Raw genomic sequence first — 72,089 nt, forward strand, 5'->3', positions numbered from 1 at the left:
ATGTTAAAGACAAGACAACAGGCTCATAATGGAGCCACATAAGCCTCAGGTCACCAAACCAAGTCTTAATTATGGTTTTGTCTCTCCCAGACATGGAAATTTAAACAGTCAGTCAAGAAACATCTGACCAGCACTAGTCGGTAATTTGATAGATTCCTTTCATCCCCAAAAGGAAAGTTGCAATAACTTAATCTTTTTTTTTTTTTTTTTTTTTTTGCCTAGTTGAACTTCTTGTTTCTTATCCCTTCTGCCTTTAAGTCTTTCATTTTCTACAACTCCTTGAAGCTCTTTTCTATCTGCTAGATTGGATGCTGCCTGATTCACAAATTGTTGGATAAAGCCTATAAGATCTTTAAAATTTGCTCAGTTGAATTTTGTTTTATTTAACATTTAGTTTTTGGGGAAACAATAAAAGTAGCATTTTTTAAAGCTCTAACAAATATCAATCCTATCATTACATGTTTTATATTTCATATTCTATTTATTCCCCCAACTTATCCCTATGGTAAACACTGCCACTGTCTTTTTTAAAATAAAGGAACAGGGTTAGACAATTTAACATGTGTGATATCATAGAGATACTAAGTATAAAAACAGATTTTGGAACCCAGGTCTGGAAGGCTTCAAAGGCTTTTCATATTTAATAATACCATCTGCTACTTAGTTATGGTGTTTAGGTTTTGGATGTAGATTGAATCTTGGACATTCACTAACTCAAAAAAGAAACTTAGTTTCCCTTCCTTGTTAATCTTCAAATTCCTGATTTTTGTGAAAATTAAGAAGTTACAGTATTTACTGATAATATAGTGCTTTGCACAGTACCATGCTCAGTGTTTAATTACTATTTCTGTTCTGCTTTATTAATAAGGTGTTCAATGAGTGAAGCTATTTTAAAAAATATTTTATTAACATTTTTCTTGGCTTCTGAGGACACTTATTCTCAATACTTTAGTAGATTGCAAGTCTTTTTTCCTTGACAATGTGTTTGAGTTTTGAAAAAAATGAAGTTATTAAAGCTTACATCTGCTTAATAAACTGGAAGTTAAAACTTGTATACTGAACTCAGGTATTGAAAATATGATAATAAGAAGATGAAATATTCACTTGTCTATTTTGTAATCTTGCTCTGGAGACAATACTAAAGTGAAAGCTCCAAATATTTCAAGAAATCACAGTATCACTTGAATATACATTTATGTATATTGTAACATCTCCATATACAACATGGAAGAACCACACCAATTCTAAGGTGTATTATTTGTGACTTTTTTGATAATCTAATCAAGTTTAAAGTCACTATATGTATGTTTGAGTATAATTATTCCTTAATTACATCCTGATTGCCACAATAATTAGCCTATACAATAACAATTTATTATCTTATTGGGCTTAACAAATAACATTTTGACATGTCATTATTTCTTAATGAGGACAGAACCCTTTAATTAAATCAGCACATTAGGTGACAGACACTAGAACAAGCAGAGTAACAGTCCATATCTTCGTTAAGCATTGATAGAAATTATGCTGAACTTTTCTTGCCTCAATTAAGCTAACTAAATCTTGGTTTCCTCTGTGTCAAACTATAGTGTGAGACAGGTGGTGATTATGTATAAAATGACAAACAAATGGAGTGCTAGCTAATGTGTATTCCCAGACAATCCTGCTAATGAACCACATCCATAGCTGACTACATCTCTGTATCATAGAAGTACACATTCCCTTATCCCAAAACCCTTGGGCAAGGCACATTTGGGAAATCTCAGATATTTAGAAAGTTTAAATGTACATATGTGATATATTAGGCTACAGACTCTTCATAATCTAAGGCAGTATCTCATGATTAGCCAATGTTTCTACAGAAGAAAGCATAAAAATGTTCACACTAAATGAATAAAGATATAAATAGCTTCATGTTAGACTAGGTCAGATTCACTTTCAAATAAATTATGAAAAAATCTTATATTCTCAGGATTCTTGAATTTTGAAATTATAAAAAATGTACTATAAATTTTTAACACTGAGTTCAGAGGTCTACTTACTGACACATTTAATACAGTCTTCTAACTATAACACAGACATTTGATTTATTCATGAGAAAACATACTTAATGACAATATGTATAACATACATACATAGTATAACTCAAAATTCTGTTTAAATCGGTGACTAATTGTAGCCCACTTTTTCTTATTTGCTTATTACAAAGTCTTCTATTTGCAGCATGATTAGGCATGATTAGAGCTATATAGCTACTATGCTTTTCCTCTTTCTCCATGGCATGCTACAAAGTGTATGAAAATGAGAATAAGTCTTCTGAAATTTCCAATTTTAAATGTCCTTATAGTTCAGGAAGCAGTCTCAAGTTTTTGGTGATATAATTTTATTTTTCAACTTCATCTTAATACAAAAACATTTTATTGTCTTCCCTATGATATGTTTTCAATCTATTTCTATTCATTCTTTTTCCCCATTGCACTTGTCAAAGTTGAAGCTTTATACTTTATATGTAATATAATATTTTAACAGCAGTCTATCCTAGTTCACTTCAGCACATATTTTCAATAGTTTACAATATTCCTAATCTCTTCTGATTGATTTTAAGGAAGAGGATACAAGATACAAGAGGACACTTAATATAAGTGTCAGGTGTGCAACATAAACTCTGTGTCTACTAGCAGAACACTGCTTCAGGACTCTTACTTGGATTCCAATCCAGACCATGCCACTTACCATTGGGTGACTTAAAGTAAATTAATTATCACTGTGCCTCATTGTTCTCATCTGCAAAATAAGTATAAAACTAATTCCTACTTTATATGATTGATGAACGAATTAAATTAGATCACTTAATAAAATGACACACAAATAGTGCATGGCGTAAAGTAGGCCCTTATTAAATGTTAAATCTTATTGTTTTATTATTTTATCATTGATTGTTGTCATAAATATCACCATCTTCTTCCTTCATTTGTCCTCAAACTGGTGTCTTGTTTATAAAAATCTCCCATATCCTACTTTTTATCTTTGTAAAGTCATTCCTAGTCATTGTCCTCTGATTTTCTAGTGGACAAACTTTAGAGTTTTGACTCAGATGTCTTTTTTTCCAATTTCAGCCTTCTCTATATTTTAACCTAAGAGTACTAGATGTACTGATATGGTATGATTTGTATCTAGCAAAAAGCAAAAGGGAAAAGAAAAACACATAAAAGTTGGGGACCAACGTTAACCTTCAGGGAATTCTTTATGGAAATAATGTACATTTCCAAACCAGGTGGAGTAAACCATATCAAAATTAACATAGAATTAAAAGTAAAAGACACTCAGGAATTCTGAAAATGAAACATGACATATATGTAACAAGAATGTCCCCTCACTATGCCATGAGGATTCTTATAAAGACCTCAGACTACACATTAGAGGAGAAACCATGTCAAGATACCCTCCTCTGAGACAAAAGAACTAACCAGTTTCTCATATAATAGAAAAATGAACAAAAATAATCTTGGTAAAATTAATATAACAAAATTATCAAACTAGCTGAGCAAAAATATCAATATACTAATAGAAGACAAATATTTAACGCTAAGAATTTTGCAGATTGAGAGATCATCCTCTATTCCAAGAAATTCTGATTCAGAGGAAAGAAAGAAAGAAAGGAAGGAAGGAAGGAAGGAAGGAAGGGAGGGAGGAAGGAGGAAGAAAAGAAGGAAGAAAAGAAAAAAAAAGAAAAGAAAAAAAACAAGAGAAAAGAAAAAGAAAGAAAGAAGGAAAGAAAGAGACAGATGAGGGAGCATCTGAGTAACATTTACTAACAGAGGAAAATGAAAAAATGCAAACAATATTACAAAGTATAGAATGTGAACAAAGAATAAAATATCACACTGAGTTGGTATTTGATGATTAAAGTAAGAACAAAGGGGACCTTTTCAATCAGAGAAGACCTAAAGGAAAAGAATTCCATAAAAACAAAACAAAATTATTTTTGATAATGATATCCAACCAATAAAGAGAAAAATCAGCATAAATATTCCTATAACAAAGAGAAATCATGGTAAAAGGACTCATAACATGTACTGAATACATTGGGATAAATAATTAATATATAATAATTATGAAGAATCATAAAACAAAATTAATCGTACAAATATTAGCAGCATAATGTAAAAGAAATAGTTATTAACGAAGAGCAGCAGGTAGAAGGATGCACTGGAAAGAGAGTTATGGAAGTGCTAACACAGATTTTGTTATAGCCAAAAGTTAATTCGTATTATATATAACTGAAACTTGTTTTGAAAAACAAACTACAGTGACAACAAACTAAATTCTTTTCATTTAACATGACAAGGGTGTTTTAGTTCACTATTTTTATGTTGATGAAGGACCATTTTTTTAAGTATAGCCAATCCATTTATTGTTTTCTGTTGTTTTTAATTTATATTCTATTTGATAACATGTGTAAAATTGTCCATTTTTTTAATAAAACCCTTTTTATTTATTTCTTTTTTAAGTAGGCTCAATGCCTAGTGTGGAGCCCAACATGAGGCTTGAACTCACGACCCAGAGATCAAGACCTGAGCTAAGACCAAGAATCGGATGCTTAACTGAGTGAACCACCCAGGCACCCCTAGAAGTATTTTTAAGATCAACCTAATACTCTTTATTTACAAAATATGCAGATAAAAATACCTTGAACAATAATGTTATTAAAAATAATTTATTTTTATCATAGATACTGGGGTTTTGGATCTTTTTATACTTGTTTTTGTATTACCTATTACTTAAATTCCTTATAATAAGTATGTATCATTTTTATAAGCATAATAGCATGAATTTCGATAAAACAGATTAAAATCTGCTCATCAGAAAGCTCCTCATAATGATAAGATGATTTATTTATGGGTCTCTCATTTACAACTGAATAGAATTAATCTGTAAAATAATGAACATAGTTTTATCTTTCAGGTTCTCTTATATTTCTCGAACTGCATTCAATTTTAACTCATACTTTGTAGTGAAAGTAAGACTTTAAAAATCAAAGACTTGGGGGGCACCTGGGTGGCTCAGTGGGTTAAAGCCTCTGCCTTCGGCTCAGGTAATGATCTCAGGGTCCTGGGATCGAGCCCCGCATTGGGCTCTCTGCTCAGTGGAGAGCCTGCTTCCTCCTCTCTCTCTCTCTCTCTCTGCCTGCCTCTCTGCCTACATGTGATCTCTGTCTGTCAAATAAATAAATAAAATCTTAAAAAAAAAAATCAAAGACTTGGATATGTACATTGTGAGTTACAATGAAAGAAAGACTAAGGAATATAGGTAGTTATTAAATATTGTGGGGACCTGGGAAGCAAGATACTCAACATTGGTCCCTAGATTTTGGTTTGACAAAGAGTATTTGATAATTATGATTCTTAGAGAAAAAAGGTGCTCTATAATGAGAAAACATAGTGGGTAAAGGACATTTGAAGCTTTACTTCATAAATTAACTGTGGAAAATTAAATAAATTCTTTATGTCCCATATTAATATTACACCATGACTATGATATTCATTATATCTCCTACCAGAATTCTAATGACACTCATAAAAAATAATGAATTTGAAAACAAAGAGTTTTGCACATTTTATACAACTCTATACTATTGTTACAACTAATAGAAAAGAGGCACAAAACTAAATATATATGAGCACAAACACATATGTTAATTGCTTTTCATTGTCATCCATCCATCAAATATTTATTATAAGCCTACCACCACATACGTCAACTAGAGATGAGTGCTGTGGAGAAAATAAAGTAGGTTAAGGATATGTTTGGAGGTACTGTTGGGAGCATTCAAGGAATATCAAACTGACCCATTTGTCTAGAAAAGGGTAAATGAGTGACAGAGTAGATGGAGATAATACCAGAGACACAGCAATAGGCTAGATCATAGGTCCTACTGGGCAAGGAAAGTAGGTTAGATTTTGCTTTGACTAGGAAGAGAGAACACTGGAGAGTGCTGATCAGCAGTGACTTGCATTTGATTGATTGATTAATTGATTGATTTTTAAATTCAGTTAGCCACATATAGTACATTATTAATTTTTATATAATGTTCAATGATTCATTAGTTGTGTATAACACCCAGTGTTCATCACATCATGTTCTCCCCTTAATGCCCATCACTGAATTACCCCATCTTCCCACCCACCTCCCTTTCCACAACCCTCAGTTTGTTTCCCGGAGTCAAGAGTCTCATGTTGTTTGATTTCCTCTCTTTTCTTCCCCTTCCATTTTCCTCCTTTCCCCTATTGTCCTCTGGAGTGACCTACACTTTGAGTGGATAGGGCTAGCTTTTGTTTTGGCGAAGACTGAGGTGTGGAGGTTAAAGGCGAAGGAAGGTTGGAAGATCAGTGAGAAGAACAGTAATTCAGATAGAAGAATTGGAGAACACAGACCAGGTGTCTAGTGAGAGGAGGTCAATTTCAATATGTAATTTAAAGATAGATCTAGCAGGAATTACTGGTGAATAGCATGTGGGTGAAGTAGAAGAGTTGAGATGATTCCAACCAGTTTTTTCCAATGTGAAACTGAGGGAAAGAGTTGATTTTTAGCTATTTGTGGATGAGCATGGGAGGAGCTCAGGTAATAAAAAACAAAATTAAAAGATAGGTATGAATGTGCAAGATAGGTATGAATATGAATATGAAAGCTTGAGATGCTTGTTACACATCCAAGTGGACATGATAGTGAAATACTAAAGTCTAAGTTTCAAAGGAAAGGTCTGGATTGGAGTTACAACTTTCAGAAGAAAGGGATCAAATAAGTCAAATGTTGCTAAACAGAGCAAATCAGAAGATAACGGAAATTAACTGCCAGAGTAAATGACATTGGTGAAGTTTGTGAGACTAAGTTATCATTTTCCCTTTCTCTCTCCCAATTAATAAGTCTATGTTTAGAAAAGAATACTTATTTTTAAGTGAAGAGAATATTTCTAAGTGAAGAGAAATGTATTTAAAAATATTCCTAGGTGGGGCGCCTAGGTGGCTTAGTTGGTTAAGTGTCTGATTTCTGCTCAGGTCATGGGATCAGCCCTGTGTGGGACTCCATACTCAGTGGGGAGTCTGCTTGTCTCTCTGCCCCTCCCCCCTCTGGTGCTCGTGCTCTCTCTCTATCTCTTTCTATCACTCTCCCTTTCTCTCTCTCAAATAAATAAAATCTTAAAAAAAAATCCTAGGCAAACTTTATGATATATTAATTATAATCTGTATTTTTAATATTCTCTTGGTAAATTTTAAGGCAAGGAATGTCCAAAAGGAACATATTTTTGCAACATGAATGCACATTGAAATTGTGTGCTAAGTGTAATATCTACCTTAGAAATTAAAAATAGAGCATCACTGATTTTTTTATTCAATATAATTAACATACTTAATGTAAGTGTCAGGTATGTTACATAATGATTTGGTATTTGTACATGTGTGAAATGATCACTACAAGAAATCTAGTTATTATCTATCATCATACATACTTATAGAATTTTTTCTTGTGATGAGAACTTTAAAGATTTACTTTCTCAGCAACTTGCAAATACACAATGCAGTGTGTTGCTGTTTTACATTAGTTCCCCCATGACTTATTTATTTTATAACTGGAAGTTTGTACTTTTTGACCCCTTCACCTATTTCACACACACTCCATCCCCTATGTCTGGCAACCACCATTTTGTTTTCTGTATCTTATGAGCTTGTTTTTTTTTTTTTCTTGTTTGTTTGTTTGATTTTGCATATCAGTGAGATCATATGAAGTTTGTCTTTCTCTGTCTGACTTATTTCATTTAGCATCATGTCCTCAAGTCCCAGCCATTAATTGACTTGTTTTTTAAAAATCTTATAAAAGCAAAGAAATGATATAAAATTCAAATGTTCTAAACTATGCACAACTATGTTGGAAAAAAGTGAAAATTATCTGAGGCATTTTAATTTATGTTGTGTTTTGAAGAGGAATATTTAAAAATATTTTATAAACAAAATATTTAGGAGGCATTTGTTAGTCTATTGCTAGTACCAAAACTGGTGCTACTTTTGAACCTTGGGTTCAAGTTCATAAGACTTCTTAGTTTTAATAAATGCATAAATATTACAGCAGGCATTTTCATATTTATTTTTATGATATATGCCTTTGGCTTAGTGTGATATTTGTATTTTCTCAATAACTCCTTTATTTCTTTAAAGGGATGTATTTTATTCCTTTATTGTATTCCTTTTGTAGCACTAGAAGCTAGACGCTTTAGGGAAGACATTACTTATGAATATAGAAATGAGATGAATTGTAATATTCTGAACATCCAAGATTAGAAAAATCTTTATTTAAGGGTGGATAGTTATGAGTTATTGAACTTAAATTCTGTAATATCTGAAATTGTGTTTGTCTCTCATGCCACTTGCATTGTTATTGCCCTTGAAAAGAATGAAAACAAATCACAACAAACTCTTCTGCCCCTTTACCTTTTTTTTTTTTAAAGATTTTATTTATTTATTTGACAGAGAGAAATCACAAGCAGGCAGAGAGGCAGGTAGAGAGAGAGGAGGAAGCAGGCTCCCTGCTGAGCAGAGAGCCCAATGCAAGGCTTGATCCCAGGACCCTGAGATCATGACCTGAGCCAAAGGCAGCGGCTTAACCCACTGAGCCACCCAGGCGCCCCATGCCCCTTTACCTTTTAAACCTATTAATTAGTGTTTTTATTATTCTCTTAGCATGTTTTTTCTAAATATAGAAATATCCAAAGTGGTTCTTGTATTTATATTATAATGACTCATAGAAAAATGTCTTATTAGACATTACTATTTAAATTTAATCACATTGGGTGCATACCTAAGTATGAAACCTAGTTCTCATTCTGGAAAACATACCACAGACTGTTTTGAATAATTAAGAAATAGTTTCATTCAGAATCATATTTAATATGCACAATAGACACTGAAGATCAAGATATTTCTCTTTTCCCAGACTGCAGTCACCATCTTTCATGGTCATGGATCCCCGTGGAGAAGGTTTAGGAGATTTTCGACCATTTACATGAAGGCTACATTGAAGGGTTCTTCAAAGAGAGCCAGCTTCCCCCTTATACAGATTCCTGTTTCAGAATTGGGGAAGAGTCTATGAATTTTCATGATAAGGACTCAAGTTAGATTTCTGTCCTTTGGGATTAAATTTTTACTTTTAGAGGCGCCTGGGTGGCTCAGTGGGTTGAGCCGCTGCCTTCGGCTCAGGTCATGATCTCAGGGTCCTGGGATCGAGTCCCACATCGGGCTCTCTGCTCAGCAAGAAGCCTGCTTCCCTCTCTCTCTCTCTCTGCCTTCCTCTCCGTCTACTTGTGATCTCTCTCTGTCAAATAAATAAATAAAATCTTTAAAAAAAAAATTTTTACTTTTATATGTAAAAGAGATCTTTAATACATGAGCTATTTTGGCTTTATTTCGTTTAATTTTTAGGGACTCTGAAATCAGTTCATACCACTCTAAATGCATGCTATTGGGATTGTTTTCTCATTTTCTTTAGCTATTTAGTGCCACCACTCCTGTATCTCTTTTCATCTGCTCTCCCTCATCCCCACCTGTGATCACTCAAGGAGAAGGTGCCCTCACCAAGGCAGTTTTAATGCCTTGTAGGAAATGTCCTCCAACCCTTATGGGGATGGTGGTTAAGGTATATCTGAGCAGGCTGCACATAACAGAATTATTTTAACAGTCACAATTTTTTATTATTATCTCTTTATACCCTAGCAGTTATGGCATTTCAACCTGTGTACCATAAGACATGATGAAACATAGGCTTCATTTAATCGAATTAGTATACTATATAACATCACTCCCAGGTGATCAGTGAAAACTACTGTCTCCTTAAAACCGTGTTGGTAGGGACACCTGGGTGGTGCAGTCAGTGAAGCATCAGATTCTTGGTTTAGGCTCAGGTCCTAATCTCAATCTCAATCTCTCTCTCTCTAAAATAAACAAAAATAAAATAAATCTTTAAAAACAAACAAACAAACGCACAAACAAAACCCTGTTGGTAACTTCTGGAAGAGAAACTGAAGGACTGTTTTTCTACTTAGACTCTGCAATTATTGTTTCTCACTTCTTGCTAATGACCTTAATCTTTAATGATCCCTCTCCAGCCCCCCTTGATAAATCCAACATGACTAACTACAACTTCCTACTCTGTAAGGACCTCTTCTCCTTTCCAACAAACATTTTTGACCAACTATTTAATTTTTAAAAAACATTTTTTATTTACTTGAAAGAGAAAGAGAGCATGAGGCAGGGGAAGGGCAGAGAGAGAAGGAAACAGACTCCCTGCTGAACAAGAAGCTCAAGGTGGGGCTCAATCCCAGGACTCTGGGATCATGACCTGAGCTGAAGGCAGACGTTTAACCAGCTAAGTCACCCAAGTGCCCCTGACCAGCTTTCTGAAACGAACTGAAACTGAAGCCTTTTACTAAGACTTTATAAAGTTACTCTATCTTCCAATCTCTCTCAAATTAGAAAAGATTCTTCAGAGCCTTCTCACATCTGGCATTTTTTCTTTTTCTTTTTTTCTTTTTTTGTTACTAAAAGCTCCCACAGTTTTTAATCATGTAACTTGGATCAGGACAGTATCCTCTGTTGATCACTGTGAGACCACATCCATGAAGATAGGACATACCAGAAATCTTTTGACATCTGTCCTCAGAGTTCCAGTGACTATAGCTACTATAGCTGACAAGTGCTATTTCTTATACTTTGAAGTACCCCAAGCTTTTCTTTTCTTTTCTTTTTTTCCCTTAATACCCTTTTTGATTTGCTTTGTACTGCTTTGTAGTGCTCCAAGATCTTATAGATAAGGTAGAATAAGGCTAAGAACCTCAGTTCCTGATTATTTTTGTCATGTTTGTTCTCTTCATTTAAATATTGGCAATTACTAGACTTTCAATAAATCTCAGATATGGTGCCAATAGCCCTAAATACTCAAAGTTTTGATAAGATTCTACCAAGGAAAATCTAGAACTATAGCATCCATTCTGTAGAATTTAGGATAAGCATATCTGTGTGCATTAGAATAAAATATTTTAAAAATTCAATGGTCAGTATGATAGGCATGAAGGGACTACTAAGGACAAGAAATTTATGAAATTATTTCTCCTAGTGAGTCATGAGTAAAAACTAATAATAATGTGGAATATCTAACATCCAAACTTAACTACTTCTCACCCTGTTTTGATCCAACTCTGGATTTGCTTCCTGTTCCCCATACCTCAACTTCTTTCCCTTTTCTTTACTTTGTCTCTTTCACTTTCACCAGACCCTTTTCCCTTTCATGAACTGGCCTTCCCTAAACATACTCCTTTCACTGAGCATTATCATATGTCATACTATAACTGGACATAATGACTCCCTCTGGTTTTTCATTTGGAATCTTGATTGAGATCATCTTAGATCATAATCTTAATAAGGTAAGGAAAGACAAAAGTTCACTGAAGAATTTAGGATTGCTGTATGAACTTTTAGTTCAGGATTCTCAGATCTCTATCAATAAGTTTATCTCTGTGTATCCTGGACACATGAAAACTTGACTAGAAAAGCAGGAAAGATTGATGATAAAATGTGGCCATTGATAGGTAGGACGAGGCTTTTTAGTAATTACATGTGAGTTTTTTTTTTTCATATCTAATTGATCAAAAATTCAGTCTGGTAAATGGGGGAAAGAAGCATCCATTTCAGAGCTCTCTTAAGTAGGACTTCTAAGAACACACTACTCAAGACAATGGTAAAACTTTCTCAAAAACTTTTTGTTAAAAATAGAACTTAAGCAAGTGTTTTAACACAATGAGTATCTTGAGTCTTAAGATAAGTTTGCATCTCTCCATAATAGAAGCAATTGCAACAAAAACCCTGATAATAAGCTAGCAGTTTCCTTTTATTTTTTTTTTTAAGATTTTTTATTTATTTATTTGTCAGAGAGAGAGAGGGAGAGAGAGCAAGCACAGGCAGACAGAATGGCAGGCAGAGGCAGAGGGAGAAGCAGGCTCCCTGATGAGCAAGGAGCCCGATGTGGGACTTGATCACAGGACGCCGGGATCATGACCTGAGCCGAAGGCAGCTGCTCAACCAACTGAGCCACCCAGGCGTCCCAGCAGTTTCCTTTTAAATAGTATATACTTTGAAATGGCAACAATATATTTTCCCCAAATCACAGTGGTCTCTGCTTGGTGGTAGTCACAGGCTTTTGCCTAATTGTCCAGTCATTATAACCATCAATTTCATTCACTTCCAAAATCTTAGAAATATCTTGACATAATATCATAATATCACATAATATCATGTGACTTTTAAAGCTTCAAGAAAAGCTTACTCTTGGGGAAAAAAGTCAAATATAGCCATTTTCTTAGTAACTTTGTGAATATGTGCTAACAATATCCTCAAATGTGACATATCTTTAAAAATAAAACAATCCAATAAATTTGTATGTCTCTTGATTGATGTTAGAGCTGGCAGAGACAATAACTTATTTTTGGTTATCTGGGACAATGTCTCTATTCCCCCTGCTCAAATGATGTTAAGTGTATCATTTGTTCTGACCTCTGTACTTTTTTTAGGTTAATTAGCATACTCTGGTGGTCATACGATTAATACATATTTTTAATTTTGTCTTGACTAAGTCTTCTGATTGAGATACCAACATTCTATGATTAATATAATGGATAATAATACTTTCCAACTAAATCCAATCTGTATCTCTTCTTACCAGGTCGTGGCAATCAGCAGAGAAATTAAATATTCCTGTGGTTACACAGTAAATGTATATTGGAGCCCATCCCAGATTAATGCAAATCAGCTTCAATTTTCTCTTAAACAGAAATGAAAAAGAAGGCAAGCACCAAACAAACTGTATCCCTTAATTTGTGGTATATCTTCAGTTGTTTATATTGTTTTGAGTTCAGCTAATACTTTTGAAGTCACTACTTTATCCTATTCTCTAAGATCTATAGTTAGCTTTCAAAATTCATCAACTTTTTACAGGCCTTCTAGTCTATTAAACAAGGAGTTCTGGGATATTAATATACTAGCCTATAATAATTCCTTTATTAAACCCAAATACTTACAAACTCAGGTATCCAGTATTATTTTAAATCAAGCACTTTAATAAATTTAGATTATTCTATAGTGTTCCCATGTGGACCACCCAATTAAAAATAGGCTGAAGAACAGAACTGCATAACGTTTCCTTTTCATATATTTTGGATAAGAGAGAACTCTCCCATTAGACATACCATACATTTCTATAGTATACTCTGGTGATGGTGAGCCAATACTCGTATATACCATTTACTCATAAAATCCTACTTAGCCATAGTTATACCCGAAAACCTATTTTGCACCACCATACCATGCTAATTTTTATTATCTTCTCATGTTTCATTAGCAGGTTTATGAAGAACAATATACTGAATATCAGTGTTCAGCAATCCTAATGAGCTTTCTTCACCAACCCCAGCCCATTTTACCTCTACCACTGCAAATGACCTTGGGTTCCCTATTGGTGATTGTGCTGAGAGACACTGGCCCTCTTGTCACTTAGAATCCTTACCCTTTCCTGTTTTAATTAGTGTGGACTCTGAAAAGATTATAGGCTCTAACTTTATATCATCATCAGATTTTTTTAAAATTTATGATGGCCAAAATAAAGTAAGTGAATTTGTCATTGGTCTTTTAAAACTTGAGTTAGTCAACAGGGCTGGATGACCTAGACTCTTAGAATGATTCATTAAAATTTAGTAGCTACTCCATCTATTCTTCCTTTTTTATGTCATTTTTAATTGAACCTCTGAAGAATTCCACATGGTTTAATTATCTCAAGGTTTTCTCATTTTTTTTTTCTCTTCTTGCTTTTTCTTTTGCATCATTTTGAGAATTTTCCTGTTATTTAGCTCCATTTAGGGGGTTATAGTCCGTAACATTCTCCTATACATCAGCTTTTCTCCTTAACAATAAAGCCACATATAGGGTATAATCATTAGAGTTTCTTTTGTCACAACATCAATCGTTACTTGGCAAATAGTACGGAGGTAGTGGAATTCTTAATATCATACAGGAGGTGCAGGTCATAATTTTGCAACTCTAGCAGCTTCTAGCTCTTTCTCTTTTAACTTTGATTTTACTAGAACATATTTAAAAAAAATTCTGCTGAATGAACTTTTTTTTGAATTTATTTTCTAATGCATTGACTATCCACCTAGCCCTGCTTCCATGAACTTCAATCCCATTTATAATTTTCCTCCTGTCAGTAGATGTAGTGCTTGTGAAGCCCAAACCCCCACACGGCAAGGAAGTCAATTTGTCAACAATGATTCCTCCCTCTTGGCTTTATTTCTCCCAAACCATGTCTTAGCTGTTATTAGTTAGGTTGTATTGTCAGAGATGGTTTCAGATATCCCATTGTCACTGCCAACTGCAAAGATTCCATAAATTCAGATCTTTAAAAGGTCTTAACAAATTTTACAAATCATCCTCACATAAGGCTTGTTCTAAAGCCAAAAGAAAAGAGGATAGGAAAACGATGGAGATCAAAAGACATCCTGGTGCAAGCTCTCAAGATTTGCATAGGGGACGATTTAAAGACTATTACAGTTGACCTTGCACAACATAGGTTTGAACTGTGTGGGTCCACGGCACAGTACTGTGAATATATTTTCTCTTCCTTATGATTTTCTTAATATAATATGACAGTTGTAATTATACTATTTGATTAGTATTTGGGGCCAAATTACATATTTGTGGTAGTTAAATGTGCCCTACCTATTACTATTCAAAATATAGTCGATCCTCAAACAATGTAGGGGTTGGGGCACTGAACCCCTGTGCAGGTAAAAATCCACATGTATCTTTTGACTCTGGCAAAATTTAATAGTCTACTGTTGACTGGAACTCTTACAGTAACAAAAACAGTTGATTAACATGTATTTTGTATGTTACATGTATTATACAATGTATTCTTATAATATAGTAAGCTAGAAAACAGAAAACACCACTAAGAAAAAAATTAACTAAACTGAGCCCTATGCAAATACTCCTGATTTGACACAAGCCACCTACATGTAAGTCTCTGTTTCATCAGATGTAGTATCATTTATACATATATATTTATTTAAGGTATATATGTATATGCTTTTTTAATGAATGGAATGATAAATTACTTCATATTATTATTATACTCTCCTGGTATATTTCAAATAGTGTTTGCTTTTTAAAAAATCTTTCTTTAATGCCAATTGTCTGAACTAAATAAATTTTTTCCACAACAAAGATTTCTCAATGGTTCAGCCTATTAGCTTGATAAGATCATGAATACCACTTAAGCTCATATTTTATAATATGAAGTTATTATAAACTGTGATGATATATCCATCTGTAGAAACATAAAGTTACAATTAAGGATTTCAGTAGAGAAGAGGGGAAACAAATGCCCTGTGAAAACACAAGTGAAGAAGAAATTAGCAGCATTGCTTCCTGAATATTTTTGCATGTGAATATGAAACTACATATTTCTCCTCAAGAATCTTCTGTCACCTCAAACTTAAATGAAAGTGAAATATACCTTGTGCCTGTTTATATGTATTTGTGATTCAAATTAGATCAATATTATTTTTTGTCAGTTGTGTTTTGTGTCTGCCTGAACGGCTATTTGCGACATCTGCTGAGGGATCAATGCGAATAGGGACCTGGTGAGTCAAGCCTTTCGACTTCTGTTGTTCTGGATGTGTGTGCTTACGATCTGTCACTCCACGAAAGATAAGTTTCTTTTAAGCAGAACAGACTTCGCTGCTCCAGGAGCATTTCTGTCTTAACATATTATTTTTAAAGCCATTTTAGGAAACAATCTGGAGAGAAAAAAATAGATACTGTGTTGAGTAAAACAAATGGTTCTTAATGTAACTCAGTTTTTGGGTAATCTTGGGACAAACCAAATTTCTATAACTTAAAAAATTTTAAATATTAAATGAGAGACATCTCTCTCTCTCTCTCTCCCTCTCTCTCTCTCTCTCACTATACCATGGATGTACTGTAAAAATTAAATAAGATTTGGAACACTCTTATCTAATATCCTCTTGTTAAGCTGTGTTTTTTGTTAAGTGTCAAAGCAACAGAAAGAGAAAATTATCTAAAAAAAGGTTCTGGGATGAAAAAATATGTAAATTAATGAAGTACCCATATGTTTCATAATGGTGCGTAGGGAAGCCATTAACTGAATATTTTACTCTTTCTTTTGTCCTGTAGTTTAGCAGATTGTCTTTCCTTATGCTCAGTGTTCCCAGATCCAGAGGCACACATATTTCTAGAGAGCCAAAGGCACACACAAGTTGCCATGGTCACCAGGTTGTGCAAGCCACAGCTTCATTAGGTAAACTTTCATTTTTAATATACTCTCGTGTGGATTTACCTATGTCAAGTGTACACCTTGCACTGCCTCCAGTTACTAAACCCTGTAATTCCTGTGTCTGTTTGGGCTCCTTCAGATTGAATTGTCTTGCTTCATAAGATATCTCATGTGGCCAGTTATTTAGAGTTCATCTTGTCCTATTCTTCTGAAGAGTTATCGGTTCTTCCTTCTAATTTCACTTTTCAAAAACTTTTGATATAGCCCATCATCTACTCTCTTTTTCATTCTCTCCATCCTTTAAAAATTCAGGAGAAAGGGGAGATACAAGTGAACTTCAGGAGAAAGGAGTAAGTGTGTGCTAATTTTCCATGTTCATTAGAAGCCTGTGGATGTTACTAGCACCGACTAGCCTAAATTAAACACACACACACACTTGCACACATGCACACACAAAGCATAAAACACGGAAACTTACTACTACATAGAATAATAAAAAATAACAAATTTTAGCCTTTCTTTGTTGGTGCAAAATTTATAAGAGAATAAGAATGAAGAGTTAGCAGTCTTCATTTCTTTAAACACTTAGTTTTCCCGCTGACTAGCAATGTGAGGTCCTCATTGGCTGAAATTCTGACAAACTGATATTTGCTGGAACTAAAGCCTCCATAGCAGATTTCTCATTCTTCATGGAGAAGACAGTTTTTATTTGCCACCCTCCCCTTTTTTAGTAAAGGGCTCTAGGGCATTCACTGATATTCACTGCTTAGGAAAAAAAAAAGTGCTATAATTTGTACATAAATTGAATCAGATTGACATAGTCAAACTGGATGTTTTACAGCCAATAAGATTCACACTGTTTATATTTTAAGTATATAGAAACTTCCTGACTGTCCTATACTCAAGAAGCAAATTATTTATTTCAATACCTTAAAAGAAATACACTTATGACTATTTATATTCTTACTCTTGACTATCCTATTGCCACCAACTATATACATTCGAATTATGAATTCAAACTGATTTAAAATCGCAGTATCTACTAAATGAACTCCTAAAACTATTCCTGTAGGAAGTATTTTAATTTACAGATTTCTGAGGATAAACTAATTTATAAGATTGCAGGTGAAGTTTGTCAAGAAACTTTTACTCATTAATTACTGTGATATTCTGTTCCTCATTTTATATAGATTTACTATAATTTCCTTATTCTGGTACCAGATACCCAAAAAGAAATGAAATTGCTTTGTCATTTGATCACTGATTTGTCATGCAAAATCTGTGAAAACTGTATCCTAAAAAGTGACTGAAGTAACATATTCCCTATTGTTCTAAAAACTCTTTTCCCCTTCTGAATAGGATATGTTCTGGTGGAGAATTGTTAACTTTTTCATTGAATTTATATGTATGGTAGTGACACAATTTTAAAAAGAAATAATAATGAATGTAAAATACTACTGAACTTAAATTCAAAAGGTTTGATTTTTATTGAGAGTTTGACTCTGCCTAATCAGGAGATAATGAGAAGATAAAGTAATAGTAGAGGTAAAAGTATTTGTAAATTGTACAACATATTGTTCTGTAAGTTAAATTATAGTGATTTTTAAAGGTTTTAGAATTCTCTCAGACAGCTTGGATTTAAGAAGAGCTCACAAGTATGTAGAATTTAAATGTTGGAAATTACCATTTAGAATGTGCCCCTTATGGACTGAACACATGTTTAAAAGCTTTTAATAAGATACACAAAGTTTTAAACAGTGTATTAAGAATACATATCATAAATGTTTAAAAGTGATATTCTGCCAAATGACTTTTTTTATTAAAGACATTTATTTAAAGTTGTGTGTCATGCAGTATAATTTGAAGACAGGTTGGCTTGGGCTCTACTTTCTTGGAATTAGTATATCTCATAAATAAAACTCTCATTCTGTCCCTCTCTCTTTCACACACACACACACACACACACACACACACACACACACACTTCCCTGAGACATGTAAAATGAACATCTCTTACCTCTAGAATATGGAATAATTTTAAGTACTCTCCAAGCAGTGTTAATTTGCCTTGCATTTTCTGAAACTGAAGTCAAAGAACAATGCCTCAAACTGACAATTATTGTACGAATCACACATGAGACAATGAGCAAGACTTAATAGATATTCTGATAAATATACTGTTTGCAGCCATGTTATAACTCATATTACTAGCAGAAAATATATATTTTTTAAGTATACACCTTATGTCAATGCCCTGCATAAACTCTTTTCATTTGCTGCTCATTCCAAAAGATAAGTGGAATCCAAGCTCCTTAAAATGGAAGAAGAGCCTTGTCCAGTTTGGTGGTCTGCCACCACCTACCATTTCAGTTTCATTTGTTATACTCCTACCCCTCCTTTGAATGCACAACTGTTCCTTAGTTCATGAAATATGGCAAGCACTTTCCTAACTGACAATTTTGACTCTTCCTGTTTTCTCACTTCCTCAATCTCTTGTTATTTTTCTCTTCACTAACTCCTACTCATACTTTGGGATTCCATAGTACTGCTTCAGGGAAGGCTTCCTTGCTGCCTCCCTACTAAACCAGTTCTCAATAATATACTGTGTTTTCTTTCATTCATGGTATTTTCCAGACTTAGTAATGATATAATTATTAGTGTGATTGTTTAGGGTTATTTCTCCCACTGGGCTAAGTTTTCAGGAGAAAGTGATTTTTGGTCATCATTGCATTCCTAGTGATCTCCTTTGTGTCTGGCACTTAGTAAGCACTTAATCACATGTGAAATAATAGCAATGGTAGTAATAATAATGATACAAACATAAAAATATAACATAGCTTGGAAGATAGAAATAGTTCTCTTTTTTTAAGATTTTATTTTATTTATTTATTTATTTATTTATTTATTTATTTGACACAGAGAGAGAGATCACAAGTAGGCAGAGGGACATTTCCAAGAGGGGGAGGGGAAGCAGGCTCCCTGCTGAGCAGAGAGCCCAATGTGGGGCCCCATCCCAGGACACTGAGATCATGACCCAAGCTGAAGGCAGAGGCTTAACCCATTGAGCCACCCAGGGGCCCCTAATATAAATATTTCTGAGTGGTTATTGTGGGCCCATGTGCTAGATCCTGAAGGAACACGTAAGTAGATTTGCTCCTATGCTAGAACTTACAGTCTAATATAATCAAACAAATGGGTAACATTTGTCATGTAAAGAATGAAAAATTGAGGCTAGTCTTCCTGGTGGCATTATGGCATTGATTGACACATGAGCTACCTCTGGAAAAATGAATTAGCTTTCTTAATTAAAATGGGTGATGTAAGAATGAGCATATAACTGGCATTGTCAGAAATTCCATTAAAAAAAGAATTAAAAAAGCATGTACAATTGAGTTTTATCTTGGAATTAATAGGAACACACAAAAAATTAAAATAGACTTGATGAGCTCATTTGTATGTATCCATGTGTGTGTTGGAAACAGGATAAAGTCTTCATAATTAGGGGTTGGGGTTCATATCTACAACATGGACATCTCCTGGGAGTTTCATAGAATGGAGAATTTTAGGTTTAAGCAGAATTATTGAATTGGAATCAACATTTTAGGAAGATCCCAGGTGATTTCTGTACACTTCTAAAGTTTGAGAAGCACTGCTACAGAGGATGGGCTTCAGAGATGGAAGGATTGGAATTGAGAACAAATGGATAATGGGTTATTTCAGGGGTGCAAATCTTAATGGTAATAACCAAGAACAACAACAACAACAAAAACCCAGCATTTCATTTTCTAAAGGAGGTCTAAGTTTAAGTTTATGTGAAATATAATCTTTCCAAGTTAAAATCCATGTCAGAGAATCCCATATTATTTCACTGTGGTGGATTAGAATACTCAGCAAGTTTTAATACCTTTTCTCATACCCCTCCCCAATGGAAGGAGGTGCTAGTGCCATTAAAAGACCCTCTCAGTCTACATGCATGCTTAGGGTCCCTTCTTTCCCTTCTGCCATTTCCAAGATAAGAGCATGCACTGAGTGGCCAGCTAGAATGGAAGAAATGAGAGAGACACATAAAGGCAACCCGAACTGAGTAATTCTTTTCTAGTAATCACAGCTCCTCTTAGACATTTTTTATTAGATATACACTCTCAAATCATTTGCCTTGAAAATTAAAATAGCAACAACCAAAATTTTGATTGTAAAGAATAGCATTAATTACATTAATTTGGGAATATTATAATTTTTATATTGTTTTCTCATCTAAGAATATCTAACTTTACATTCTTAAAGGATTTTATATTTTAAATATACAACATGTAACATTTTAATAAAGGTCATTATACATATTTTACAACTTTACTGATAACTTAAAAGCCATATTTTGCTTTCCCAGGTATTTTTCAATACAAATACAGAAAAGCATTTGATATTTAAGATTTTTTTTAAAGATTTTTTAATTTATTTATTCGACAGACAGAGATCACAAGTAGGTAGAGAGGCAGGCAGAGAGAGAGGAAGAAGCAGGCTCTCTACTGAGCAGAGAGCCCGATGCGGGGCTTGATCTCAAGACCCTGGGATCATGACCTGAGCCGAAGGCAGAGGTTTTAACCCACTGAGCCACCCAGGCACCCTGATATTTAAGATTTTTCTGTAATTCACCTTGTGAACTGATTATTTTTCTCCAGAGAACCATGAGTAATAGAGAAAGAAATGGATTTACTTTATCAATTTTCTATTTCTCTAAATATAAAGCATTTTATTTTATTATTTCTTGTGATTTCTATGGTTCAGGAATTTCGAACAGCCTGAGCTCAACCATCCTACCCCATGCAGGAGCTGAACACTGGGTGCCAAAAGTAGATGGGCACTGGCCCTAGCTGCTTGTCTTTACTCTTCATGTAGTTCCAATGATTTTCCATGTTCCATTTGAGGTTCTTACAGAGCAGTTGGACTGTTTATATGATAACTTAGAACTACAGGACAAGTAATCTTCAGAGACAGGCAGTGGCTGCATAGCCATTGGGGACCTAGATCTGGAAAGCAATTGCATCACTTTCATTACACGGAACTATTAAAAACTACTAAAGTTAGCACAGTTGCTACTGGTCTAGAAAAGGGATCAGTATTATAGATATATAAAGTAATCACTGGGTCTTTGAATCTGTTGTTGGAGAAGGGCAATTGTGTTCAATTGCACACAAAAGTTAGTAAAAACTTGTTATGCAGATACCTTGTTCCATTGTAGTAGTTTAGAAGTTTGATAGTGGTAGAAAGGATTTATATATACTGATAAAAGCATAGAGTGTGTAATATGTTTTTTTCAATGGTTTAATTCTTTTTATACTCCCTCCTGTAGAGCAAGAGAGAAACCTGAAAATCTCAGTTCGTAAGACATTTTATGAGCAGAACTAAAATTGTGATTCAGCCGATGAGAGATATTTGCAGATTTGGAAGACAGAATAGAAGTTGAAAATATTCTTAGATCAGAGCTGAAGCCAATTCCTTTGGAACTTGGCAGAGTACTGTTTGCAGTGGTTTCTGGGCAAATATCCCTTAATCAATTCTGTGTTATGGTCTGGGAAGAGTTTACACTTCCAAATTTCCTAAGCTAGCAGTATTTTAGGATCTTTATTCTTAAGTCTACAAATCATTGTAAAAGCCTTTGATAACTCTGAAGTAAGTCTCTTATTACTAGGAAAACTGAAAATTTGCAATTTTTTCTGATAGAACTTTGCCTGATCAAACACGGAAACAAAATACTTCAGAAAATGATAGCATTTACCAATATGAGGATCTCAGTGATATTTTCCATTATGATTTCTCAGGCCCACCTTAAAGGTTTAGCAAATACAGAATTTACACATAATAAAACACACAATTTACACATAATTCAAACTTATCTGAACTTTTCAATATTTTGTCACTCTTACCTCTCTCTCTATCTAATCAATACAACTTTCCTTACCTAAATCCCTCTTTTTCCAAGTGCCTTTTTGTTCCCAAATGCTCTTAAAAAAAATCTAAATGAATGCAGATATGAATTAATAGCTAGCTAAATAAATTTTGTGAATTTTAATCCAGTTTTATATAATTAAAGCATATTCATTCCTATTTATATTAGTTTTGAAATATCTACATTTAAATAGTTTTCAGAATGTGGAAGATATATGAACAAAATTTTCTGTCTATGAGTACAATCTATGCACCTTTTATAGATTCAAAATGCGTAATGGATTATTAAAGGTTCTGAGAGTCTTTCATCAAACATCTCATAATTTTGTTCCAGCGGATGTCCCTGAAATATTTTTGATAAAGAAATACTGCTAAGCTCTTCATCTTCAAAAAAGGCTGACAGAGAATATTTGATCAGAGCTGTGAATCAATCTAAATAATTAGCAGAAAAAATTAATTTATTTTCAGTTTTTTTAACTATTTACACTGATGTCAACACTACCGAAAGTCATCACATAATCACTGTGCTGTGAAAATAAAGTCAAATGAATCTTTAAATGTGTTGATCAGTAACCCTTAGTGTGAAAAGAGGGAAGTCTGATAGGGAGAAAGACCCACTGCTTTCTCTGAAATAGAGAGAGAAACAGAGAAAAAGAGCAAGAGCAGGAGAATAAGCCAGAAAGCAAGAGAGAAAAGCAGGTCTATTTATTGAACACATAGCATTCCCAGGAGAAAACTAAAAACATACCCTGATATGTAAATATTTTAATATGTGTAAGTATTCTAATGAAATTAACATTTACATAGAGTATATAAAATGTTAACTTTATTTTGAAGATAATTCTTGAGAACCCAATGAAGTTATTATAATATACAATTTCATAATCACCTTCAGAATCTCACATTGTTATAGGCCTGCTTCCTTAATTGCCTAAGATTCATAGCTTACAGTTCTGTTCTTCCTTTTCATCAGTGTTTGAATTCTTGATTGAGAGATGGTATTTCATTCCTGCTACTATGTCTATCTGGAATCTTCTCAGAAATAAATTAAAATTACAAAACCCTATTGAACAAAATAATTTATGGTATATTAGTTAGTTTCAAATTAACATTAAGCTGTGTTTGTCTTTTGAAGATATTAATTATAATCATGAGTTCTTTGCCCAGGATTTTAAAAATCAAAATTATTCCTGTACTTCAAAATCAGAACAAGAAGGAAGAATGTTAACAAAGTGTTACTGTATGGAATAAAATCTCATCTATAAGAGAAAAATTATGTCAGTGTCCTTTGCTAATCTGACATACCTAACATAAAATAATTTATTGTATTTTAATTTAGTGTTTTATCTGATGAAATTATACTCTATACAGATGTTCAAAACTTTTTTCAAATGCTAATCTTACTTGGATGCTTAGTGTGACAGAGAAAATATTGTGCATTCACCAGACCATTTTCTTTTCTCCCTGGTTGTATAGAAAAACTTCATTGTCTACCCTTCAGAACTGTCAGGGCCATGTGACTGAATTCTGGACATTTGAATGTGGATATGAATTATATATACCAATTCTGTTCCCTAAATTCTCCATGAAAACCTCCATGCCTACCCCCTTTTTTCAGGTAGATGCTACCAGGATAACCTAAAAACTATATGCTAATGGCAGACTAAAGTATAGAAGATATCTTCTTTCCTGATTGACTGCATGAAGGTGAAGTAACAAGTGTTCAGTCTGCAAGGGACCTTGAAATTTCTGATTTTATCAGATAAAGTAGCTCTCATTAAATGCCCTCCTATAAGATTCCTAATCAGATCACATACAGACAGTAATTTTCTATTACTCTAAATAGTAATAGTATAATTGATTGGCAATACTTCAAAAAATTGTAACAAATTTATAAATAGCATAATCCCTTGCTTGAATTTATTAGAAGTTTCTAAAGAAGCAGGATGCATCTTGGTTTAATCAATAAGAAAAATGAATTTCAGAGAATATATCCAATATATTTTGCAATATAACAAAAAGCTATTCGAATATATATATATGTATATATACATATATAATAGATATAGATATATAATAGATATAGATATAAATATTATATATAGATATATAAGAATATATATTTAGAAAGAATACATATGTACATACATATATACAGTTTAATGTAGTTTCCCTAAACAAATGATGTTATTTGCAGTTCTTCAGACTTTCAAGTTTTTGCACATTTTGTCTCTTCTTGGCATTCATTTCCTTCAAGCTTGGTCTGCCAATATTCTAATAATCATTCAAAGTAAAGATCAATTATGATTTCTTTTCCGTGAATGTTCCTGTTACTGCTAATCAAAGGAGATTTGCCTCTTCATTTTTTTCTTTATTAAACAATGGGTACATATGTCATTGTTTTATAATGATTTCCATATTTAACTCTCTCTTTATAAATGGTGCAAGAGAGAGCTAAGGATCTTGATATTTTTTTTTTTTTTAAAGATTCTATTCATCTACCTGTCAGAGAGAGAGAGGGAGAGAGAGCAAGCACAGGCAGACAGAATGGCAGGCAGAGGCAAAGGGAGAAGCAGGCTCCCCGATGAGCAAGGAGCCCGATGCGGGACTCGATCCCAGGACGCCGGGATCACGACCTGAGCCAAAGGCAGCTGCCCAACCAACTGAGCCACCCAGGCGACCCGGATCTTGATATTTTTATTTAATATTTAGATATTGACTTGTGATACTTTTATTAGCAACTGATGACCTTGTGATATATTGATTAAAGAGAAAAGAAAAGTACGTTTAAAGGCTAATACTAAAGAAAGGTGATTTAGTTCCTGGTAAAATATAAATGTAAAGTGGAAAAGGTGAAAAATAATTTGGATACTCAGTTACCATTTATTAAAAACTATTTAGGATATAATGTGTTGTTTCTCAATCAGTGTTATTTAGTGTTATTGTCCTTATAATTTTCCACATTCATTATTGTAAGATTAAATTTACCACATTACCCTTGACTTTGCATTATTATTATTTTGTTTTTAATTTTGTTGTATCTCTCTATCTCCAAATGTTTATGTGATATTAGATGAGCACATACTTACAACACTAATTGTAAAACTAATCTAATTTTAATGAAATAAATATTTATTTTCCCTACTCCTGCCATTAAATTGAGTTATTGTTCCCTAAATATTTTACAAATTTTATAACTATGTTGCTTAAAATGGTAGATAAAAAATTGATGACGGAAATATAACAGTTTCAGGTATAAAGATATTAAAATTCAAACTTCCAGTTTCTAATGTCCATAATTTAAATTTTAGTGAATCAAATGAATGAAAGAAATAACTTCCCAAAAGTAATCTACATTAAGAATTTTAAGGGCGCCTGGGTGGCTCAGTGGGTTAAGCCTCTGCCTTCGGCTCAGGTCATGGTCTCAGGGTCCTGGGATCAAGCCCCGCATGGGGCTCTCTGCTCAGCAGGGAGCCTGCTTCCCTTCCTCTCTCTCTCTGCCTGCCTCTCTGCCTACTTGTGATCTGTCTGTCAAATAAATAAATAAAATCTTAAAAAATTTTTGAATCATTTTTCAAAGTGTTTAGGATTAAGAATCAGGAAATTTATTTATTTTTCTTTTAAACCAACATTGTTATAATCTAAAAATAAATTACTAGAAAATGAAATAAAAATAAATTTGTATAAGATAAAAGCCAAAAGTTTTCATTATTTATCTACAGACATAAAGTTATTTTTCAACAAATATACTTTAAGAAGGGCAGAAACACATTTAAAATTGTATGTATTTTTGAACATACATTAACAGTTAACAAAGGGAATTATTAATAGATTCCTAAATGTTATTCTATAATTGTAACTGAACAAATTCATTAAGTACAATAGACTATGCCATATAAATATCTGCACACACCATTTGAAAAAAATCAATATATCAATATTTAAATTTTAATGTAAAAAATGACTTGCTTGTTCTTGGATTGAAGCAAATACTGCTAAAGGGATACTCTAGCTATAAAATATGTTTTTTAAACCATTCTTGGGGCGCCTGGATGGCTAGTGGGTTAAAGCCTCTGCCTTTGGCTCAGGTTATGATCTCAGGGTCATGGGATGGAGCTCAGCATCAGGCTCTCTCCTCAGCAGGGAACCTGCTTCTCCGCTCTCTCCCTGCCTCTCTGCCTACTTGGGATTTCTCTCTGTCAAATAAATAAATAAAATCTTAAAAAAAAATTCTTTTGTGTTATAAATTATATTCATGATATTAATTTATTTTAATATTATAATTCAATGATTTTTTTTATAAATTTACAGATTTGTGCAATCATCACCACAGCCCAGTTATAGAACAGTTCCATAATTGCAAAAAGATCTCTTTAGCTCATTTACAATTATCTATTTCCCTACACCTAGCACCAGGCAACAGTAATCTACTTTCTGTTTCTGTAGATTTGCCTTTTCTGTACATTTCCTATAGGTTAGCATCATATTATTTGTGGGGTTTGTTTGTTAGTAATATATATTTTTTAATAATCTTCGAGTAAACATCAAGTTTTCTAATGTTCTGACTTAAAACAGAACCTTGAAACTTCTTTTTGACCTAAGAGTTATTTAGATTTGTATTAATTTGCATATATCAAGGGATAGTCTAGATACTGATATCTCATTTAATTCTCTTATAGTATAAGAACATATGTTTTATAACTGTTAAGTTTTGTTTTTTGCATCAAAATATGTTCTATCTTGTTGAATATTCTAGGTATACTTGAGAAGAATATATATTCTGTTGTTTTGTTGAGTGTTCTATAAATACATATTAGTTTTATTTGGGTTGTCTGTTTCCTTACTAATTCTCTGCTTATAGCCCTTGCCTCCCTTTTTTTTGTCAGTTACTGGGTGAGTAGTATTGAAATCTAAAAAAATACATGACTGCAGATTTATCTATTTCTCTTTTCAGATCTATTTTCACTGGATATGGGATTGCTAGTTTTTACTTTTTATTTTTTTCAACATTTTAAAGATCTTCTTGAAGTAACTTCTTGTTAGCATGAGATCTAATAAGAAGTCTGCTGCAATTCTTATCCTTGTTTGCTTTGGATATGTATTCATGTTTGTCACTAAAGTTCTGCAAAATTTCTTCTGTTATATTCTTTTCTTTTTCTGAGATTCTGATTATGAAAATACTAAACTTCTTGGTATTGTTTTACATCTTTGGATGATTTGTCTATTTCATTTTCTTTTTCCTTTTGTATTTCAATTTGATTAATTTATGTTGACTTGTCTTCGTAGTCACTGATTTCTCAGCTGTGTCAAGACTGTTGATGAATCTTTTGAAAGAATTTATCATCCTTTTATCTCTAGCATTTTCATTAGATTATATCTTATAGTTTCCATCTCTCTGCTGAATTTCACAACTGATCTTTCACATAAAAATCATGTAACAGAACTTATATTGATCATTGTTATTTTATTTATTTATTTATTTATTTTTAAAATGATATTATTTATTTGAGAGAGAGACAGCATGAGCAGAGGGAGGGTCAGAGGGAGAAATGGTCATCTGTTGAATAGGAAGCCCATTGAGGGGCTAAATCCCTGTGCTCTGGGCTCATGACTTGAGCTGAAGGCAGACACTTAACCAACTGAGCCATCCAGGTGCCCTTGACCATAGTTATTTTAAATTTCCTGTCTGATTGTTCTAATGTGTGTTACACATTATAAAGCCTTATAAAGCCCACTCCACTTCTCTTTTGGCTTACATGATTTCTTATTGTGAGTTTTATTTCAATTTCTTTAAAGTGGCGAACTTCAATTGTCTTTGTTTTCAGAACCTTTAATATTATGTGCCAACTTTCTTTTTCATTGTTGCTACTGTTTGGCTTGGTATTTATCGCACTTCTTCTCTGAGCCTCTTGGCTCTGTAGATTGGTATCTATCATTGATTGTGAAAATTGCTCAATCTTATTTCTTCAACTATTTCTTTTGTCCAATTCTATCCTTCTTCCTCTGGGGGTTGGTCCATGGTTCAATTTAATGTAATGATATGATATTGTTTCTCATATTTTAGATGCTCTTTTTTGGTGTCTGTATTTTTTTTTTTCTGTCATTTACCTCTTTGTGTTTTCATTTTAGTAATTTCTCTTGATCTATATTTAAATTCATAGGTTATGTCTTCAGCTGTGCCAACCTTACTCATTACCCCATTGAATGTATTATTCATATATGCTGGGTTTTTTTTTTTCATTCCTAAATTTTCCCCTTGATTCTTTTTCATTGTTTCTCTGTCTCTGCCTCTATGATGTCTTACTTTTTTTTTTTAAGATTTTATTTATTTATTTGACAGACAGAGATCACAAGTAGGCAGAGAGGCAGGCAGAGAGAGAGGAGGAAGCAGGGTCCCCGCTCAGCAGGGAACCTGATGTAGGACTCAATCCCAGGACCTGAGATCATGACCTGAGCTGAAGGCAGAGGCTTTAACCCACTGAGCTACCCAGGCGCCCAGTTGTCTTACTTTTCTAATGAAGACTTTTACTTGACTCTCAAGCATGTAATACTAGTATAATTTCAATTTATGTCACCAATTATATCTAATCAATCTTACAAAACACTATGATTTATGAACAACTATAGTTATGTCATCCACAAGCTGAAATATCTAAAGAAATTACTTCCTTTTGAACATATTATAAAGACCAGAATAATTAGCATAGATTTGTCACTGTGTATACCTCCATTCCTTATTTATCAAACACTATTCTACATAAATCTTATACTGTATATTGTGAATTTATTAAATGATTTAATAATTATTCTTCAAATGATACATATTCTGTATCTATATGCTTTTATTCCCATAAGATAATTTTGAAATTTTATTTTCTTCTTTAGCTAATATTCAATGACCATCTGTCTTTGACTTTTCTGTGAACTCAATGCTTTTCACCACTCCAGCCTGTGCTAAACTTAGACTTTGGAAGTAATAATTTTCTATCCAATATATGTCACTGAGCCACTTACAGCTTGCCTTATATGACTTAGAAGTTCAGTGCCTTTAGTAATTAGGATAATATGTTCATTTGATGATGGCACCTATAATGGTACCAATGAAAATGTTTATGGTGGTGGTGTGAGCTCTAGATATCTTTGAGGATATATCTGTTCATATAAACATGTTATATCAAAATCTGATGAGACTTGTTAATTCTTATTTATTTTCTTGAGACAGTTGATGCATTTAATGTCACAAAGACTGTGATAAAATTTACAAATCAGCTTTATTTTTAACATTAAAGAGACACAAGAAAAGGAGAATGTCTAGCATTTCTAGCTTTGCTAGTAGGAAAATAATCTGTCTTGACATTTAATTTTAATCTTGTGTGATATATAACCACGTCTTCTGTGAAATACTTTGACCTATGTGATTATATTTGTTTCAAATGCCAGTGAATGTTCCAGTCAATTAAACTGTATATTTGGAATGTAGATATCTGTATATCAATTGTTATTGAAAAATTTAAAGCTATATCCTGAACTAAGAAATTTCAAGGGCCAATTAAATAAACATTTTGAATGCTTTCATGATTGCTGTTTTTTTTTCAAAAAGAAGAAAATGTCAACTTCATAGGAAACATCTAGAAATAATTCCAATACCACATAATAAAACTGGAAATAGTGTTAGTAACTTCCATTTTCATTGCACTAAAAATCATTTAAAGCAGTTTGTCATGTATTATTACATTAAACTTATCTTCTCGATATCCATTAGATAAAAATTAATACTATTATTAATTGACCCCTTGGTGTGTGTTGATTACTGACTTCATTAAATGCATTTTTTCTTGAATACTTAATAAATACATAAGATAGTTACTGTCTGGTCCTTCTTAATTGGTGAGATAGACCGGTGCGTATTATTAGTGCACTTTTACAGCTGAAAAGCAGATTCAGAAATGCCAACATTTGTCAAAATTTTACAGCAAGCCACTAATTAAGCAGGATTTTGAATCCTGGTCTTTTAAAAACAATTCAGTATTCTATTAGTAGTTCTTCTGATTTATAAAATTTATTCTTTCAGTAGAGAGTCCTGTGGAAAATAAAGTCAATACTGATTTTGATAAATAATTTCAATAATACCGAACTATTTTAAAACAGCAATTGATAAGTGAAACTGCATTTTATTCTTTTGACACAAAATTAAAAATTACTTGAAAGACTATGTTGAGGACATGTCCTCCCACTTTAGAGCACATGACTTGGTTGCATTGGCTGGAGACTGGAAGAAAAGGAAAAATATTTCAAAACCAGACATAGGGAGTTGGAGGAAGAAGTTAAGCAAAGGTATAAAGGGGTGAGCATAGAGTTTGAAGATTTTTGAATCTCATGTCAATTCCTAATGAGGAGACTCATGCCAACCATTTGATAGGATGGCTCATTCAGTCATGATTTACTAGCATCTCTCCTCAACCTTATCACCTGAACCAGCAAACCGTTGAGCCAGCGATAGAGGTTATGCAAGGTCCCAGTAACATTGACTTCCTTCTCCTAAGGTTTGTCTATTTAATAGCAAAGCTTAATGTTTATTCTACCAGAACAGGTAAAAATTATTGCAGTCCTAGTAGGAGGTGTCTCTCAGGGGGACAACTGATTTCTTGGAGCAAGTTTTGATATTTATAGCAAATCTATTTCTCTCTGAAGGAGGCAGTTATTTTTTCTTAGCCAAATGGATGCACTTGTAGGGGCTCACCTTCCTTGCCAACACAGCTTTTGACAACACTTCGACCTAGAGACTCACAACTATCTGACAACATGGAACCTGACACAGTAGCATCTATAATTAAAGGACTGAGATTTTGGCAGGGAAGGGGCAAAAATGAGCACATTATCAAGAAACTGACTGATTCATTCATGAATAACACAATATAGAACATTTTCAACTGATAGAAAATTGAAACATTGGGACCAACCTGGGAATAATAAACTTTAATAGTAAAATACTGTTCTTCAGGATACATAATACACATGAAACGGTCACAGTATGAGACCCTGATTTCAAGAGGTAGGCTCCAAAATTCCCAGGATCAAGGGGTGGGGTTTCTCATCATTGCTCTCAGTAACATACCTGGTGATTTGGTGGATTCTCATCTCACCAATTTTAGTTCCTGCATGATTCAGTGTTTTAGTCAACAGGGCCATAGTAAAAACCCTTGTGGGTTATTTGTCAAATAAAAGGATTGCTGTACTAGGTACAATCATCAGATGTGATAACAGTTAACCCTTGAGCAACACGGGTTTGAACTGAACAGGTCCACTTATATATAGACTGTTTTTGATACAGTATTGTACAATAAATGTATTTTGCTTATGATTTTCTTAATAACATTTTTCTTTTCTCTAGCTTATTTTATTGTAAGAATATAGTATAAAAAATACAACCTACAAAATATGTATGAGTTGATTGTTTATATTATCTGGAAGGCTTTGGTCATCAGTGAGCTATTAGAAGTTAAGTTTTGGGGGAGTCAAAAGTTAAAAGTGGATTTTGTCTCCACTAGGATTTGGTGCACCTAACCCTTGGATTGTTCAAGGGCTAACTCTATTTAAAAATCCAGCATAGTTGATACTCACAGGAGTTGGACAGATTATGGTTAGAACTCTTTGTATTAGATAATCTCTTAGTGCTTCCAAAACTACTTAGTAACAGTAAATGAACAAATACAAGAGATCACTGCATCTTGATGTGGTAAAAATGTATCAGAGCTTTTGATAACTCAGGGATAAAGTTCTGGGTCACCTCACTAAGCAAACCACATACAGTATCAGAATTACTAACTGAGGTCATAGCAAATTTAGAAGGGGCAGTAGAGAGGGTTCCAGTGAATTTTACTTATGATCTCAAACCCAACTACAACAGCAAGGATTGTATTTTGTGCAACCAACGTTCAGTTAGTCTTTCCTTTTTTTTTTCCTTTTTTGTTTTTGTTTTCTCTTTTAAGAACTGTAACCAGTTACCAACTTTAAGAATTAATGAGAGTTCAGAAGGGGCTTAATTTGGGGCATAAGTAGATCTTGATATTATAAATGGTGCATTGTAAGATACAATGCCCATATCTCTCTGGCCTAACTTGGAGGTTGCCTACAGAGAGTTCTCATATATACTGATGCTCTGAAACACTTTCAAGAAATGAGGACAAGAGACCAAATGTTACAACAAAAATATACCCCTATTTCTCCTATCACTCAGAAAATTCCAAGAGATTTAGGAGCTGGGAGCTAGGAACTGACTAGATGAAGACCAAATATATGTGAGAAATATATTTTGGTCATCTGAATGACCAACTGTATATTTTTGTAAATTACAATATCACAGTGTGTTTCCATGTATGCATGTATGTGATTAAATCAGAAAAATATGAATCTTTGTAGCAAATTCTAGATTTATATTTTACAAACAGTGTCAAGAATTTAGCTAAGCTACTCCATGGGATGGTTGTTTCCACATCCACTTCTTTGACCAAGTGGGCTGTGGGGTTCTTTTTTTTTTTTTTTTAAAGATTTTATTTATTTATTTGACAGACAGAGATCACAAGTAGGCAGAGAGGCAGGCAGAGAGAGAGAGAGAGGGAGAAGCAGGCTCCCTGCTGAGCACAGAGCCCGATGTGGGGCTCGATCCCAGGACCCTGGGACCATGACCTGAGCCGAAGGCAGAGGCTTTAACCCACTTAGCCACCCAGGCGCCCCAAGGGCTGTGGGGTTCTTGAACTGACACTAGCAACTGCATATGAGCTCATGATGTAGACAACAACCTACAGAATAGCAAGCAATGTAAGTCCCTGATTGGAATTTCCCAACAGTCCTTCTGGCCAATAGTTTCCCCTTCACCTCTCAAAGCATTCCACTTGGCACTCCTTTCTTAAGAACCCCTTGGAGTTTACCAAAACACCACCCTTCTTGGTTTGAAATGACCAGTTCGGCCTTAACCTGAAATTCTGAGGCACTCTACCCATGAACCTGAAAAAGTACATGTACCCCCAGGTCCTACCTTTCTCTTTTTTTGTTCTTTACCTTGTCTTCCCAGTGTGACTTCTCAGTGAGTACCCTCAACCTCTTCTATGACCTGTGAGTAATACACTTCTCTGTTTCAATTTTTCTTGTGGTCCGTTGTTGAACCATGCATGAGTCACCACCTAGCACTCTGCACTCTACTTAATAACAGTTAAATTAACAAAGTCATAAGAAAATGAGTTTTCTATCTCATTATACTCCCTCAACTAATAATAGGCAAAGAGAAAAAAAAGATACAAAATGAAAGGAACTTTAAGGAATACTGTTAATTAGTATTTTTGCCTTGAGATTTACTTTTATTTATTTCTCATATCACATATGCCATGACATTTTTCTTGTGCTTTATTGATTATCTATAAATTGCCACAACTATTTTGGAAAGTAAGAAAATCCAAATAAAAAGGCTTTTTGCCTTCTAAATATGTAATATTCCTTATTTACTCTTCCTGGAATAACTATTGAAGAAGGATAAGACTGAAAATTTAAATATGTCATTTATGCCAGAATATGATTAATATCCACGGACTTTTCCATATGACTTCTGTGGAATTAATTTATTGAAGTATGAAATGAGTTCACCTTGTAAAATTCATAAATTTATTAAAAACACATCTTTATTTTAAAACTGAGCTTACTATAAAATTAGTCATTGTAGTTAGTATTCTGTCACAGAGAAAATATTTTCATTTAAGCTTCTGTCAGATTCATTCAAACCATCTTAGAAGTAAATTTAATTCCTGCCAATAGAAAACACAGTGAAATCTATTAACCATGATTCACAAAGGCTGGAAAAGAGTTTTTGGAAAGCATATTTTGTTGATCACAATTTACTTCATTTTTATCTTCCTCTGAGTCTCTTACACCTGTATGGCTTTTCTAAAGAATTTCCACTATTATAGCTTTAATTTTTGTTAGGAGGAAGGGGAAGAAATCTGCATATGATATGGCCAAATTAAGACACATGTTACTGGGAAAGAGAAGATACAGAAAAAAGAGAAGAAAATCAAAGAAAATATCATCTTATTGAAACTGTAAAGTCTCAAATATTTTTAATAACTTTAAAGTGCATAATTAGAATTGACTTTTAAAAATATCATTCCCTAAAAGCTTTGATTCTGCAAGGTTTCCTGTGGAATTTATATTTAAGCAAACAATATGTAGCTTTAGCACGGCTGGGTTAGAATAGTTCTTGGTACACAATAAATGTACAGTAGATATTGGTTAAAAGAAAAGAATAGAGGTAGGGACGCCTGGGTGGCTCAGTTGGTTGGACGACTGCCTTCGGCTCAGGTCATGATCCTGGAGTCCCGGGATCGAGTCCCACATCGGGCTCCCAGCTCCGCGGGAGTCTGCTTCTCTCTCTGACCTTCTCCTTGCTCATGCTCTCTCTCACTGTCTCTCTCTCAAATAAATAAATAAAATCTTAAAAAAAAAAAAAAAGAAAAGAATAGAGGTTATGGAAAATAAAATTTGTATTCAGATTTTTTTTAAGGTTTTATTTATTTACTTGACAGAGCTCACAAGCATGCACAAATGGGAAGTAGCAGGTGGAGGGAGAGGGAGAATTCTTCCTGTTGAGCAAGGAGCCCCGTTCCAGATGCCATCCCAGGACCCTGGGATCATGACCTGAGCCAAAGGCAGACGCTTAATGGACTGAGCCACACAGGTACCCCTCAAAATATTTTTTGATGAAATTTTCTTTTTTTTTTAAAGATTTTATTTATTTATTTGACAGACAGAGATCACAAGTAGGCAAAGAGGCAGGCAGAGAAAGTAGGAAGCAGGCTCTCTGCTGAGCAGAGAGCCCGCGGGACTCGGTCCCAGGACCCTGAGATCATGACATGAGCCGAAGGCAGAGGCTTTAACCCACTGTGCCACCCAGGCGCCCCTCAGTGAAATTTTCAAATCATTTCCATAAGGAGTATATATACAGGTGAATACTAGGGTAAAAAAGTTTATTTGCTACCATCTAGCACTAGATAAATAAAAGGGAATTTGTCAACCTTTAGCTTTGTTTCCAATGACTGAAAAATTTTTAGGACATAAAGAGCTTAAAAGGGAAAAGCAAAACTTAATAACACTATCATTCCATTCCCTAAGAAGCGTCCAACAAAAACAGCATTCAGGGATGAGGAGTCAGAAAGAAAGGGAACAAGTGAAAGACTGATGCTTTTTCATGATATGTGGAGTGTTTAGGAATACAACTCTTTACTAAGGCAAAAAGAAGTTCCCAGAGCCACTTGGCTATGAATATCAGGAAATAGCAATAAAGCAAAACAAACAACAACAACAAAAAAACAGAAACAAGATGGAGTGAGTCACAGTGGTTGAAGATAAGGTATCACTAGGTATTCAACCTTACTTAGCCCTGTTTAACTCTCTATTATACAAGTTATAAGGTGATCAAAACATGGATACTTATCTTGGCTGGCAAAATAGAATAAGGAGTCAGTTAAGCCATTCTATATAAACTAGTTAGTTTTCAAGGAAAAAAAAATCAAATATCCTCCTCTGGCCCATCTAACATAACCAACACTTCTTAGTCTGACTCTAGTACCATCCCTACCAAATAACACATTGTATGTTGCCTAGATGAGAATATTTATTCTGTCCAAATATAGATACTCTATGATTTTCCTGATAATGCAAGAGTCTAGGATATTCGGATGCAATTTTATAAACTTTTCCCTCAATTTCTAAACTCAGTGGTGATGTTTTGATCTCTCTACACTGGTAATTTTTTTTTCTTCCAATTTCTCTTTGCTCTATCTAGTATTTTCTTTCCAGGAAATATTTTTCTTTTTATTAGTTTCATTTATCAAAGAATAAAAGATACTAGGCATTTCTTACAGTCCTCTCCATTTTTTTTTAACAAAACCTACTTATTCAAAAAGCAGATTCCATAGGCACTATAACACTGTAACTTTTATAATGCAGAAAGCAACCTTGTTCTTACAATATCTTCCCCATATCGTTTAATACTTTAAATTCTGAAGATACAATTCTTCCATGAAGGACAGAGGTTGAAATGAGAAGTCTGTTGGGATGAAAGAAACAACTTTAGGTGTCCTTATGCTCCCCAAAATGTGATTAAAGTTTGTTTAATCACACTTATTTAATATTTATTAAAAATTATTCTACCTTAGGGGTGCCTGGGTGGCTCAGTTGGTTACGCATCCAACTCTTGAATTCGGTTCTTGTCATGATCTTAGGGTTGTGAGATCGAGCCCAAATTGGGTTCTGTATTAGTGTGGAGCCTGCTTAAAATTCTTTTCCTCTGCCCCCCACTCCCCACCTTCATTAATCTACCTTAAATTTTAAGAGTAGTTTGTATCTATTCTTTATTTCTACAGGTTTCCTTCTGCTTCAAAAGTTGTGAGTTGCAAAAATGTTTTTGCTGGCTCCTTCTGTAGGCAACCTCTTAATTTTGGAAAACCTCAGGACTCGAGGTTTTTTTAAAGATTTTATTTATTTATTTGACAGACAGAGATTTCATCTGGACACATTGTTTTAAAACACACATACTCGCTAAAGATTTCCAATTTTATATTTCTAGCCCTGGTTTATAAACTGAACTTCCTTTTGAAATAACCAACAACCTACTGGAAATCTCAACCTGATTTCCTACAAATAAAACTTAATGTGGTAAAAGAGAACTTTTGACTTTTAAGTCTCTCCAAGACTTAACGTAGATTTCCCACATTTTAGTAAATAGCAATACAGCTCATGCAATTGTTGAAACCAAAACTTATGAGTCATCATTAATTCTTCCCTTTCCTACATATTTCATGTACAAAACAGTAAGTAGTAAGCACTACTACCTCCATCTGAAGCATATCCCAAATAAATCTTCACAATCTACATATTTCTATTTCTTTGCCCATGTACTGTGCCACCCACAGCCTATTATCTTTCACTTCATCGAACTGCAATATTCTTCAAAGTGGTTTCACTATTTCTAATTGTACCTCTCTTCAATCCATTATAGTTTTGTTTTTAACAGCTAATGGCTTCAACATTTTCTTTAAATGAATTCCAAGCCTCTTGCCAGAGCCAGAAATCATGGCCCTTCACCATCTCTGCTGCTGCATCACAGAACCATATATATCTTTGTTCATTAACATCTAGCCACATTGGTCTTTTTGTTCCTCTCACCTGCCAAATGTGTTCTTGCCTTGAATCATTTGTCTTTACTCTTACCTCAATGCAGAAGGCATTTTTTTTTTTTTTTTTGGTTTAACAGGTGTAAATGTCTAGTAAGTAAAAGGATTCCTTACATGAATATTGTTCATAGTTTTATTTGCTGGACTTCCATCATAAAATTAATGTTGAATCTCTATGACTGTAGTACCTGGGATTACTTCATTTCTTTGAGCTTAAGCTCAGAAAGATTAGCAAGACAAACAGATAGTAGCTTCTCTGCAGTTTTCCTTTTTTTTTTTTTTTTTCCTTCTCTGCAGTTTTCAATAGACTTGTTCACTGTAGGAGGACAGCAAGAGTGAATTTTTTTTTAATTTTATTTTTTATAAACATATAATATATTTTTATCCCCAGGGGTACAGGTCTGTGATTCTTCAGGTTTACACACTTCATAGCACTCACCATAGCACATACCCTCCCCAATGTCCATAACCCCAACCCCCTCTCCCAACTCCCCTCCCCCCATCAACCCTCAGTTTGTTCTGTGAGATTAAGAGTCACTTATGGTTTGTCTCCCTCCCAATCCCATCTTGTTTCATTTACTCTTCTCCTACGCCCTTAACCCCCCATGTTGCATCTCCTCTCCCTCATATCAGGGAGATCATATAATAGTTGTATTTCTCCGATTGACTTATTTCGCTAAGCATGATACCCTCTAGTTCCATCCACGTCATCGCAAATGGCAAGATTTCATTTCCTTTGATGGCTGCATAGTATTCCATTGTGTATATATACCACATATTCTTTATCCATTCATCTGTTGATGGACATCTAGGTTCTTTCCATAGTTTGGCTATTGTGGACATTGTTGCTATAAACATTCGGATGCACGTGCCCCTTCGAACCACTACATTTGTATCGTTAGGGTAAATACCCAGTAGTGCAATTGCAGGGTCATAGGGTAGTTCTATTTTCAACATTTTGAGGAACCTCCACGCTGTTTTCCAGAGTGGTTGCACCAGCTTGCATTCCCACCAACAGTATAGGAGGGTTCCCCTTTCTCCACATCCTCGCCAGCATCTGTCATTTCCTGACTTGTTAATTTTAGCCATTCTTTTTTTTTTTTTTAAAGATTTTATTTATTTATTTGACAGACAGAGATCACAAGTAGACAGAGAGGCAGGCAGAGAGAGAGAGGAGGAAGCAGGCTCCCTGCTGAGCAGAGAGCCCGATGCGGGACTCGATCCCAGGACCCTGAGATCATGACCTGAGCCGAAGGCAGCGGCTTAACCCACTGAGCCACCCAGGCGCCCAATTTTAGCCATTCTGACTGGTGTGAGGTGATATCTCATGGTGGTTTTGATTTGTATTTCCCTGATGCTGAGTGATATGGAGCACTTTTTCATGTGTCTGTTGGCCATCTGGTTGTCTTCTTTGCAGAAGTGTCTGTTCATGTCCTCTGCCCATTTCTTGATTGGATTATTTGTTCGTGGGGTGTTGAGTTTGCTAAGTTCTTTATAGATTTTGGACACTAGCCCTTTATTTGATGGGTCGTTTGCAAATATCTTCTCCCATTCTGTCAGTTGTCTTTTGGTTTTGTTAACTGTTTCCTTTGCTGTGCAAAAGCTTTTGATCTTGATAAAATCCCAATAGTTCATTTTTGCCCTTGCTTCCCTTGCCTTTGGTGATGTTCCTAGGAAGATATTGCTGCGGCTGAGGTTGAAGAGGTTGCTGCCTGTGTTCTCCTCAAGGATTTTGATGGATTCCTTTCTCACATTGAGGTCCTTCATCCATTTTGAGTCTATTTTCGTGTGTGGTGTAAGGAAATTGTCCAATTTCATTTTTCTGCATGTGGCTGTCCAATTTTCCAAACACCATTTATTGAAGAGGTTGTCTTTTTTCCATTGGACATTCTTTCCTGCTTTGTCGAAGATGAGTTGACCATAGAGTTGAGGGTCCATTTCTGGGCTCTCTATTCTGTTCCATTGATCTATGTGTCTGTTTTTGTGCTAGTACCATGCTGTCTTGATGATGACAGCTTTGTAATAGAGCTTGAAGTCCGGAATTGTGATGCCACCGACTTTGGCTTTCCTTTTCAATATTCCTTTGGCTATTTGAGGTCTTTTCTGGTTCCATATAAATTTTAGGATTATTTGTTTCATTTCTTTGAAAAAAATGGATGGTATTTTGATAGGAATTGCATTAAATGTGTAGATTGCTTTAGGTAGCATAGACATTTTCACTATATTTATTCTTCCAATGCAGGAGCATGGAACATTTTTCCATTTCTTTGTGTCTTCCTCAATTTCTTTCATGAGTACTTTATAGTTTTCTGAGTATAGATTCTTAGTCTCTTTGGTTAGGTTTATTCCTAGGTATCTTATAGTTTTGGGTGCAATTGTAAATGGGATGGACTCCTTAATTTCTCTTTCTTCTGTCTTGTTGTTGGTGTAGAGAAATGCAACTGATTTCTGTGCATTGATTTTATGTCCTGACACTTTACTTAATTCCTGTACAAGTTCTAGCAGTTTTGGAGTGGAGTCTTTTGGGTTTTCCACATAGAGTATCATATCATCTACGAAGAGTGATAGTTTGACTTCTTCTTTGCTGATTTGGATGCCTTTAATTTCCTTTTGTTGTCTGATTGCTGAGGCTAGGACTTCTAGTACTATGTTAAATAGCAGTGGTGATAATGGACATCCCTGCCGTGTTCCTGACCTTAGCGGAAAAGCTTTCAGTTTTTCTCCATTGAGAATGATATTTGCAGTGGGTTTTTCATAGATGGCTTTGATAATATTGAGGTATGTGCCCTCTATCCCTACACTTTGAAGAGTTTTGAACAGGAAGGGATGCTGGACTTTGTCAAATGCTTTTTCAGCATCTATTGAGAGTATCATATGGTTCTTGTTCTTTCTTTTATTAATGTGTTGTATCACACTGATTGATTTGCAAATGTTGAACCAGCCTTGCAGCCCTGGAATAAATCCCACTTGGTCGTGGTGAATAGTCCTTTGAATGTACTGTTGAATCCTATTGCTTGTATTTTGGTGAGAATTTTCGCATCTGTGTTCATCAAGAATATTGGTCTGTAGTTCTCTTTTTTGATGGGATCTTTGTCTGGTTTTGGGATCAAAGTTATGCTGGCCTCATAAAATGAGTTTGGAAGTTTTCCTTCCATTTCTATTTTTTGGAACAGTTTCAGGAGAATAGGAATTAGTTCTTCTTTAACTTTTTGGTAGAATTCCCCTGGGAAGCCGTCTGGCTCTGGGCTTTTGTTTGTTTGGAGATTTTTGATGACTGTTTCAATCTCCTTACTGGTTATAGGTCTGTTCAGGCTTTCTATTTCTTCCTGGTTCAGTTGAGGTAGATTATATGTCTCTAGGAATGCATCCATTTCTTCCAGATTGTCAAATTTGTTGGCGTAGAGTTGCTCATAGTATGTTCTTATAATTGTCTGTATTTCTTTGGTGTTCGTTGTGATCTCTCCTCTTTCATTCATGATTTTATTTATTTGGGTCCTTTCTCTTTTGTTTTTGATAAGTCTGGCCAGGGGTTTATCAATCTTATTAATTCTTTCAAAGAACCAGCTCCTAATTTCGTTGATTTGTTCTATTGTTTTTTTGGTTTCTATTTCATTGATTTCTGCTCTGATCTTTATGATTTCTTTTCTCCTGCTGGGTTTAGGGTTTCTTTCTTGTTCTTTCTCCAGCTCCTTTAGGTGTAGGGCTCGGTTGTGTACCTGAGACCTTTCTTATTTCTTGAGAAAGGCTTGTACCGCTATATATTTTCCTCTCAGGACTGCTTTTTGTGTCCCTCAGATTTTGAACTGTTGTGTTTTCATTATCATTTGTTTCCATGAATTTTTTCAATTCATCTTTAATTTCCTGGTTGACCCATTCATTCTTTAGAAGGATGCTGTTTAGTCTCCATGTATTTGGGTTCTTTCCAAATTTCCTCTTGTGATTGAGTTCTAGCTTCAGAACATTGTGGTCTGAAAATATGCAGGGAATGATCCCAGTCTTTTGATAATTGAGACCTGATTTAGGACCGAGGATGTGATCTATTCTGGAGAATGTTCCATGTGCACTAGAGAAGAATGTGTATTCTGTTGCTTTGGGATGAAATGTTCTGAATATATCTGTGATGTCCATCTGGTCCAGTGTGTCATTTAAGGCCTTTATTTCCTTGTTGATCTTTTGCTTGGATGATCTGTCCATTTCAGTGAGGGGAGTATTAAAGTCCCCTACTATTATTGTATTATTGTTGATGTGTTTCTTTGATTTTGTTATTAATTGGTTTATACAGTTGGCTGCTCCCACGTTAGGGGCATAGATATTTAAATTTGTTAGATCTTCTTGTTGGACAGACCCTTTGAGTATGATATAGTGTCCTTACTCATCTCTTATTATAGTCTTTGGCTTAAAATCGAATTGATCTGATATAAGGATTGCCACTCCTGCTTTCTTCTGATGTCCATTAACATGGTAAATTCTTTTCCACCCCCTCACTTTAAATCTGGAGGTGTCTTTGGGTCTAAAATGAGGTTCTTGTAGGCAGCATATAGATGGGTTTTGTTTTTTTATCCATTTTGATACCCTGTGTCTTTTGATTGGGGCATTTAGCCCATTAACATTCAGGGTAACTACTGAGCGATATGAATTTAGTGCCATTGTATTGCCTGTAAGGTGACTGTTATTGTATTTTGTCTCTGTTCCTTTCTGATCTACTACTTTTAGGGTCTCTCTTTGCTTAGAGGACCCCTTTCAATATTTCCTGTAGAGCTGGTTTGGTGTTTGCAAATTCTTTCCATTTTTGTTTGTCCTGGAAGCTTTTAATCTCTCCTTCTATTTTCAATGATAGCCTAGCTGGATATAGTATTCTTGGCTGCATGTTTTTCTCATTTAGTGCTATGAATATATCATGCCAGCTCTTTCTGGCCTGCCATGTCTCTGTGGATAAGTCTGCTGCCAATCTAATATTTTTACCATTGTATGTTACAGACATCTTTTCCCGGGCTGCTTTCAGGATTTTCTCTTTGTCACTAAGACTTGTAAATTTTACTATTAGGTGATGGGGTGTGGACCTATTCTTACTGATTTTGAGGGGGTGTTCTCTGAAACTCCCAGATTTTGATGCTTGTTCCCTTTGCCATATTGGGGAAATTCTCTCCAATAATTCTCTCCAATATACCTTCTGTTCCCCTCTCTCTTTCTTCTTCTTCTGGAATCCCAAGTATTCTAATGTTTTTTCATCTTATGGTGTCACTTATCTCTCGAATTCTCCCCTCGTGGTCCAATAGCTGTTTGTCCCTCTATTGCTCAGCTTCTTTATTCTCTGTGATTTTGTCTTCTATATCGCTAATTCTTTCTTCTGCTTCATTTATCCTAGCAGTGAGAGCCTCCATTTTTTATTGTACCTCATTAATAGCTTCTTTTATTTCAACTTGGTTAGATTTTAGTTCTTTTATTTCTCCAGAAAGGGCTTTTATATATCCCGAGAGGATTTCTCTAATATCTTCCATGCCTTTTTCGAGCCCAGCTAGAACCTTGAGAATCATCATTCTGAACTCTAGATCTGACATATTACCAATGTCTATTGATTAGGTCCCTAGCCTTTGGTACTGCCTCTTGTTCTTTTTTTTTGTGGTGAATTTTTCCACCTTGTCATTTTGTCCAGATTAGAGTATATGAAGGAGCAAGTAAAATACTAAAAAGGTGGCAACAACCCCAGGAAAATATGCTTTAACCAAATCAGAAGAGATCCCAAATCATGAGGAGGGAGAAAGGGCATAAAAAGAGGTTCAGAAAGAAAAAAAGAAAAAAAAAAAAGGAACACTTAAAAAAAGAAAACGAATAAAGAAAAAAATATATATATATTAGATAAGCTAGTTAAAAAACGTTAAAAAAGAAAAGGGTAAAAGTTAAAAAAATTTTGCAGAAGAAGAGACAAAAAAATTGAAAGAGAAGAAAAAATTAAATTAACTGCAAGGCTAAAGAATCATGGGGAGAAAGCCATGAGTTCCGTGCTTTGCTTTTTCCTCCTCTGGAATTCCGCTGCTCTCCTTGGTATTGAAACTGCACTCCTTGTATGTGAACTTGGTCCTGGCTGGATTTCTTGTTGATCTTCTGGGGGAGGGGCCTGTTGTAGTGATTCCCAAGTGTCTTTGCCCCCGGCGGAGTTGCACCGCCCTTACCCGGGGCTGGGCTGAGTAATCCGCTCGGGTTAGCTTTTGGGAGCTTTTGTTCCCTGAGCGCTTTCCATAGAGTTCCGCAGGGTGGGAATGAAGATGGCGGCCTCCCGGTCTCCGGCCCAGAGGAGCCGAGAGCCCAGGGCCCCACTCCTCAGTTCGCCCTCAGAGAACAGCGCCCAATTACTCCCGCCACCCTGGCCTCTGGCCGCGCTCTGAGCTGACCGAGCCTGCGACCGTTTCAACGTAACCCCGAGCTGAGAGCTCACTCCTTGGCTCTGTCTCTGTCACCGGCTTCCCTGTTCTAATACCTGCAAGCTCTGTGACACTCAGACACCCCCGATCCTTCTGTGAGCTTGCGGGACCTGAGGCCAGGCTGACCCCACGTGGGCTTCACCCCGGTTAAGCCTCTGGAGCGATGTCCCTCAGCGGAACAGACTTTTAAAAGTCCTGATTTTGTGCTCCGTTCCTCCGCCGCTTGACGGGAGCCGGCCCCTCTCCCCGCGGTCTATCTTCCTGTCGCTTTGGATTCACTTCTCCGCCAGTCCTACCTTTCAGAAAGTGGTTTATTTTTTGTTTCTAGAATTATTGTTCTTCTTCTCTTCGATCTCCCTTAGGATTTGTAGGTGTTTGCAATCTTTAGATAAGCTATCTAGCTGATCTCTGCTACCTGATGTAGTCTCAGCCTGCTACTTCTCCGCCATCTTGACTCCATACCAGCAAGATTGAAGTTTTAAGATTTTGGGGCATAATTACCAGAAGATTTTCCTGGAATGTCTAAAACTGGATACTTCTAAAAACCTGATTTTACAGTAGGCTAAGATTAATAGTTGTACCAAAAGCTGAGTGGAATTGGACACAGCTTTAGGTCCTGGAAATTGAAGAAAAAAAATTGTGTTTAGAGTTGAACTCACTGACAGCTGAACAGTGGATATTTTCTTTTAGGGCGACAAAGGAAAAAGAACCAGTTATTGTGAATGGGTGGTGACCATGAGCTTGATGGAATGACTTTGTGCGAGGATAAACATGAGAAACACAACAACAGAGGTCATGAATTCTTTAACCATTATTGTTAATCACCGTTATTGGAAGCCATTCTTTCTCATGCCCTAGCATCATCCCTTGTTGATGTCTGTCATTCTCTAAAGCAGGTGTTACCATTTTTTTTTCTTGTTGGCAGTAAAAATATTAGGCTTTGTGGGTAATCTGATGTGCCACATAGAAGGCAAAACATTGAATTGCTACCTCTTTTTGTAATTCAGACTTTCCTTGATATTTAATGAAAAGTAGCATTGTTCTGCTCATGTATCACCCAGTATATAGCATTCAATTGCTATGAGAAAGACTTTTGTTTTTTTGTAAGTTACCAATCTCCTTTCGGTGAAAATTAATCCAGTGTCCTTCCTATAATCACAGCCACTCGAAGAGTTTCTGGCAGAGAGCGGGCATTTAAAAATACCTCTTGAAAAAAGGGGTAAATGAATGAATACCATTTTATTTATTTTTAATTGTCTTATATTCACATGACAAAATATTGATTATGATATTTTTTATTTTATGTAAACATGCAAATACTTTTTCTTATGATACTACAAAATATCACAAGATGTCTGATGAGTCAATTTTAGTCATTCAAGGAGAGAAATGAAGAAAATATATTTTTTAGATTCTTATTTTCTACTTGTAATTTTCTTAAGTGATTAGAAAATATGTGTCTAAAATACTAGAGAATTCTTGTAAAATCTTAGATTATTCCAAAGAAATATACATTTTTTCTCCATTCATTTAGCTCATCTTGACAAGAAATCTACCTTTAAGGAATAAACTAAAATAGCTATTCTCTGTTTCTGAAGGAAATAAGTGTTTCAGAGCATATTTTTCAGCATTTCTCAGAGAAAGTATTCCCTATGTAATATAATGTTGGGAATATTTAGCTATGTCATGTAGCAAGTTGTTTTGGTGTTTTTTTTTGTTTTTTTTTTGTTTTTTTTTTTTTTTTTCCATAGACATTCTGATAGCCTTTAAATGAAAGCCTCACTGTGAGTCTCCAAAGGGAAAGGTACCTTCAGTGTTTTCCCAAGATACTTTAACCTAGAATCCCTTCTTTCCAGGGGACATATCACCATTTTGGAGAAGTGGAAACGGTTTCATTTATCCCTAGAATTTAAAATTATACTTCAAATAATATTTCAACCTCAGCATCTCTGAAATGTCAGTCCTACTTCAATACTTTAGATCTGCCAGGTGTGGTGAACAAATACCAACCTAAATTAAAACAAAAACAAAAGACCAAAGTTGTAATGCCATCTAAATTACTTTCTAAATCGCTTTCAAAAAATGCTCAAGTCTAGGGTTTTGTATTGATATTATAGGACAGGGTATTGGGGGCATCCTGCTAGGGTCAGCCATAACTGGGGATTGAAGGGTGACTCAGGGCTGCTTGTCACCTCTGTCAAGTCATAGAACTGAAGCCCAGCCCGGAAGGCCGAGTCTGAAGCAGAGCTGCTGCAGTGCTAACCCAGGCCAGGGAATCCCTTTCCATCAAACCCTCACAAGTATGAGCTAGAGGCCTGCACTTGCTGTGCTCACTGAGGTGGGTACATGTGCAAGAGCATGTGTAAGAGGTAATCATGGGCAGGCATGCATGTGTAGGCATCTCCTTGTGCATGTCTGGGTGTGGGTGGGACATGTGGTGCAGTGTTTCCAGTCCTGGCATGCCTGTTGCTCTTACCATTGCCATTCTTAATGCAACTTCGATGGGAAACAGTTGAGTTCAGCATGTTTTTAAGAGGAGGGGGGAGATGGTAGGTATGGAGGAGGTGAGTGGGCCACGGTGTGTTTTGACCAGGTGTTAAGTGACCAAATATGCCTTGTCACTTGCCTTTTCAGGTCTCCTCATCTGTCCAGTTGAACTCCTGGTGTCTGGTATTTCACAAGAATGCTGATTCTTAAATTTTGTGTTCAAACTCTAGTTTAAATGGTTATTTTCATATAAACTTGTGACACCTGAAAATTTTCAAATAAAGAGGACTTGATTAAGAGGGAAAAAATTTTAAAAAAAACTTTTTTACACAAGGGTGAACCTTCACAAATGGGCAAAGGAGGTCAAAGATAGAAAATTCTAATTAGAAAATAAATAAGTTCTAATGATTTAATATACAACCTAGTGACTATAGTTAATAATACTATATTATTTATTTGAAAGCTTCTAAGGGAGTAGATCTTTAAAGTTCTCATCACAAGAAAAAAGTTTGTAACTATATATGGTAACAGATGTTAGCTAGACTTATTTTGGTGATCATTTCATAATATATGTAATTATTGAATCATTTATGTTGTATACCTGAAACCAATATAATGTTAAAAGTAGCATTATGTATTGGGGTGCCTGAGTGGCTCAGTCGTTAAGTGTCTGCCTTCAGCTCAGGTCATGATCCCAGTGTCCTGGGATCGAGCCCTGCATCAGGCTCCCTGCTCATTGGAGTCTGTTTCTCCCTCTTTCCCTCCCCCTGCTTTTGTTCTCTCTTTTGCTTTGTCTATTTCTGTCAAATAAATAAAATCTTAAAAAAATAATAAGTCTACTTCCAAAATTTTGAGAGTTTGGAACAATAATGAACTCAAAAAAAGGTAACTAAAAATGGACAATATATTACCTTCTAAACCTTCAGTATTATTTTTGTTCATATGTTTTTGAATTAAGGAAATAAATAAAAATAATACTATGTAAAGAAATCTAGACCATGAAGAACTAGAATCAAAGGAATCATAGCTTCATATTCTATTTACATGTTTCCTGGCTTCCCATAAGACCCTTGAAACATAAAACAAAATCAAAAGAATATATAGATTGTTAATCTCAGTTTTTTAAAGTAAAGATTACATTCAACTTCTCTATAAATAAGAAATCACTGGACTGGGAGATGTTGAGTTTTATCTATCAGGTAAATGAAATTCTGGAGTACTTGGAGTCTCCTTATCTAATTTTGAGCCAGAATTGATCAATTAGTTTTTGTGGGTTTTTTTGGTCAAGTTTGTACAGAATTGATATATGTTGCAAAATTATGTCAAAATAACTAAAGTCAGTCTATTGGCATTAAACAAGCTATAAATTTTAAAAGAATGTTCTTTAGGTTTCCTGAATTAATATAGTTTTCCTTAAAGTAAACTACATTTTTAGTAAACTACATTTTTAGCTAATATGACATTATGAAAGTATAAATTAATATTATACTAACATATCAATAATTGTTTAACCAATAGTTTATTTTATTTTGTTAAAGATTTTATTTATTTGTCAGAGTGAGAGTGAAAGAGTGAGATAGAGCAGCAGGTGGAGGGAGATGCAGTCTTCCTGCTGAGCAGAGAGCGCAGTGGAGGACAATAACCCCTGACCATGGGATAAGGACCTGTGCTGAAAGCAGATGCTAAACCAAAGGAGTCACTCAGGCATCCCTTAACCAATAGTTTAAAAGGGAAAGAATGATTTTCTGAAATGTAACTCTATAAAATAACTAAGAAAATATTTACTTGTTATTGAATTTCTTCATTTGGGATTTCCTTGGGGTTGTTGTGAGTTTAACAATTTGTGAGGTTTTTTTTTTTTCTATTATTTTGGCAATGATCTTTTCTTGATCTTTTCTTGAACCCTATAGGAGACTCCTGTTTTACAACACTGTATTATGAACTTAATTTCAGATAGTTCCAATGTCTCTGGTATGTGGTAGATAGAATTATTTTGCAACATTAAAATAATACCCAAGAGATAGTTAAGGAAATTAAATTATTTAAAATATGCTGATACTAGTTTAATTTTAGCATTTCATAACAGATGCAGAAATCAAAGAAAATCTTATTTGTACATTATGTATATTTTGGTCTCAAAGTTGTAAATAAAACAATAGGGAATTAATTGGCATGATAATCAATTTTGTAACAATTTTCTTGTTTGGATATTTTAATAGTAAATAGTAAATAGATTGAAATGTAAAAAATGTATTTTTCATCAAAATAAGTAAAAATAAAATAATAAAAAATTTTGTGCCTTAATGTAATAAATGCTAAACATCATTTAGGAAGATTAAGTCTGGAGATAAAATATATATTCTAAGTTATGATGAAGAATCTGCTAACTGACTTAGAAATAAATACTAGGCAGCATGTCGAAAGAAATAGAAAAATATACTTTTTTTTAAAGGATTTTATTTATTTTTTTGACAGATAGAGATCACAAGCAGGCAGAGAGACAGGCAGAGAGAGGGGGGTAAGCAGGCTCCCCGCCAAGCAGAGAGCCCAATGTGGGGCTCAATCCCAGGACTCTGGGATCATGACCTGAGCCGAAGGCAGAGGCTTTAACCCATTGAGCAAACCAGGTGCCCTGAAAAATATAGTTTTTGAAAACCCTACCATACATGTAATTCTTATCTTTTAAAATGTATTAAGGAGAAACTAGACAAATTGGAAAATATGCTCTATGAATAAAAGTAAATAACTAGCTTGGTGTGGTTTCCTAAAGAAAGCTATAAAATGTTAAATATATCATTAAAATGATTGAAATCAAATTTAGTGATACTGACCAAACCCTAAGTACTTAACTCCCATAAAAGTAGCAGTGTGTGTCATTTGAAACATTTTTAAAAAGATTTCCCTAATATTCCAAATTATAGAAAGTTGATAAGGAAACAAATACATATTAAATAAGTTAATTAAATCAAAACAAATTTGACTCAATGGGATTTAACTTGAAGTTCCAAAATGAATAATGTCCTTTTGGCATTATATAAGAAACTTTCAGACATTTGACTATGGAATATAGTTAGTACAACTATAATCAACTTTACTTTCTCTCTGGCTAGGTATCCTAATCAAAAAAAAAAAAAAAAACAAAAAACAAAAACAAAACAACAACAACAACAAAAAAAACCCCAGCTTTTAATTTCTTAGAAAGTTTGGAAACTATATAGTCATATATATGAACAGTAGACATTTGATGATGGAATGTAGATTGTTAAATTATTTATTCTCTAAATAAATAAAATGAATATACTTCTTTGTCATTCTTTATTTGTTTTATTATAACTTCAAAAGACAGTTAAAATATATAACACAGAGGAGAGGAAATTAAAGAGTATTATGCAAAGAATTATGTAACAGCATTTGATTAAGCCATGTTACTATAAAATTCATGAATGCATATTCATTTATACCCAACAGAAATGGCTAAAGTCAGTTTAAATTAAGTGCTATCACTTAATAGCTATTAAGTGAAACTGGAAAATAGTGCTATTGTAATAAAAAGGATCATAAAACACATTGTACATTAAGAAATTTAACTTGAGCAAATTAGATACAACTAAATGTTAGAAATAGTATCTCATTACTATTTCCTATGAAAAATAGGAATTGTCAGAGTTATTGATATATTTGGGAGAATATTAATCTTCCTAGTGCAAAGGAACACAAAATGACTCAAAGGACACTGGAAAATTATATTTTTAGAGTTAAATTTAATGGATCATAAAAGGCTTTGAATATCACCCCTTTGTAAGGGATTAAGGAAACATTATAAGGCAATAAGGAATCCTTTCAAAGCTGACTTGAAATACTCCATTAAAAGCTTGAAAAATAATTTCTGCATATGGGTGATTCATACCTCAAAACAGTAAGGGAAATGGGCAGGCATATATTTTTTTTTAAAGATTTTATTTATTTATTTGACAGAGAGAGATCACAAGCAGGCAGAGAGGCAGGCAGAGAGAGAGGAGGAAGCAGGCTCCCTGCTGAGCAGAGAGCCCAATGCGGGGCTTGATCCCAGGACCCTGAGATCATGACCTGAGCCGAAGGCAGCGGCTTAACCCACTGAGCCACCCAGGCGCCCCAGGCAGGCATATTTTTTAAAGAGTAGTGCAGTAATGCAAATCTGACTTGGGTGAGATTAACAAATTGAGGATAATTAAAGACTAAACAATAGTAAACAATGTGTGGATTTCTGCCACAAGTACAACTTATTAAGTCATCAAATACTTGAGTATCTACTGTGGTTTTAAATGGGTGTCTCTTGATTGGATGGGGGGACCCAAATGTAGGGCCACTGATCAGGTGGAAGCTGGTGACAGGGGAGGTGAAAAAATTCACCTGAAGCGGAACAAAGGAAACAGAAATTTACCTAATGCACCTTGAGGGAGCTGCAGGCACTACAAGAGTGGAGAGGCTGCTTGCAATGAGGCAGCAGGTAGGGGTTATTTTCAAAGAAGTTGAGGAAGTATGATGATGTGTAGTAGTCTCACTTTTCTGGTAACTGTGTCTAGTTGTAAGTAACCCATTGGTCAGTTAGGGCCTATGGATATTTTGAGGTGGGTAACCTGATAGGCCTATCTATATTCAGCCAGGTGGTTGCTGTGTGCTCTTTCTGCATTCCATTACTTGAGCCTGTTTGCCTTAAAGTGGCCTCTACATCTACTTGGTTCCAGAAACTGTACTATGTGTTGAAGATACAATAAAGAAACAGCATTCCTTTTGTCTCAGATTTGCTTACAGAAAAGAAGAGAAATATGATATCCTGGTTGATATTGTCCTGACATTGGTAAATGTTTTGGTGAAATAGCTATCTGTAAATATTATACTTGAAAAGTTTTCTCGGTAATTAAGTGATTAAATGATAACTAATAGGGCTAAATTTTTCCATGAGTCATAGGGGCCATTTGCAGTGTAACTTTTCCTAGAAATGTAAATGTCTTGGAAACTCTAGTTACTCTATAACCCATAAAAGGGAAGTATCTGTACTCTCCAATGGTGTAGGAGTGAGAAGATATTTCAAATAACAACAATAAGAAGAAGAATAACCCAATCATTAAAGATTCTGTAAAAGGGTCATTTTCAAACTACTTGATCTTAAGAACTTCTTAAAATCTTAGAAAGTGTTGAGGTTCCAAAGAATTTTTTTAAAAAGATTTATGTATTTATTTGAGAGAGAGAGCATGTGCACCCTGGTGGGGGTTGGGGCAGAGGGAGTGAATCCTAAACAGGCTCCCCACTGAGCCTGGAGCCCAACGCAGGGCTCCATCTCATGACCCATGAGATCATAGCCTGAGCCAAACAAAGAGTTGGACACTTAATGGACTGAGCCACTCAGACATTCTGAGGGTCCAAACAATTTTTATTCATGTGTTAGCTCTATTAAAGTTCATATTAGAAGTTAACTCTGAAAAAGCTATTATTCCCCTTTAAATAATAATAAACCCTTTATATAAATAACATAGTTTATGAAAATAATTATATTTTCCAAAATAAAAAATTAGTGAAAAGTGACATTGTTTTTCATTTCAGCAAATTTCTTAAATAAAATGACCTAAATTTCCAGCTGGCTTAAAGAGAGCATCTGAATTTGTATGTCATGCATTCAGTCTATGCTAATTGCACTCATCACTTAGCCTTTTGAAAAATCCACAGTTCACACATGAGGAAATGTGAGTGAAAAAGAATTATCATGATACTAGTTTTGACCTCTGGAGTCCCTGAAAGGTTCTCTAGAATTCAATTTGAGAGTAATTAGTATATAATATCCCATAATAATACTATGAGAGGGAACATTGACTCTCAGTAGATTGGCTAACCGTATTGTGGCCTTGATAAAAAAAGATGATTATATGTAGAACTAGTCAATACCAGTTGATATCTTTGACTATCTCATGCTACTTGTCACTATAATCCCTGAATTCCATGCTTAATATTGACAAATATTTCTTTTATGGTCTGAAACAGCATTATTCATTACTTCATCCAGGAATCCTCTTCAGGAAACTTCCCTACATTGATGGACATGGTTAACTATAATTTGATCACCACACTATAACCTATTTTCTTCTTATAGGGGTAATTAAGATTATAATGACAGGATTTGAAGCATATAAAAATGACTAGCTGAGCTATAAATTTTACAGAACTCAGTATATAGTAAGTAGAGATTTTGCAAAAAATATTCTCTAGTGTATAGTCTCCAAAAAGCATTTTACAGTAACCACCCTACAGCACCATTTACTTATTAATTAAAGGTGAAGTGAAATAAATCCTTCTTAAAACTCTTGACTCTCATTTTCATGGAATTATTTATAAAAATTATGAGCTATATTGGTATATAATGCAATTATTTATCATATAGTTATTTTTCAACCATGCTTATTAACGATTAGGTTTCTTAAATTTTGAGTCATATTGTTTCAGCATTCTTTGTTTTATTTTTATTTTATATGCCTACTATGTTATACTAGTATAAGTTAACTTTATTAAGTATATCATTTAACTAGGAAAAGATCAATCTGTTGACCAGACTAAAATCTCAAGAATGAATCAGGATTCGTTACTGTATCAACTGTAATAAATTATTTAGCTGACCAAGTACAATTACTATATACATTTTGATAAAAGTATTTTTCAATCATGTGAATCAGAAAGATACTTGACATCTATGGACTGGCAGAAGTTGAATATTCGAGACAAATTATTCTTGGTAACAATAATATGAATAAAAACCTAATGTATGGGAACAATTAAGCCTATTTTAAATAATTTCATTAATAATATAAAATGACTTCTGTTCATTTCTTCCCTACTACATCATTAAATATTATTGAGTTAGGTCATGACATTTTATTCAGAATTATGTTTCTGGCATTTAAGTATTCAGCTCTAAATGTTAAGAATGTCAATTATATAAGCATCCATCTTTTTCACTACAGCCTCCCATCAAACATTGATAGTAGAAGCGTTAATTCATTTCAAGTAGTCTCAAATATCTGCCCTGAAGAAGGCTGATACTCTACAACTGCTCTGACAACCTCTAGTAAGTAATTACTCTTAAAAATATCTCAGTAAATTCAACTCACTCCTAGAGGCATTTTAAATTATATGTCGTTAAAATGTAATGCTTTCTCAAATGACAAGGTCATGCCAAAAACGAAAACTGCACTCGATTTTTATGAGACATATCCACTCCAATAAAAATGTTACAACTTACACTTCAAATCAGGAAAGATAAGTCATGCTACATTGAAAGACTGGTAGTAATCAAGGTAAATTGTTATAAACACAAACAAAAAATCAATATTGTGAGAGTATCACTCTATGTGAAAAAATGGTCCATTTGTGTAGAGAGTAGGATCCTGGACAGTTTTTATAATTCGGGACCAAAATGTAGTCACAAAACAGATGTTAAACTGTCTCTACCTAACATTCCCTCCTGATACCTTGACTATTTCCTTCTTTTTTGATGGATATTTTCAAAGATGAGAAAGGAAACATTAAGGTATAGGCAGGGGGAGATAGGAAGCCCCTCTCTCCCATGAGGAGGCTCCTGCAGGGGCCTATGTGATCAGGCTAACATATATCCCAAATGTGGAGAAATGCTGAGGCTTATAAAACCAGTGATAAGAGGGGCGCCTGGGTGGCTCAGTGGGTTAAAGCCTCTGCCTTCGGCTCAGGTCATGATCCCAGGGTCCTGGGATCGAGCCCCGCATCGGGCTCTCTGCTCAGCGGGAAGCCTGCTTCCCCCTCTCTCTCTCTCTGCCTGCCTCTCTGCCTACTTGTGATTTCTGTCTGTCAAATAAATAAATAAAATCTTTAAAAAAAAAAAAAAACAGTGATAAGAGAACAAACCAGATCACCTGGCCCCCATGTGATGGAGTATGTTTTTTTGGAAGTTATACTGTAGTCACAGAAAATGACCAAACCTCAAAGAAGTAAGACATTAAGGATGTTAGTTATCTATAGTCCTTTCTCAAACCAAGCTGGCACAAGGATTTCAAGGCCACAAGCTTCCCTTTTACTTACAGTACAAACCCACAGTGGCAACTCATTCAGGACTCCTCTCACTCTAGAAAGATTTTTTTCTTTTTTTATTCCTTTTTGCTCTCACCTTCACTTAATAAACTCACTTCACTTCACCCCTTTGTGTCCACAAGATTCATTTGATACCGTGAGACAAGAATCCTGTAATCCTGCAGCAAAATTCATAATTCAGTTCTAAATTTTGTATGATAAAAAGACAATACTGGAAACACATTACCAGATATGAATGTGTGTTATAAAATTCTAGCAATTTAGGCAATATAATTTTGTCTGCAGGTAGATAGATTAACCATAGGAATAGCATTTGGTGTCCAGACAGATATCCATATGTGTATAGTTATCTGATTTGCAATAAAAGTGATGCAAACTCTGAAAATGGAAAAGAACTTTTTTTAATAAAAAAGAACCTGGGTAATGGAATGTCTATAAGAAAAAAAACTTAATAATAGTATGAACAGAATCACTTTTAGCTATTCTATAGATCTAAGTATGAAAGACAAATCAATAAAAATCCTAGAAGAAAATACAGGAGATTATTTCTTATATTTAGGCAAATATTTCTTAAGAAAGCCATGGAGGTAGAGAATAATAAATATGTTAAAATTAAGAAAATGTGTTTATCAAAAAAGATTATTAAGAGAATGAAAAGACCAAACTCAGAGTGGGTGAATAAATTTTCAATATGTATAACCAACAAAAATTCATATCTACAATACAAAAAGCAAAAAAGACAACTCAGTAGGAAAAAAATAGTCAGGGAGGAGGAAGAGCAAGATGGCAGAGAAGTAGGAGACCCTGGTTCAACGGTCTCCTAAAGTGAGCTAATCATCTATCGGAACACTCTGAACACCCATGAAATCAGCCTGAGATGTAGGATTATACACCTCTGGATCTCTACAGGGGCAGAAGACTCCAGTGAAGAGGTAAATCAGAGTGGGAACGATCGGACTGATATCAGAGGATAAAGAGAAGATGAAGATAACCACCAGAAGTGACCCATTGCAAAGTAATACCGTGGCCTGTGCTCCCTGGGAACTGCCAAGGGTCTGGACTCTTCCAGCTGGGGTGGAAGGGTACTCACTCAGTGCCATCTCCCATGGTGGGTGGCAACCTGAGATCTAGACCCCAGCAGTCCTAGCAAAGGCAACCACCAGAAGTGGGCTCCCTGGACCAATACTGCTTGGGGTTTTAGTAGCTCGAGGGTGCAGAGACAAGCAGATAATTTGGACAACCACTGAGACAGTGGTTGAGCATGTGCTCTACCTGTGGGAGGTTGTATGGCTCAGCAGATTTTGCAGAGGGGGAGTCTGTGTGTTAAGGACCACCTAGAAGGGAGCAGACTGAGGCTTCTTTCTGAGACAGAGGTCTGGGTGCAGTTTGCTTCCCACTAAACCTCCAAAAAGTCACAAAAAGCCACCAAAGGAAAAAAAAAAAAAAAAAAAAACAAAAAAAAAAAACCAAAAAACAAAAACCTCCAGAGAAGAAAAGCCTGAAAAACCAGTTTCCATAGAGCCCAGCCTCTTGATACCAGGCAGGATGACTCAACCCAAGCAAGACTGTCTGAAAAACAATGTGGCAGGCTCCTCCCCCAGAAAGCCAGCCAAAAGAATGAGAGGACAACCACTATGGTGTCCCCATAAAACTGTAAAACCCCAATATCAGGGGAAAACAATATAATAGCTCCTGGTATTGCCCCAAAAGCTGTGTATTTCATAGATACAACTTATATTTTTAATTGGTTCTCACTATTTTTGTTCTATTTAATTTTTTAACCTACTTACTACAAGTAGAGGTTTAATACAGCATATTCCATAATAACATTTAACCTGAACTTTTTTCACACATATACCTGTGTTTTTCTTTTTCTTTTCTATTTTTTTAAAATATGTATGTAGATATAAGCTTCAAGGTAATCCTCTTTCCCTAATCAATACTACTTTTATATATAAACCAGTTTTAATCTCCCTTTACCTCTGGAAAGTTGAGTCCTTTAACAAAGATATTAAGATACATGCAGGAAGAATCAAAGTAATCTTCCCTGCCCACATTGAGTATTTATAACCACCCTCCCATCTTTTCTTTTTTTTCTTCACCTGTCAGTGTTTCTGTGTATTTGTTTTTGTTCTGGTATAAGTCTTATACTCGGGTTCATTTGGCCAGGTTTTTTTTTTTTCCCCCCTTTGTCATTTACTTTTGTCGGTCTTTCATGTGTCCGTTTTTGCTTGTATACCTTATAAATCTTACCTTGGGGCCCATTCTGGCTTGGTCTTTTTTTTTTTTTTTTTTCTGTCTCTCTATTTCTTTCTCTCTCTTTTTTTTTTTTTCTTTTTTCTTTCATTTTGGTTGTGACTTCTGATTGCTCAGAGTGTTCTAGAGTGCACCTTATCTGGATCATGGTTGATATATTCAGCTAGACATCCCTTCAAACACCTCTCACCAAAATGACTAGGAGGAGGAACACCCAACAGAGGAAAAATTCAGAGACTGTGGCCTCTCCATCAGAGCTATTGGATATGGATATAAACATATGTTGGAAAGGGAATTCAGGATAACAATTACCCAGGCAATGGCTAGGTTGGAGAAAACCATTAGTGACAACATGGAATCAATTAGGGCAGAAGTGAAAGCCAACCGGGAAGAAGTTACAAATTCTATCAATGAGATCTGATATAATCTAAATACTCTAACAGCTAGGGAACTGAGGCAGAAGATAGAATGAGTGATCTAGAGGACAAACTGATAGAGAAAAAGGATCAGGAGGAGACCTGGAACAAACAGCTTAGAAGCCATGAAAACAGAATTAGGGAAATAAATGATGCCATGAAATGTTCCAATATCAAAATTATTGGGATCCCTGAGGGGGAGGGGATAGAAAGAAGACTAGAAGATATAGTTGAACAAATTCTCCATGAAAATTTTCCCAATCTGGGAAATGAAACCAGCATTTGAGTCCTAGAGGCAGAAATATCACCCCCTCCCCCAAGATCATAGAATCTGGAACGATCTAGAGATACTTGGTTGTGAGACTGATGAATCATAATTTTAGACAAGAGCTTTTGAGAACAGCTAGAGGGAAGAGATTTCCTCATGTACAGAGGAAGGTCCATCAGAATAAAGTCAGATGTTTTCACAGAAACCTGGCAAGCCAGAAAGGGCTGTAAAGACATATTCAGGGCATTAAATGAGAATAACATACAGCCAAGAATACTTTACCCAGCAAGGCTGACATTCAAAATGGATGGAAGGGGCACCTGAGTGGCTCAGTGGGTTAAGCCTCTGCCTTTGGCTCAGATCATGATCCTAGGGTCCTGGGATCAAGCCCCACATCGGATTCCCTACTCAGTAGGGATTCTGCTTCTCCCCCTCTCTCTCTGCCTGCCTCTCTGCCTACTTGTGATCTTTCTCTCTCTGTGTCAAATGAATAAAAAAAAAGAATGGATGGAGAGATAAAGAGCTTCCAAGACCAGCAAAATTTTAAAAAGTATGTGACCATGAAGCTGGCACTACAAGAAATATCAAGGGGTTGGGGGGAGAATCTATAAAAGAAGAAAGAACCCAAAAGTGTGATAGAACAGAAATTTACAGAGACAATCTATAGAAACAAGGACTTCACAGGCAACATGTCAATAAAAACGTATCTTTCAATAATCTCTCTAAATATGAATGTCCTAAACACTCCCATAAAATGGCACAGGGTTCCATTTTGGTTAAAAAGACAGGACCCAGTTGTTGGGGGGAGGGGGTTGGGAGAGGGTCGTGGGGTTATGGACATTGGGGAGGGTATGTGCTATGGTGAGTGCTGTGAAGTGTGTAAACCTGGAGATTCACAGACCTGTACCCCTGGAGCTAATAACACATTTTATGTTTATAAAAAAAATAAAAAAATTTTTAAAAAGAAGTAAAAAAGACAGGACCCATCCATATGTTGTCTATAAGAGACCCTTTTGGAACTTAAGTATACATCCAGACTGAAAGTGAAGGGATGGAGGAGCATCTTTCATGCCAATGGGCCTCAAAAGAAAGTTGGGGTAGTGATTCCCATATCAGATAAATTAGATTTTAAGCCAAAGACTGTAGTCAGAGATAAAGAAGGACACTACATAATACACCAAGAAGATCTAACAATTGTAAATAATTATGACCCCGATATAGGAGCAGCCAACTACATAAGACAACAGTTAATCAAAATAAAGAGTCATACTGATATGAATACATTAATAGTAGGGGATCTTAAATGCAACTCTCAGAAATAGGCAGATCATCCAAGCAGAAAATCAATAAAGAAATCAATAAAGAAACAAAAGCATTGAATTGGACCTCATAGATATATACAGAACATTCCACCCTAAAACAACAGAATACTCATTCTTCTTGAGTGCTCATGGAACTTTCTCCAGAATAGACCACATACTGGGTCACAAATCAGGGCTCAACTGATACCAAAAGATTGAGATTATTCCCTGCATATTCTCAGGCCACAATGCTTTGAAACTGGAACTCAACCACAAGAAAAAGTATGGAAGGAATTCCAACACTTGGAAGCTAAAGACCACCTTGCTTAAGAATGTTTGGATCAACCAGGAAATCAAAGAACTTAAACAATTCATGCAAACCAATGAGAATGAAGGCATTTTGGTCAAAAACCTATGGGATAAAGCAAAGGCTTCCCTAAGGGGGAAATACATAGCCATCCAAGCCTCCCTCAAGAGAATTGGAAAATCCAGAATACACCAGCTCTCTTTACACATTAAAGAACTGGAGAATCAACAACAAATTAAGCCAACCCCACACACAAGAAGGGACATAATGAGGATTAGAATAGAGATCAATGAGATAAAAACTAGAGATACAGTAGAACACATCAATGAAACCAGAAGCTGGTTTTTTGAAAGAATCAATGAGATCAATAAACCATTGGCCAAACTAATCCAAAAGAAAAGAGAGAGGACGCAAATTAATAAAATCATGAATGAAAAGGGAGAGATCATGACTAATACTAAGGAAATAGAAACAATCATAAAAAATTATTATCAACAGTTATATGCTAATAAGTTAAGCAGCCTAGATGAAATGGATGCATTCCTGGAAACCTATAAATTTCCAAAACTCAATTAGGAAGAAATTGACAACCAGAATAGACCAATATCTAGTAACCAAATTGAAGCAGTGATCAAAAATCTCACAGAGACCAAGAGTCCAGGACCTGAGAGATTCCCTGGAGAATTCTACCAAACATTCAAAGAAGAAATAATACCTATTCTCCTGAAGCTGTTTCAAAAAATAGAAACAGAAGGAAAACTTCCAGACTCTTTTTATGAGGCCAGCATTACCCTGATCCCCAAACCAGGCAAACACCCCACCAACAAGGAGAATTTCAGACCAATACCTGATGAATATGGATGCTAAGATTCTCAAAAGATCCTAGCTAATAGGATCCAACAGTACATTAAAAAGATTATCCACCATGACCAGGTGAGATTTATCCATGGAATGCAAGGGTGGTTCAGCATTCACAAATCAATCAATGTGATTGAACAAATCAATAAGAGAAGAAAGAAGAACCACATGGTCCTCTCAATTGATGCAGAAAAAGGATTTGACAAGATCCAGGATCCATTCCTGATTAAAACCCTTCAAAGTGTAGGGGTAGAGGGAACATTCCTCAACTTCATAAAATCTATCCATGAGAAACACACAGCGAAAGTCATCTTCTATGGGGAAAAGCTGAGAGCCTTCCCTTTGACATCAGGAATGTGACAAGGATGTCCACTCTCACCACTGTTGTTCAACATAGTATTAGAAGTCCTAGCAATAGCAATGAGACAACAAAAAGAAATAAAATATATTAAAATTGTCAAAGAAGAAGTCAAACTCTCTTTACAGATGACATGATACTTTATATGGAGAATCCAAAAGACTCCACCCCCAAACTACTAGAACTCATACAGCAATTCAGTAATGTAGCAGGATACAAAATCAATGTACAGAAATCAGTTACTTTCTTATACATTAACAATGAAAATACAGAAAGGGAAATTAGATAATTGATTCCATTTACTATAGCACCAAGAACCATAAGATACCTGGGAATAAATCTAACCAAAGAGGTAAAGGATCTGTACTCAAGCAACTACACAATACTCATGAAAGGAATTAGAGAAGACACAAAAAGATGGAAGAGCATTCCATGCTCATGGATTGGAAGAATAAACATTATTAAAATGTCTTTACTGCCTAGAGCCATCTACACTTTCAATGTCATCCCCATCAAAATTCCACTGGCAATTTTCAAAGAACTGGAACAAACAACCCTAAAATTTGTATGGAACCAGAAGAGACCCCAAATTGTGAAGGAAATGTTGAAAAAGAAAAAACAAAACTGGGGGCATCACGTTGCCTGATTTCAAGCTTTACCACAAAGATGTGATCACCAAGACAGCATGGCACTGGCCCAAACACAGACACATAGACTACAACCATTCTCTTACTCCATACACAAAGATAAACTCAAAATAGATAAAAGACCTGAACGTGAGGCAGGAATCCATCAAAATCCTAGAGGAGTACATAGGCAGTACCCTCTTTGACATCAGCCACAGCAACTTCTTTTAAGACATGTCTCCAAAGGCAAAGGAAACAAAAGCGAAAATGAACTTTTGGGACTTCATCAAGATCAAAAGCTGCTGCACATCAAAGGAAACAGTCAACAAAACAAAGAGATAACCCACGGAATGGGAGAAGATATTCACAAATGACACTACAGACAAAGGGCTCATATCCAAGATCTATAAAGAACTCTAACTCAACACGCAAAAAACAGGTAACCACGTAAAAAATGGGTAGAAGTCATGAACAGACACTTCTCCAAAATAGACATGAGCAGAGGAATCTTAGCATCCACAAATGGCTAACAGACACATGAAAAAATGTTCATCATCATTAACAATCAGGGAGATTCAAATCAAAACCACACTGAGATACCACCTTAGACCAGTTAGAATGGCCAAATTAACAAGACACTAAACAACGTGTGTTGGAGAGGATATGGAGAAAGGGGAACCCTCTTACACTGCTGGTGGGAATGAAAGTTGATGCAGCCACTTTGGAAAACAGTGTGGAGATTCCTCCAAAAATTAAAAGTAGAGCTACCCTATGACCTTGCAATTGCACTATTAGGTATTTACCCCAAAGATACAGATGTAGTGAAAAGAAGGGCCATCTGTACCCCAATGTTCATAGCAGCAATGGCCACAGTCACCAAACTGTGGAAAGAACCTAGACGCCCTTCAACAGATGAATGGATAAAGAAGATATGGTCCATATATTCTATGGAGCACTATGCCTCCATCAGAAAGGATGAATACCCAACTTTTGTATCAACATGGACGGGGCTGGAGGAGATTATGCTGAGTAAAATAAGTCAAGCAGAGAGAGTCAATTATCATATGGTTTCACTTACTTGTGGAGCATAAGGAATAACATGGAGGACATTGGGAAATGGAGAGGAGGAGTGAGTTGGGGGAAATTGGAAGGGAAGACATACCGTGAGAAACTGTGGACTCTGAGAAACAAACTGAGGGTTTTGGAGGAGTGGGGAGTGAGGGTTTGGTGAGCCTGGTGGTTATTAAGGAGGACACATACTGCATGGAACACTGGGTGTGGTGCATAAACAATGTATTTTGGAACACTGAAAAAAATAAAACAAAATAAAAAAAAATAGTCACCTTACAAGTTATTCAATTATACAATAAACAAATGAAACAGTACTCAATATAAATGTTCATCAGGAAAATGCAAGTTGTAATCAAAATGTAATACTATCATATACTGTGAGAATGACTAAAATTAAAAAAAAATCAAATGTTGCTTAGAATATGGAGCAAAGAAATTCTTATGCACATTTGGTGAATGTGTAATTTTTATAACTAATTGAAAAAAGTTCTTGGTAGCATCTATTGAGCTTATACACATATATATTATGTAATGAACACTTGCACTCCTTGTTATAATACAGGAGTTTTTTCTTTTTCTTTTTCTTATGGATGTTTGCTATGATATATGAACAAAAATATGAATAACACTTCTCCTTGTAAGAAGCACAATCAGGAAACAATTCAAATGTTTAGCAATATAGAATGGTTAAATACATATAGTATATTCATATGATTAGCTTTAATATGACAATGAGAATGAACTATATGTACATGTAACAACATGGATGAAACCCAACATATACTATGAAAAAACTGGGAACTAGAAACATTAAGTAAAAACCACATGCTTTTTCCTGGATGTAAAGTTCAAAAGACAAATAAAATAAAATTTTGTGTTAAGTCAGTGTAGTGGTTACCCTCTTGGAGTAAGTGGTGACTGGAAGGGGTACTCAGAGTACTTCTGGGATGGTATGTCATTCCTGTTTCGGGTACTGGTTATATAAGTATGTATGCAATTATTTTGTGTTCTTGTGATCTATGCATTTCTTTATGAAGTATCTCTGAGGAAGCACATAAAGTATGAAACACATATAGACTGGGAAAGAAAAAAATAATAAGTTAATGTACACTCATTAAGTTGGAAAAGTGATTAAAAAAAAATGGTTCTGGCCAGAAATGAATATATCTTGTTTTGCAAGTGTTTGATTGTAGAATTGAACAGTCTTCCAGCAAGAACTACAAAAATGTTTTCATATTCTAGTTTGTGTGTAAAACAGTGTGTTTTCTTTATATTATTGTTTTAATGATAGTGAGATTTTTCTAGAGACCACTAGTGACCCTTTAGAAATGATACTTACATAGAGGTATGACAACAGATAAATCTGGATAAGAAATTATTTTGCATTTATTTTATCTATCATTTGAACCAATGTATAGTGTAAAATGTCTCAAACTCAATCCTAAACTAGACGTTCATTTTGCCTCTGAAGTAGGGAGTCTTGTTCTCCCTCTCCCTCTGTCATTCTCCCTGCTTGCATCCCTATTCATGCTCTCTCTCTCTCTGTCTCAAATAAATAAATAAAACCTTAACAAAAAACGTTAGCCATTAGTTTAGTTAAGACCCTTCAAAGGATAACCTATTTCTTTTTTTAAATTTTTTACATTTTTTTTAAAATTTATTTTCAGTGTTCCAAAATTCATTGTTTATGCACCACACCCAGTGCTCCAAGCAATACGTGCCCTCCTTAATACCCACCACCAGCCTCACCCAACTCCCCAACCCTCTTCCCCTCCAAAACCCTCATTTTGTTTCTCAGAGTCCACAGTCTTTCACTTTGTCTCCCCCTCCAATTTCCCCCAACTCACTTCTCTCCATCTCCCAATCTCTTCCATGTTATTCCTTATGCTCCACAAGTAAGTGAAACCATATAATAATTAACTATCTCTGCTTAACTTATTTCACTCAGCATAGTCTCTTCCAGTCCTATCCATGTTGATACAAAAGTTGGGTATTCATCCTTTCTGATGGAGGCATAGTGCTCCATAGAACATATGGACCATATCTTCTTTATTCATTCATCTATTGAAGGGCATCTAGGTTCTTTCCACAGTTTGGTGACTGTGGACATTGCTGCTATGAATATTGGGGTACAGATGGCCCTTCTTTTCACTACATCTGTATCTTCAGGGTAAATACCCAGTAGAGCAATTGCAGGGTCATAGAGAAGCTCTATTTTTAATTTCTTTTTTTTTTTATTTTTTATTTTTTCAGCATAACAGTATTCATTATTTTTGCACCACACCCAGTGCTCCATGCAATCCGTGCCCTCTACAATACCCACCACCTGGTGCCCCCAACCTCCCACCCCTATTTTTAATTTCTTAAGGAATCTACACACTGTTTTCCAAAGTGGCTGCATCAATTTTCATTCCCACCAGCAGTGTAAGAGGGTTCCCCTTTCTCCATATCCTCTCCAACACACGTTGTTTAGTGTCTTAATTAATTTTGGCCATTCTAACTGGTCTAAGGTGGTATTTCAGTGTGGTTTTGATTTGAATCTCTCTGATGGCTAATGATGATGAACATTTTTTCATGTGTCTGTTAGCCATTTGTATGTCTTCTTTGGAGAAGTATCTGTTAATGACTTCTGCTCATTTTCTGACATGATTATCTATTTTGTGTGTGCTGAGTTTGAGGAGTTCTTTATAGATCTTGGATATCAGCCCTTTGTCTATAGTGTCATTTGCAAATATCTTCTCCCATTCTGTGGGTTGTCTCTTTGTTTTGTTGACTGTTTCCTTTGCTGTGCAGAAGCTTTTGATCTTGATGAAGTCCCAAAAGTTCATTTTCCTTTTTCTATCTTTTGCTTTTGCTTATTTTCTTATGATATACCTAAATGATAATTTTATTTTTTTTTAATTTTTATCCTGTGTTTCATTTGTTTATATTCTTTTAAAAATATTTTTTAAAGAATTTAAAGATTTTATTTATTTGGAATGCCTGGGTGGCTCAGTCAGTTAAGCGGCTGCCTTTGGCTCAGGTCATGATTCCAGGGTCCTGGGATTGAGTCCCTCATCGGGCTCCTTGTTCGACAGGGCGTCTGCTTCTCTCTCCACCTCTGCCTGCCACTCTGCCCTCTTGTGTGCTCTCTCTTTCTCTCTCTCTCTCTCTGACAAATAAGTAAATAAATAAAATCTTTTAAAAACTATATATATATAGTTTTTTTTTGTTTTTTGTTTTTTTTTTTTTGGACACAGAGAGAGAGATCATAACTAGGCAGAGCAGCAGGCAGAAAGAGATGGGAAAGCAGGCTCCCAGTTGAGCAGAGAGTCCAATGCAGGGCTTGATCCCAGGACCCTGAGAACATGACCTGAGCGAAAAGTAGAGACTTAAGCCATTGAGCCACCCAGGTGCCCCATATTTTTTCCTATTCTTAATTTCTGCATGATGTGTTCTATTTATTTTTGGAAAATTTAATCCACTTTTTTTTTTTTTTTTTCAAATGTTGTTTCCTATTCTTTACACTATCATTCTGGAAGTCCAATTGCAGATGTTAGATCTTCTCCTTTCTCTTCAATATTTTCACCTTTATAGCTTTTCATCTTTTAACACACGTAATTTCTTCTGGGTTATTTTCCTGTTCATTCCTCAGCTATGTCTAAACTATATGTTGAATTATTAATTTTAATCAATTATTATATTTTTTCATGTTTACATTTGTTTTATAATTGACATAAATATTTTTGTAGAGTCCTCTGCTACTCTTAATAACATGTACTTTATGTTCTTAAACATATTAAGTATAATTTTCATAAAATATGTTTGTTAATATCAGTATTTGAAGGTCTTATTGGCCTGTTTTTTTATTGTTGGTTATTTCTATATATCTCATATCCTAATATACTTATATTTTTCATACTAAAATATTTTCTATTATTTGTAGAACTGTCTGGAGGCTATGGATGATGCTATCTTCCTTTGTTAAGTTTGGGAAATGTGAAATCTGGAATCATGGTAATCCTTTTTGTGGTACTAAGTTAATTCAAAGCTATACTGATATTTCTATAAGTGTAGTCTACTTTCATTTAACCCTCACTTCTAGAGTACAGCTCTTCAACGTCCCAATCCAAATTCTAAGTAATTTTCCAGCTCATGTCCTCAAACTCTTGTCGTTCCTAGATTTTAATGTTGTACCCATTTTCAGCTTTTTGGCACCTCATGCAGAAACAGCGAAAGTTCCCTGAGAAGAGCAGCCTCATAACTGGGGTTTCATCACTAGATATCATCCCTGGATTCTGCCTTCTCTTGAACTTTGATCAGTGATTATTTAATAGGCAGCTAAGTTATGTCTATATTGTTATCTAATGTCTTCAATGTGCATACATGTATGTGTGCATGTGCCAGCACCGTTACAAACACACAGCATCATGTGACATTTTATAACAATTTCATCAAAATGACATATGATAGACAAAGATCATCTTAAAAAGAAATTAACAAATATGTCAATATATAATATACATGGCAAGTGCTATGTAAAAGAATAAAAAAGTATTTCCCTATAGTAAAAATCAAACTAGAATCTAGGTAAAATGCCATCATGACATGAGTTATAACAATTTATTAAACAATAAACCAAGTATGCTTTAAAAGAGGGAAATTTATTTTTTCATGTGTGTCAGATCTCTAGCTTAAATAATAGAAATTATACAATGATGTCATTTGTAAATTTAGAAGTAGACAAAGCTGAATAAGGGGTTCTAGTTACTTTAATTGATGAATGTATGAATAACTTTTGAAAATGTTAATTCTGAACTCTTTCATTCACATAATTTTGATAATCACATTCATAGTGAAAATTCAAACAGCAATGTCCATATTTAGCTCTTGGTTTAGAATTACCTTTCTTTCCTTTTTTTTTATTAAGATTTTATGTATTTACTTGACAGAGAGATATATAGAGAAATCACAAGTAGGCAGAATGGCAGGCAGAGGGAGGGGGAAAGCAGGCTGTCCACCGGGCAGGAGGCCCAAGTGTGGGGCTCAATCGCAGGTCCTGAACTGAGCCAAAGGCAGCCACTTAACTGGCTGAGCCACCCAGGTAGCCCTAGAATTACCTTTTTAAGCAATGTCCTTAGCATGGTCAACTAAACCCTATACGCATGCACACACACACACACACTCAAATGCACTTGCATACATAATTTCACTTATGTATTAATCTCAATTGACTTCATGAGTTAGAGCAAGAGCTCATGAAACTGAAATTATGTTAAATCTAAACACTAATAACTTTTATTCCATATAAATTTAAAATTATTTAGTGGAATCATTATTCCTGAAAGAATGCAAATAAAACATACTTACTTAAAAGAATCAGTTGCAGATGTATACATATTTATGTATACATGTATATATAGGCATATATGTGTGCGTATATATATACACACACACTAATATGCATGCAAATATATATATATATAGACAAATATGTATATATTTGCAAGTTTGTAGCTCACATTAAAATAGTATGCATATTAAACTGAGTGAAATAAGTGAAGTAGCGAGAGTCAATTATCATTTGGTTTCACTTACTTGTGGAGCATGAGGAATAACAAGGAGGACATTGGGAGATGGAGAGAAGTGAGTTGGGGGAAACTGGAGGGGGAGACAAACCATGAGAGACTGTGGACTCTGAGGACCAAACTGAGGGTTTTGGAGGGGAGGGGTTTGGGAGGTTGGGTGTGTCTGGTGGTGAGTATTATGAAGGGCACGTATTACATGGAGCACTGGGTGTGGTGCATAAACAATGAGTGCTGGAACACTGAAAATAAATAAAATAAAATAAAATATAAAGAAAAGAAAAAGGGGTGGCTGGGTGGCTCAGTGGGTTAAAGCCTCTGCCTTCGGCTCAGGTCATGATCCCAGAGTCCTGGGATCGAGTCCCACATCAGGCTCTCTGCTCGGCAGGGAACCTGTTTCCTTCTTTCTCTGCCTACCTGTCTGCCTACTTGTGATCTTTGTCTGTCAAATAAATAAATAAAATCTTAAAAAAAGGAAAATAAAAAAATAGTATGCTTATATAAATTTATTTAGTGTTCTAAATTTTGACTGATTTTGTACTTTTGAGATTTTGCTAAAAGGAATGTAAACAAAACAACAACAAAAAACACAGAATCATCGATAAATTGAGATATAGCTAATGAAAAATTTAATAATGGAAGTATTACCAGAATATTTTATAGACTATATGTTGCATTAAAATTCACACACTATGCTTTTTGCTTGAAAAACTAAACATATATATTCTGCTATGGAAATCAATACAATTCTTACACATATATGTTTTCAGGATTTTCCTTTCTTATATAAAGCAATTACTTCAAAATCTGTAGTTAAAATATGACTGAAGCAGATACAAATAATTATCCCAAAGTCATTTTTTGCTGCCATTTAATCCTTAGGATTGAATAATTAATGAAAGTATGCTTACTGAAGAAGCACTAAATATGTACTTTGTACAGGCATTTAAATCACTCTGACTTCTCATTCATAAACATTTCTAAACAAGATGACTTATGCAGAATGTTCTGAATTATAATAATGCAGACCTAAGAAATTGAGGTAATAGTATTTTCTCTAATCATAACACCACTTCAACTATCCAAGGCAATTTCTTCCTCCTTTAGTTGGGAATGGGGTTACACAATTAAGAAAACATCTTGATAATGTTAATGTAAAACCTGGATTATGTAATGCCACAAAATGATGGTGCTAGGAATAAGGATCTCCAGGAATTAATTTTAGCCTAAAGAATTAAACACAGAATGATAATACATAGATTGAATTTTTGTCATATTTAGTTAAAGATAATATTCTGGAAAATTATATACCATATTTTAAAATCTGTGCCAAAATCTTTAAACATATACAAATAAATTAAAATGTGTACTGACTTCAGAGGAAAATTCTTATAATTCACATAATTATTATTGCTTAACCTTTAACAATTTTTTATTTGTCTATCTACCCCATAATCATTCATAATTTTATTTTGATTGTAATATTCTTAAAATAGTTCCTGAAAAACAACATTAACTTATGTTATAGAATTTAATAATATATTAAATTTCTTGTGACATAGATTTTAGAACAGAAAGTCATGGTTTCAAATGTAGTGATCCGAAAGGGCACGTGCACCCGAATGTTTATTGCAGCAATGTCCACAATAGCCAAACTGTGGAAAGAACCTAGATGTTCATCAACAGATGAATGGATAAAGAAGATGTGGTATATATATATATACAATGGAATACTATGCAGCCATCAAAGGAAATGAAATCTTGCCATTCGCAATGATGTGGATGGAACTAGAGGGTATTATGCTTAGCAAAAGAAGTCAATCAGAGAAAGAAAATTATCATATGATCTCTCTGATATGAGGAAGTTGAGAGGCAACGTGGGGGTTTGGAGAGTAGGAAAGGAATAAATAAAACAAGATGGGATTGGGAGGGAGACAAACCATAAGAGACTCTTAATCTCACAAAACAAACTGAGGGTTGCCCAGGGGCAGGGGTAGGAAGAGGGTGGTTGGGTTATGGACATTGGGGAAGATATGTGCTATGGTGAGTGTTGTGAAGTGTGTAAACCTGGCGATTCACAGACCTGTACACTGGGGCTAATAATACATTATATGTTAAATAAATAAATAAAGTTGTGGTTTCAAGTACCTTCTTATAAACTGTATGATATTCAATTTAAGGGAGGTATTTCATTTCTTTGAGCTTCATGTTCTTCAACTTAAAAATGGAAATAATAATAAATTCCAAATAACATGGTTGCTAATGAATTTGTTGGGAAATAGCTTGGTGGCTGGCAGAGACGGAGCATTCAAGAAATGATTTATTATCATTATTAAGGATGATTACTAGAAATGCACTCAAACTTTGATTATTCTGGAGAGAATACTTTTTTAATAAAACTGTGTGTTAGTCTAATGATTTGGCAGGATTTTCAGAGAGTGTACTCAAAGACTTATACTATATTGCTCTGAGCAATCTTTTATCATTAATTTGCTTTTTAAAAATGATTGAATATTATGTTAGTTACCAACTTTTAGTAATTTTAAGCAGAGCCACTTGACATAATTCATTTCTTCTTTTGTAAATTAACTTACTTTATATTTTTATGGAAATAATGTTAAAATATATTAATATGTCATCTTTAAGAAATATGCAGAAAAGTATGACAATGGAGCTATAATCCAAAACATTGTTGCCATCCTGTTTTATGTTTGTGTGTGTGTGTGTGTGTGTTTTCCTTTCTTCACACATATTCATTTACAGGTATTTACTTATGCAAAGACACTAGAAATGGATTTTGTGAAATATTTTAAATAAAGATTGGAGATCGATAGAATTCATTAAAGCCTGATAGAAAAATGTAATGACAAAAAAAAGTGGGACATTGGGTATTTTTGTGGTATCAGACACACAGCAAATAAGCAATACAGAACTGGGAAGAAGAATGTTTTTGTTTTATCATGTCATACTCAGAGTTTGTGCAAAAAAAAAAGAGAATTAAAGAGGTCAGTAATGTAAAAATGTTCATGTCTAGGAAATGATAAATGTGACCTAAAATCAAATGTATATTGTGAGAAAAGAAGAAAGGAGTTGCTGAAGCAAAGCAAAACAAATCAAAAACATAGTAATTTCAAATGCAGAATTCCATATGACTTAGAAAATATTTTCAAAAGTATTAAGAATAAGTCAGAGAAATATAGTTTTTTGACATATGACAATAATTAGATCTAATTATGAAATGAAGTTATATTATTAAACCTTCCCTTTTATTATCTGTCTCAAAGATAAACACATAGGTATGTATTTATCACACTTAATAGTTTTTAAGAGATTTTGTTTTGTAATCTGTCTTCTTTTTTAAATTTTTTAAAGATTTTATTTATTTATTTGTATATATAGAAAGAGAACACAATCAGGGGAACTGGCAGGTTGAAGGAGAAGCTGAAGCAAGGAGAAGCTGAGCTCACTATGGACTCAATCCCAGGACCCTGGGATCATGACCTGAGCTGAAGGCAGATGTTTAACTGACTGAGCCACCCAGACGTCCCTATATTATGTCTTCTAAGTGATAATTTTAACAGAGGTAATGATATCTGAGAAAGTTCATGCAAATCATAGATAGACATATGTCAATATTGTGTTTTTCTTTGTATTTGTACTTAAAAAAAATGTTCCTTATCTTTATGGTCTGTCTTTTGATATGTGAAGAAATACAAATTTTTTCGGGAAGAATTTTTGTGCAGATATAACATTATAAGTTTACAAAGGGCCTCTCCTGCAGCAAGAAGATTATTTTGAAAAGTTATTTCAGAAATATGACAAGAAATCCAAGCTAAAACAATGTCAACTACAAGAAATAACATGCTCAATGTCTACCCCATGCTTAGCCTAACTGTCCCACCATTACTGTCTCCATAAGTAATGCAATTTAGCCAGAATCTGAATACTTCTCCCTGCGGGAACTTGAAGTGAACAAATATATCATATTGAATGTTTTGTTATTTTACTGTATCATTGTGTTATGAATTTATTAATATGATATTTTCCTGTAGATTTAGCCCTATCTTTACTGGCATGTTTTTATTTATTTAAAAAAAAAATCACCTCCATCTTGGTAATAAATAATACAAAGAGAGTCCAGTAAATAAACCCCTGAATGCTCACTAAAAAATCAAAACAAATAAGCAACCACAACAATAACAGTCAACTATATTTAGAAATATAAATCTAGTGCAACTTAACAGCTCCGTATTTTTAGAGTTACCTGGACTCAAGGAAATATAGAAAGGATACTGAAGGGCATTGAGATTAACTGGGGTTGGGGAAGCATGTTTGTCCTAGCCAGGAAAATAATCTAGATCCATATCCATTATTGTCATCAACATGTCATCTGCTAGGAGACATTTAAAAATCATGTAATCACTTGACTCTTGTTTGTGTCCCGTACAAAATTAAAGTAATAATTAAAACCAAGGAATGTTCCTGGAAAGGATTCAATAAAATAATCTAAACAA

The sequence above is a fragment of the Lutra lutra genome, chromosome 2 (genome assembly GCF_902655055.1).
Source record: "Lutra lutra chromosome 2, mLutLut1.2, whole genome shotgun sequence".
Lineage (NCBI taxonomy): Eukaryota > Metazoa > Chordata > Mammalia > Carnivora > Mustelidae > Lutra > Lutra lutra.